Genomic DNA, 72,089 nt, shown 5'->3' with positions numbered 1-72,089 from the left:
CCCTCACTCGCAGATGACAAACTGAGGCTTTGTTTAGGAAAAGTGCAGTGTTACATTTCTGACCTCTCAGACCCCAAAACTCCAGGAATGGAGGGAAAAAAAAAAAAAAGTCCTCATTTTACCATTACTCCTTGTACATCCAAGCCAACATTCATTTAAAACATCCAAGCGCAACTATTTTAATATATTTTTCTCTCAGATTTCTACCAAGTCATCGAACCTCGCATCTACCCTTCTACCAGCAGCACAGCCAACCACCTCCACCTATTTACTATTCTCCTTTTTTTCTGTACATGAACTAAGTGTATGAAAAGAATTGTTGGACACCCAATAAATGCTGAGCAGTATGTAAGGAGCTGGGACTGTGAAGATAGAAATGTGATTACAGGTTGGGTTTCTCCACTAAGTGTAAACAAATGAAACATAGTTTGGCAGTTGTTCTGGTGCAGATGGGTGCTGGACACAATGGTGACCTTGATGAAGGATCATCTAAGTTTCTTCAAGATAGTTGGGAGAGGCTTCATGAGACAATAGTGATTGGAGAGACTCTTGAAGGACAGGCAATACTTCAGCAGGAGAAGAAGGGAGATGCAAAGTGTTTTGTGCAAATATGAGTCAAGTGAGAAATATCCTAGGAAGCCTGGGGCCCATGATGAATGAAGTAGATTGTGCCATGGCAAGTGGCTAGTCATAAGTTTGAACTGATGAGCAAGCAGGACCCAGAAAGCATTGTCTCCCAGTTTGGACCATCGCCAATAGGCACTGGAGAGAAATGGAAGGGATTTGAGCAGTGAAGTCATCCCCATAATCAGTCATACTTTAGGCAAATCTGTCTTGCAGGGGTGTAGAGGATATGCAGGGATATGGTCAGAGTAGGCCATATTGCTCCAAGGTAATACTTCAGATAAGAGAGATCAATGAGTAGGGATTGGAGAAAAGTAGATTTGAAAGATGTTGAGGTCTTGGAGATAATAGGACTTGGTGCCCACTAAATGTGAGGTGATAGTTCTGACTGTGACACACTGTATGACTGATAAATTTGAGATGGAAAACATCCCATTATTTCTCCTTCTCTTTGGTACTGCCTCATCTAGGAGAAGAGATTATGGGCAAAGGGACGGTTCTCCCCAGACAAAGGCACCACTCAGTAGAGGCTGAGCAGATGCTGGCCTTTCGTCTACACTGCCCCTCCCAATTTTACCCTAACCTGTATTGATCACCACCCACCTTAACTTTGGTCTTTGTTGCCCATGACATGCTAATTCCTTATTTCCAGTAGCTCTCATTTTCAGAGAATGCACGGGAGATGATGTGCTGGCTCCATCAATGAGCACCTCTGAAGCAGGCGGACTGGGTCTTTATTTCTTTACTGGCAGATGGCTTGACACGTGGTGGCCGGCACTCTTTGAATACCAGAGAAGGCCATAGCTGGCTTGAACACCAGACCAGGAGAAAAAGGCATGAGCAATGTATCACACTGGTGAGCTGGAGGAGGACCAGCACGGTTGGCCAGAGACGAGCTGGGGGTGGGGGGACATGTGCCATGTGGGCACTCACCGGCTGTGGAAATTGTGGATTGGGGGATGGACAATGAAAGAGTTACCTGAGCCATGCTCATGCTTCAACTAGACCAGTCTCTTCACAGTCTCCTCTCACATGCCCCCCTAGTGAGAGGAAATAATTGTACTGCCTGGGGAGGAAGAGAATGTAGGAACAAGTTGCGTCCTCATAGGCAGCAAAAATAGAAAGGATGCATTTGCGTACTAACACAATGTGACATTCATATCTTGCTTTATGAGGATACCGTAAGGGGTCTAGGCATACAATGTTTTTAGGCTTTTTTCAGACTCTTGTCTCCATCCATTTCTGGAAAATTCCTATCAAAGCATAGTAACCATGAAGGAGCCTGATCTGGAACAAGTAGGGCCCTTCAAATTCAGTAGACCAGTCTGATTACCCAGAGTCAAGGCAAATTAGAGTGTATGGGGCCGCTGTAGATCAAACTCTGTCATGACTTTAAGAAAACTGTCAAAGACACTGTTGCCAAGGTTATCTCTTGGCTGTGGTGTCCTCAAGCTCCATCAAGGAGTGACTTAACTCTGTGACTCCAGTTCCTGACTCAGTCCTTTGCTTTCTCTTGGACACTCCCTTGGATTTAGGACTGGGCATCATGTTCTTTACCCTGATGCCCCCGAGGTAGTGAGATGTGTTCACAGCATCCTGGAGTGTTGGGGCTAGAATTGACTTCATCATGATGTGGTTAAGAGCTTTAATTTATAGAGGAGGGATCTATAGCCCAGGGAAGTGTTGTGACTCATTCTATGAGCTAAGAATTATGCCCTGGCCAAGTAATGCTGCCATCAAAGACAGGAGGTCCAAACAGTCTAGAAAGTGTTTCTCAAAAAAAAAATAAATAAATAAAGAAGAAGAAGAAAAGAAAGTGATTCTCTATCTCTGTGTTGTGGCAAGAGACAGGGAGGGGATGCACCTGATAAATGTAAGTGCCCTAAGCCCTATACCAGTGTAGTCTATGGAATAATATACCCTGAAGCCTTTGCCAGGCACTCTCTAAAACTAATTCTCAGTGCTCTGAGTTCATGTTCACAAAACACTCTTTTCCAATAGATCCCAAGCTACCTTGAGATCAGAACAGAAATTCCTTGGAAGAAAATACATATACCCAGAGGTAGGTCTTCCATTATAACCTCGTATTTGTTGGCACATCAGACACTTGTCAGTTGGGTAAACATCACTTTCCCCAGGGTGAGATGACCCCTGTTTTCATCCTTCTGCAAGGGTGACCCCGTAGGCTCTGCCTGGAGGACCAACCATATCTTCTCACTCTGCTACTTCTTGACAATTAGCAGCAGGGACCTTCCTTCTCCTAGTGAAGTTTATGTGATTATGGTTAGTGCTGTCTCAAGTTTTCTGAAGTAGTGAGTAGGTATTTATCCCTCACGGACCCCAAATACAAAGGCTGATCATACACAAGGCACCCTATTGTTTATACAGTAGGTGATTCATCTTCAGGTGCCCCCCAATGCCCCATTCTGTGCCCTATCTTCCCCCAAGTGACATTCCCTTCACCTCTTCTTTCTGTGCTCAAGTTTCCATAACTTTTCTTAGTCTCCCTTCCCAAATAAAATTCCTCTCAGAAAGAATCTCCTGGAGTACACTTGGTTAGGGGGGCAATATCTGAGGATCTTACCTCTTCTCTCCATTCTCTCTGTCCCTGTCATTATTGAGACACACTCTTTCTCCTGCCCAGATAGTACAATAGCCCTACAGTGGGTGTCACTGCCTTCGCTGCTCTCTGATTCATTTCCACAAGGCTCTGGTCCTATCAGGACACTTCCACACCCAAAAGTATTCAGTGGCTCCCCACGGCACACAGAATAAAGTCCAGACTCCTTAATCATTGTTTGGAGCCTTGCATTACCTAGATCCAGTGATTTTCTTTTTCTAATCATACCTCTTCCTTCTCCCCTTCACTGGCCTTAACTTCTCAGCAGACCCTCATGGTTCTTCCCCTTCTTCCTCACATGTCCTTCATACTGTCTTCTTGCCATCACTCTGCCTGGAATCTTCTTTCCCTGAACCCCACCTCCATTTATCTAAATCTCATCCATCTGTATAGTCAGGATTGTTGTTAGGAAAAACAGAGACCAAAAATAACAGGTTTAAACAAAATCAGATTTTATTTCTCTTCCTTTGGAAGTTTAAAGACCCAGGCTCTTTCCTGTTCATTGCTCCATCATCCAAATGGTCTGAGGTAGAACCTAGAGTTCCTTCATCATATCCACATTGCATGAATCAGGGCGCAGAAGGGGCAAAGAAAAAGAGGGCAAAGGATGCACAGCACCTGTCTTTTAGGGATCATTCCTGGAAACTGCCATATAACAACAGTTCACTAACATTTCTTGAACTCAGTCACAAGGTCACATCTAGCTGCAGGGGCATTTGGGAAATGCCTTTTTTTTTTGTAAGTGACCAAATTCCCAATTAAAACTTGGGAGCTGTGTTATTGCGGAAGGTAAGGAGAACTTGGAGGACAGAGATCAATGTTAGTTATCCCATTGTTCAGGGCTACCTGTGTGCTACCCAACCTTTGCTCCTGCCCACACCTTCTCTGCAAGCCTTCTTTCCATTTCCTGAATGGCTAGAGTAGTTTATCTGATCCTCCCTCCTAGCACATGGCACTTCCTACCCTCTTATGGCCATTTACGTTTGTTTGTTTTGTTTTGTTTTGTTTTAATCCCCTGCTTGAACTTTGGTCACTCATTAAGCAGTATTCTGTGTGGAAATCATTTGAATTTCTCCTGTCCTCACTACCAATGGGCACAGATGGAGCAACATTTACCACAATAATCCACAGTTCCCTGGCTCTTGGCCAACCTCCTCATTCTGACCCACTGCCTATGAGCATTCTTAGTACATAGTTCCATTTTTACTTTCAGATCCTCCCTTCTCTTCTCTTGCACCGAGATATATGTCCACATGTTGTACTTGGGATGGATTTGAGTGACACCCACACAGAATCACCCTTTCCTTGCAATGATTGTTGCAACGATTAGAGTTTTATCATACCTGGCTCCTCATGCCTTAGGATGGGCACCCTCCCACGATACCCTCAGCCTCTTGTGAAACTACACTCACCAGAGTCCAGCCCATCCCTCTTTCATGGACACATCATCTGGATTCCATCTCAGGCTCATAAGCTATTACATAATCATAAGCTGTTACATAAATAATCACAGACTGTTACATAAACAATGCCCAAAGCCTCTAGCCTTTCTGTGCAAATGCATAGTATTATAAACATTGGATGAGTGGATGATTTTTGCCTCCAATTTGCCAACTCTCTGGATCATTTTCATCAGGCTCAAATGCAAATGTTTTTGAAATGTGAACAGATATCATAGATTCTCAATTAAATGTATGTCTGATGACCATGAAGGGGATCAATTATAGATAAATAGGAATCTTGTCACATGAAGTAAAGTGAGGGGTGCCAGTGATGTGCAGTCAGAGAGGTCTTTTCTGTCTTTAAACAAAAATGATAACCAGGGCGCCTGGGTGGCTCAGTGGTTGAGCATCTGCCTTTGGCTCAGGTCGTGATCCTAGGGTCCTGGGATCAAGTCTTACATTGCGCTTCTTGCAGGGAGCCTGTTTCTCCCTCTGCCTGTCTCTCTCTCTCTCTCTCTCTCTCTCATTCTCTCTCTCTTATAAATAAATAAAATCTTTTAAAAAATTAAAAATTTTAAAAAATTTTTAAATAAGATCAACTGATTCCTATCTGTGAGGTGCTCATGCTTACCTTACATGGGCTGTGGTGCTCAGAGTGATTTGGGCCCTGCAAGAAGGGTGGGAAAAGGAAAGTGGAGAAACCCTGGCCAGGAGGCTTCAGGAGTGATGATGAGTGGGCATGATTTCACTGCCTTCGGTGTCTATATGTGAACACATTCAGTGCCCTGTGGGAGGCCAAAGATTGATAATAGCTCAAGACCTCTCTTAAGAGAATATATTTTCTCTGTATAAAGTCAAGTTCATTTTTCTGGGTTGGATTCCTTCAAATGCATCACAGAACTGGGACTTTGTTCTCCTAAACCTAGTGTTCTTACCTGCCAAAATTGTTTGCATTTATGAGGAATGGCAGTGACCTAGAGAGCCAAAGGAGCAATTGCAGGAACAGATAGCATCTGCCTTGGCCAGAGGAAGAGTTTGTGCTTTGTTTCCCATCTCGATCCGCAGCCCCATCCTAGCCACACCCCTTCTTACCCCTTGATTATCACCAAAGGTTTTTTGCCGGGACTCCCTTTACCATCATTTCATGTTCTAGTTCACAACTCTTTCTTTCTGGATAGGAGCCCCCAGTTTGGCATCATCATGTGCCTCAGAGCTTGCTGCACCTCCTTTCTCAGTCCTGTCCACCCAGTACCAGTCCCTGTTGGCTCCGGCCAAGCCCATCTCCCTAACAACCGGTGCTTTCTGGCCTCTGTGCTTTGTCATGAGTCATCCCTCCCATCATAAAACTGCCTCCCTCCTCATCAATTCAGGGCCACCACCTCCCGCAGCACCCAGCTCTTTAGGAAGCGATCCAAAACAGCCATTTGAGTATTGGTTCACTGTGCCTGGCGTCCCCCCATCTAGAGACCTTCCAACTAACCATCTGCAGAGAAAAAAAAAATCTGATGTTTTATCAGTATATGGGTCAGGTCATTATCTGACTATGCAAAGCGAAGGCAGGAAGTTATGGGGGTAAGAAGGAGCCAATAGGGTGAACCTCACTTCTTCTTTGACAGCTTTTTGAAGGATACTCTCTCTGACTTCCACTTTTGGAGGAACAGGGAACTGCCATTTGTGAGCCTTTGGAGGGTTCTAGGGCATAAGTTGGGCTGCTTTGTTCATCTTTCCTGGCTCAGAGTTAGCAATGAGCTTCCCATACTGCTAAGTCAGCTCCTATTTGCCCATGTGTTATCTTCCAGCATGTGGCTGCAGCTGACTCCTTCCTCAATTTCTCTACCCTGATGGTCTTCTGCTTTTCTTTCCCACACCCTCTCCCATAATGCGGATGGAGCTTCATGAGCATGGATGCAAACTGCCTTCTGCAACCGGAAGTCCCGAATATTTATTTACCTTCTGGTGCTAAGTTCTTTCTGACTGAACGTCTCCCCAGCTACATTACAGACCTCTGATCACTGTAGTTGCCACTGTGGAATGTGCTTCTCTAGGCAGACACAGAAATGGTTTTTAACTGATGACCTGAGTAGCCTTTGTTGACTTCAGAGGGTGGAACTGGTTATGTGTGAGCTGTCCCTGTGCCCTGTGAATCACTGAGCTTCCTCTAACATCTTATTCTGGGTGGTCACACCAGCTGAAGCCCTGGGGAGGACACAGAGCTCCTTCATCATTTGCCAGTGGGCAAACTATGGGGTCGATTGATCTACATCCTCTGTCAGGTTATGGGTATCCCAAGGGGCCTGAAAGCCCCTGCTCAGAGACACACAGGAAGGTAATGAAGCAAATGTAGGCCTCAGTCTGCCTGTTCTCACTGCCCAGAGGGAAAACAGAATGTCCCAGGTTTACAGCAGACACACAAAAAAGAACCCCATGCCCCTGAGCGTACCTAGACTGATAACACTCCAGTATGGAAGCTATTTCTGATCAACAGAGGAGCTACCAAGCTCCACCTCTGTTCTGGGCTCCCTCCATCCCACACGCTCACATCCTGTGCAACAGTGTTCTAACCAACCAGGGCCCCCAGAGAAAGACAAGGAAGAGCCAAACCAGGTTGGCAGGTTATTTCTTCCTTTCTACCTATGTTGTTGGAGTTACTTATGTGGGTGGAGAATTCGGGCCTTAATTCAAAATAACCAGAACTGAACATTCTAACTTTCATAAGGTCCTCGAAGTTTGGACCTATTTAAGCAGGAAGAGGGTGACTGTGGTCTCACGTAGGAATGCACGACCTGTTTGCCCAGTTAATAAGTTATGTATTGAGTCCCTTCTCTGTGCAAACCCTGTGTTAGGCCCTGGAAGTACAAGGACAACAAGTACTGTCCTGAGGGAACCTAGAACCAGAGAAGAGGCAGTAGGCACGTGGGTGCCCAACTTCCTTGTGGTGAGTGTTACACCAGGGGTAGTAGAGAGCCACATGGGATCCCAGACTGGGGATCGAGGATCGTTTCCAAGAAAGATGGCATCTGAGGTGAGTGACGAGTTAGGTTCAGGGAGGCAAGAAAGCAGAAAGGGGTCGAGCTGGGCATGGAGCTCTCACTACGTTCCATGTGGCTGACAGCTAGAGGATTTGGGTAGAGGTCAGAGGGGCCTGGGACTTAACCCAAAGCATAACCAAGAGTCACCAAAAAGTTCCAAGCAGGGGAGTGAGTCACATTTTGATGTCTCTGATGGCTGAGGGCAAAACAAACTGGAGTGTGGGGTGGGGAGTCAGGGTCTACACTATGGCAAGAAGCCCAGAGCCCAGCAGGGTCTTGGCAAAAGGGTGGTGGCTTGTGCGTGGTAGTACAGAGGAGCGGGACTCCTGAGGTCCTCAGGAGATGGAATCACTGGAATTTGGAGATGGATTCACTCAGGGGGTGACGTTGTTGGAGGCGTCTGAGTGGTGGTCATGTTTCTGCTTTGAGCATCTTTGTACTGACATTTACCAAGACGGGGAAACCTGGGAGCAACTCAGCAGGATTGGCTGTACCTTTCTTACTTAAAAAAGCAACAGTAAGAGCAGAAGATGCCCCTTCCTGGAAATTCCATGCCATGAACTTGAGGAAGGGGCCAGGCATAGCCAATTGGCTGCCCAGTGCTTCACCTTAACCCTGTAATTGGACTTCATGGGCAACAAGGAACTAAGAAACCCCAGCTCCTCAGGCCAATGTCCATGGCATCCCAAAGCCAGCCCCAGCTAGACATGGTGACCTCAGCTGTCACTCTCAGGCCCCACAGACCTCACTCAATGCCCCCCAACTTGGGGCACCTGGGTGGCTCAGTGGTTGAGCATCTGCCTTCTGCTCGGGGCATGATCCCAGGGTCCTGGGATCAAATCCTGCATCGGGCTCCCTGCAGGGAGACTGTGCTTCTCCCTCTGCCTGTGTCTCTGTTTCTTTTCTTGTATCTCTCATGAATAAATAAATAAAATCTTAAAAAGAACAAGAAGAAGAAGAAGTCCTAATCCCCAGCACCTAAGAATGTGATTATATTTCGAGAGAAGGCTGTAAAAGGTAATTAAGTTAAATGAGATCCCTAGGGCAGACCTCAAGGATGGCTGGCATCCTTATAAGAAGAGGAGATTAGGACACACACACACACAGAAGGAAGACCCCAGGAGGACATGGAGGAAGACAGTCATCTACAAGCCAAGGAGAGAGGCCTCAGGAGAAACCAACCCTTACTGGGACATCCAGCCTCCAGAACTGAGAGACAATAAATTTCTGATTTCCAAGCCCCCGACTCTGGGGTACTTGGTACTTCTGAGCAAACCCCCAGAAGTGCTATCGTAGAGAGAAGCAAAGGTGCTACCAGATTGTAAGGGAGAGAGAGAAATCGATGCTGACAAGGAAAGAAGTCAGCAGAGGGTCATTAGTGTGGGTCCCAGGACGGAACTGGCTGGGTTCAGGCACCCCTGATGGGCCAGGCTCTCGGAGACAGTCCCCACCAGGTATGGTCACGGAGAGGATGAACTAAGATAGAGCAGGTCTGTAGAGTAAGCCCGGAGGAGAGGGTAGCTATTGCTGCATTAATTATTGTGGAGGAGTCCCTCGGCATGTAAGTGGAGAACACAAAGGTAGCGCGGGCCAGGGACAGGTGTCACCTGGGAGAGCCAGGGACAGCAGGGGAACGCAGGTGAGAGCAAGAGAATGCTGGAACTCACCCCTGGACTTTGCTCCCTGTGAGAGGGGAAAAAAAACTATTCAAGCTTCCAAAGGCAAGTCTCAAGCAGAGAAGGAAATGCTGACCGGCTGGTGGAAAAGAAATCTAAGGAGAGAAAGACAAAAACCCAAGTGGGCTTCTCTGTCGCAAAGGAGAGCCCAGTGAGTACCCGCGGCTCTTCTACTCCTTTGCCTTAAATATTTATTTCAATGTTTGCATGCATAAACAATGCAAAGAGCCCGGAGGCAGTCACTCCCTCCAGCTTTTAAAAGATTTCTGCAGAAGTGTTCCTGGAAGAGACAGTTAATGCCTTTGCTCCTTTGCCCTGAAATTGATTTCTGAGAAGCGGGGCCCTGCACCCTGGAGCTGGCTGCAAGTGGTGTTTCTTAGGCCCCTCTCACCTCCTGGGTGGGGATGTGATGAAACTCAGGGAGCTTAGGTTTCCAGACAGAGAGAGAGAGAGAGAGAGAGAGAATAGGTCTCTAGAGAATTTAGCCTGGTCAGAGGTTGGGGGGGGTGCCTGAATAAATAAACAGGTGCTCCCAGGACACCCCAGGGTCACCAATACTCTGCTGTTTAACCGTTTATCAAAACGATGGGAGCATGAGCCCTGTCTCTGCACGAATGGAGGCCGGCTGTGCTGACCATCACATCTGTGAGTTGGGTAGCAGAGAAGGCAGAAAGCTGTAGGTGGCTTGAATATTATTTAGTTCAATGCTCCCATTTTGCAGATGAAGCAACTGAGACCCAGAGAAGGGATGTGCTCCGTCGCCCAGCCCATCGGTGCTGGAAGGCGACACTGGAACTCAGACACCACGGCCCCTTGTCCAGCACCCACCAGAGACGTGCTGCCCCAACAGAAATATAACACAAGCCACGGATGCGGTTTCAGCCTTTTCACATTTAAAAAGTAAAGAGCTGTGCACACAGGTGGAATTAAGCCTCATAATATTTTATCCAGTGTGCGCAAAATGCACAGACTCCCTCTATACACACCTCTCGGCCCGCGATCTCGAAGCACGCTGCACGCGTCTGCTTGCATTTGGCAGGGATGAGGGCAGGGAGTGGGGGTCAGACTCTGAATAGCAGCCTTTCCAAGAAAAGCAATCAATGTGCAAGCCCACTAAGCCATACATTTTGCAGAAAGTCTGCACTTCTCTCGGGAGCATTAAGCATATAGAGAAACATCCCCATAATGAAAGTGTAGGCCGAGGTAGACATTGCCCCAGCCTACAACACAACAGAGGACTTTTTATCCAGCCCTCCATTGCCGGGGTGCTTTCAGCTGACAAAGGACTCCTGTGGGGTGCTGGCATCCCAGCTATCTCCTGAGGTGGCTGCAAGTGGGTGGCAGTGCCAACTCCTGGGAAGAATGCTGGAACAGAAGTGCCTGGAGAAAGAGAGGGACTGCCCCACACACTGGAGCCCATATCAGGTCAGCCCAAATGACTAATGTGGCTAATTCTCTAGCCCCTCGGGCACAGGGAACTCTACCAACTTCCAGACGTTCCAGAGTCCTATCTGGATCTGTAGCAAATGTCAGAGTTCCACTCGCTAACAAAAGTCTGGAATTCCATCTCAAGTCCTTTAAAAAGCTGCTGCCAACTGGCTTTGCCTGTACTTTGTCTAAAGGCGTCAATGTGCATCTCGGGGCCAAGTGCTTCTCTGCCCCTCTAGACGAGGTCTGAGGTTGAGGCCACTAAACAGGTGGACCAGCCAAGGCCCCCAATAAATAACAGATTCCCAAGGGAGCAAAACCCTAAGAGCAAGGCTGGTATACTCTCCACCACCAGCTGGCCCCATGCATGGCTTATGTGAACGCCGTCAAGGCAAATGCTTAGATCAGTGGAATCCACAAGCTCCTCGGACAACAGGTGGTCCTGTTGGAGAGTTTGCTTCTAGAGTTGCATTGCCCAATACACATTCATGGGTACCGAGCCCTTGAAAGGTAGCTGGTCCAAATTGGGATGCCCTCTAAGTGCAAAATACATACCAAATATCCAAGACTTCATATGAAGAATAAAGGATGCAAAATACCTCATCAAAAAGGTTCTATTGGGACAACCAGGTGGCTCAGTGGTTAAGCATCTTCTGCCTTCAGCTCAGGGTGTGATCTCAGGATCCTGGGATCAAGTCCCACATCGGGCTACCTGCATGGAGCCTGCTTCTCCCTCTGCCTGTGTCTCTGCCTCTCTCTCTCTGGGTCTCTCATGAATAAATAAATAAAATCTTTTTTTTAAATGTTTGTATTGATTTCATGTTGAAATTATTATGTTTTGCATATATTGGATTCGATGTGTGTTATTAAAATTAATTCCATGTGTTTTTTTTTTTATTTAAAATTACATGTGTGGCTCTCATTGTATTCTTATTGGACAGCAATGTTCCAGTGGAGGTATTTTATCTAAAAGGCCACTTCTTTGAGATTTAATTCCAGTGACACTGGATGGGATTTGACTAGCAGTGTGGGGATTGATGGCATAACCCTGGTGGCTGATGACCAGGACACGAGATGTGTGATGGCAGCGCTGGCTGAAAGTACTAGAACAGCCCGGGCCTCCGCCCGCATCCCGCCCTCCATTCATTACCCTGGAGGGCATGGCTGAGGCTTCAGGTGATGAATCATCACCTGGACTCAGGTGTCTGTGTTGGAAACCCACAGTAGGACATCTCCTGATGAAAGCCGAGTTACGTCATTGCTTCCCACCCTTTGGAAATGGAACATGAAATCTAGCGCCGAACACCGAGACTTTGTCTACGCAAGCCATCCTTGTAATGATGGAACTAATCCTATCTTGATTTTGGTGGAGGGTGGACAAACCTATGTGAGGATGGAAAGGGTTCTGTGGGTGAGTGGTGGTGAGGGTGGTACGACCGTGTGAATGTGCTTCTTGCCACTGAATTGTACACTTCAAAATGGAGAAGACGGTAAATTCAGTTATGTGTATTTTACCATAATTTTTTTTTTTTAAATCCGGGACTTTGACCTAAAAAGCAAGGATTTTCTTTCCCAATTTACCCTGTTCAAGAACCAAGGCCAAGGAGCCTTTTAGTAGGACCTGGAGTCCCAGCTTCTGGGTGATTGATCTGTAAGAGAAGCAGAAGAAGGGCATGTCCTGGCAAACCTGTTGGGGAAGGCATGGGCCGGCCTGGTGCCCAGGCCTCTCCTCAAACATGTCCCATCCCCAGATGGGTCTCTTATGCCACCCACAGGTGGACCTCGACCTATTACTACAGAGGTAGCCTTGATCAAAAAGGTTCATCAGTGTGGATGTCAGAGAGCCAAAACTCTTGGTGGAAGTATCAACACCTAGAGCTCCACGGGGCTGGGAAGTCAAGGACTATTTCTTTAGAGCAAATGGAATCTACTTTAACATGTGAAGTGGGATCAGCATTTGGGGAAGTACTTCTCAATATTATATCACTCAAGTTGCAAGGGTTTCGTTTCTGTTTTTGTTTGTATAAACTAAGGGCACTTGATTTCACACGCCACCCCAAAAGTATAGTTGAAATTCCTCATTCACAGGAAAGGTGTAAAAGAGCCCAAAGAGGGGCACCTGGGTGGCTGGGTCAGTTAAGACTCTGCCTTCCGCTCAGGTCATGATCCCAGGGTCCTGGAATGGAGCCCCACATCAGGGTCCCTGCTCAGTGGGGAGTCTGCTTCTCCTTCTCTCTCTGCTCATGCTCTCTCCCTCTCTCTCTCCCTCTCTCTCTCTCTCTCCTTTTCTCAAATAAATAAATAAATAAATAAAATCTTTAAAAAAAAAAAAAGAAGAAGAAGAAGGAGCCTACTGGTAGGGCAGAGCAGGGCAGGGGGTCTATCCCTACCTGAAATAGAAATAGGCCACCCAGAAGAGATGACCCCAGTATACCTCAGCTGAGTCACCCCAAGACACCAGTCAGCAGGGGAGGAGGGAGCTGCCAGGCTGGGAGTGTCTCTCTTATCCCATCACCAGAGAGCACAAGATAACAAGAGTCCAATTTGGGTAATGGGATCATTCCAAAAAAATAATTCTTTCTTTCCCCTTAAATTCACATTAGCTGGCCAGGAGTCCCTAAACTGCCCGGAATGTGTATTAAGAATGCCAGACATTTAGGCCATCAGTTTCAGCCACCAAGGCATGTATTTAGACCTGTATAGTACCACGTCCCCTCTGCTCTTGATCGCCAGCATGGCCATCACCCAGAACCTGCACTAGTCAGCAGCCTCAGTGGTTCTGCATCTGACCTGGAGAAAGAAAAACACATGGACATCTACAAGATTTTGCTCCATTTATGATGTCTCCTTGGCCACTGCTCCCTGAGCCAAGAGATCCCAACTGTTTATGAAAAACAGTATTGTATTCCCTCTTGGTCATCTAAGTCATGGGAAATTTTTGTGTGGTGATGCATAAATCCCAGAAAGTTTGGTTTAAAAAGTTCTCTAAAGTGTGGGTGGTTCCTCAAGTTTGTCCTGATTTACTGAATATCCCGCATCCATGAAACAGGCCTGAAGGCTTCACCCGAACATCCCCCAAGAGGCCCTGTGGATACATGGGTGCCCTCATTAGTGAGTTTGGGCAGCTGACTGTTGCATGGAGCACTTTCAAACTCACAGTCAAAGGGAGCCTACAAGCCCGTGTCAGCAGAGTTGCTGGAGAGTATTTTGTTTTGACTCAGTTAGGGATGACCCTCCCATGATCCAAACAAAGTCCCTCTAATAAAGTCATTGTAATAAGTCCCAAAATAAGTTAACTCTTCCCTTTGATCAATCTGTCTTTGAGGTTTTACTCAGTCCATCAACAATTATTTCACGGGTGCCTGTGTGTCAGAGCGTGACAAAGCCCCCAACTCTAGATCCTTCTCCCAACCATCCTCTCCTCATCATCCAGAAGATTGTCCCATGACCCTCCCACCATGACCAAGCAGCCACTGAAGAGCATGTGAATAAGTGCAAACAAGTATTGAGAGAGAAAGATGGAAGAGGTCTCAAAATGGTATGCATCAATGGCATTTTTATAAATATACAAACAGTATGTGTTTAGCCTCACTTTTGTAAATAAATATTTAGAGACGGATAAATAGGTAGATAGATGATAGATAGATAGATAGATAGATAGATGATTGATAGATAGATAGATAGATAGATAGATAGATAGATAGATAGATATTCATGTATAGATTTACCTCAAAGATACAGATGCAATGAAATGCCAGGACACCTGCACCCCGATGTTTCTAGCAGCAATGTCCACAATAGCCAAACTGTGGAAGGAGCCTCGGTGTCCATCGAAAGATGAATGGATAAAGATGTGGTCTATGTATACAATGGAATATTACTCAGCCATCAAAAATGACAAACACCCGCCATTTGCTTCGACGTGGATGGAACTGGAGGGTATTATGCTGAGTGAAATAAGTCAATCGGAGAAGGACAAACATTATATGGTCTCATTCATTTGGGGAATATAAATAATAGTGAGGGGGAATAGAGGGGAAGGGAGAAGAAATGGGTAGGAAATAGCAGAAAGGGAGACAGACATGGAAGACTCCTAACTCTGGGAAACGAACTAGGGTGGTAGAAGGGGAGAGGGGAGGGGGTGGGGGTGACTGGGTGGCGGGCACTGAGGGGGACACTTGACGGGATGAGCACTAGGTGTTATTCTGTATGTTGGCAAATTGAACACCAATAAAAAATAAATTTATTATTTAAAAAAAGATATTCATGTGTATATTTTAATACCACAAATCTGAAAGCATATATACGAAATTGGTCACTGCAATACCTGACAGCATTAACTTCCTTTTCTTCCAGCTTCCTTTCATGGTTTTTCTACAGTGAACATGTATTGCATGTGAAATAAAAAAATTCAAGTGGGTTTTATAGGAAACACTAGCTTGAAAGGAGATGGTAAGTGGATGTGATAGCCATTTAAAGAGGTTGGGGTGTGTGTGTGTGTAGTTCAGGGGAGTTTCAAGTTCTGGCTGAGATGGTGGGCATCTCTGCACAAATATTTTAGGCTTAGATAAAGAGAAAGATAAGTGTTGTATTTTTTCTATGTGGTGGGAATTAAAATTATGTATGTATATCTATACATTATATCATTATATTTAGTTATCAAGGTGCCTTGACAGCCATTAACATTGTCCATCTTTACCTATTACTGCACCAATTTTTTTTAAAGATTTTATTTATTTATTCATGAGAGACACAGAGAGACACAGAGACATAGGCAGAGGGATTAGTTGGCTCCATGCGGGGAACCCGATTCAGGACTCGATCCCGGGACCCCAGGATCACAACCTGAGCCAAAGGCAGATGCTCAACCACTGAGCCATCCAGGTGCCCCTACTGCACCAATCTTATCCCAGACACTGACTGGCCTAGACAATATGAACTCTATTACTGACACCAGACCCACTAATTAACATCAATTTAGGTGTGATATTTATATTTACCACATCAAGCTTCATTATTTCTTCTGTTCCCTGATCAGAATAGGATGAGCCTCAGATTCAAGACTGGTCTTAATTTGATGTGCTCCAAACAGTAGAACAAGCAATTTCTTATGAAGTCACTTCAGCGATCTATCATCAATACTTATAATAATAACACATAGTAAATGATATCCTTGCAATTAAATGGTATCTTTGCAACCTCCCTGGAAAGTGAGGAAGGAATCTTTCAGGCCCTGCCCTTGTTGTTCTGTTTGGGTTGAAGCCCAGAAGAGACCAGTACTAAGCTACAGGAAGTTGAATTGATCTACATAAGAAAGAGCACAAGGAGACCAATAGGGGGGAAAGGCACAGGATGAGGAAGGAAGTTGAAAGAGCTGGAAGAGGACAGGGAAGGGGAAGCAGAGAAGATCCAGAGCAGCTGGGAATCTTCTAGAAAAAAAAGTGGGAGGAGAGTAAAGGGGCTCAAGTAGCTGCTGCGGCCTTGGTGGGGACTCCGAGTGGGAGGAGAGAAAGGAGAAGACAAGTGTAGACAGCATGCATTATAAGAACCCCATGCAATGTGACACACATGTCGCTTCCACCCTACCCCACCCCCAAGAAAACCTTCCACAAAGAGTTGCACTACTCTTCAAAGTTTTTGTCTCTTTGGGGTGTATTAGTTTCAGAACAGGAATCATTCTCTTTTGCTGGACCAGGAAGGCAGGCAGCTGGGGAGGTAGTGGGAGGCCCCTGGGAAGGAAGGGGAGCAGTCAAACTCTGCCTTTGCTAAGTGGCGTGGGGCAGCCCCAGGGGCCAAGCCACCATGGTGCCACCAGCCCCGGCATGAGCCATGCCATCAACATTTCCGCGTGGCACGTGGAGGGCAACTGGAACCAAGTACCACAGCCTGAAGGGCTCCAGCAGCAGTTTTTCTGCCTCACTGTTTAAGAGGCTGGAGGTCCAGGATCAAGGTGTCATGAGGGTTGGTTCCTGCTGAGGGCCAGGGGCCTAGATCTGCTCCCAGGGCCCTCTCCTTGGCCCAGAGATGGCCCTGATCGCCTTCTCATGGCATTCTTCCTCAGTGGGTGTCTCTGGGTCCAAATTTCCTCCTTTTTATAAGGGCACCAGTCACACTGTAGTGACCTGACTTTAACTTGATTGCTCCTTTAGTGACCCTATTTCCAAATAGGGTCGCATTTGGAGGTCCCAGGGCTTAGGACTTGAACACATACACTTGGGGATGCTGGAGACACAGTTCAACCTGTAACACCCCTTGACAAACCCTCAACCCTTCCCTGCAGTCTCCACTTCAGAGATCACACGTAGGGGGCCCTCCGCTTTTCCTTCTCACGTGCTCACCCCCAAGTCCAGGCCTCCTTGTCCTCAGTGTCTTGTACAAATTCCTCCAAACTCCGACCTCACCCTTCCTCATTTGCAGTCAGGACACAGAGTTTTGTCAGATGCTTCCGTTTCTCAGGAAATTCTGTGGGGATTGAGAAGAGAGGAGGATCTCGCAGGTGGACTCAGAGCCGTTGAGTTGAAGCTTCTCTGTTTTTTGGTGCCCGTGGATTCCAGCTTTGTCCCATTCTCTGTTTGGATGGACAGATGGCTCCCTGCTCCTGCCCTGTCTGTTGTCCTGGGACAGACTCTGGCCTTGGCCTCATTCCTCAGGGGGTTCCTTGGGCCCTTGTGGGGATGGGTCTGCTCCTCACAGCCTGGCATCTCCATCTGAAATGCCAGGAAGGGGCTGCAAGAGGAGAGACTGGTGAGCAGAGGGCACATTCAGGCCAGGCAGAGACCCTTGGGTAAAGGCAGGAGTAGGGATGGACAATATGACAACACAAGGAAGGGCTTGCTGGTCACCCGGTATAGCAAAAGGTTTGCATTAAAACCCAACTTTCTGGCATGGAATCCCAGGGAGAGCACAGCTCACAAGAATAAGAAATTACATCTGAAAATGTCTTAAATAAATCGTGTCTTCGAGGATTCATAATCATGGGGCTTCTTAAAATAAGGGGTCTTCCTATGGAGCTCCCAGGGGTGCTAAGGCTTCAGGTACAGGCTTCTGTGGCCTTCTCCAGGCAAACAGGAGAGAGAGAGCCTGGACTTCAGAGCCCCTCGCTCACTGGGCCCCAGCCTCCTCCCTAGCTCCCAGCAGATTCCTCACCTTCCCCAGCCTGACACACCCGGCACCCCCATAGGATTTCATATGGAGAAAGGCCTCCATGATTTCCAAAAAGTAAATAAATATGTATTATGTGCAATAAAAATATATATTATATTTTATATATAATAAAGACATATCTATTAATCATTTAATGTTATTTTATCTATAATTATATATTATATTACATTTATGTAAAAAATACATATATATATGCACCAGTCAATTAGTTAATGAGTTCTCTGTGCATATAAAATCGTTCAATACATAAATATTCAGCTTAGCTGTGATTTCATCTCAGGATCGTATCTGCTTCGTGAAGTCTGCATGGATGCCTGTAATTCATTCATTCATTCCTAATGAGCTAGATCATCTTCAAAGCAATAGGGAGCAAACTCCCCTGAGAGGAGCACTGTCTCCAGGGAAGATGCCCCAACAGTCAAAAAACAAGAAATATTCAGAGGCAGACCAGCCTTTGCCTTGGATGTTCCTGGTGGGTCCTGTGTGCACCAAATCAGCATTTCAAAATCAAGGCCAGGAATCTGGCTGTCTCTGTGGGACTGATATCACCTTCTGGGAAAAGAGGGAAAAGAAGATCCAAGCTGGCAGGGCTGCTCATGTTCTGGGAAGCTGCAAGGTCCTGTTTCAAAGGCTCTGCTTCCCAAGGAAGCATGCCAAGTTGTAGGGGCCATTTTTCTGACCCCCGTCTGTCCTGGGCCCCAAGGTTCTTAACATCTGGGGACAGGGTCCTGTGAGCAGAGTGGCTGGAAGGAGAGTTATCAGGTCCTCGCCTGTGCTAGGGCCCTACTTTAATTCTGCTTCCCAACCTCTAGTGTAAGGAGCCTTCTGTATGGGGAGCACTGCGCTAAGTGCTGGGGGGGTCACAGGAGAGATAGGAACAATCCTTGCTCTTAGGGGGCTTCCAGTGTAGTTGGAGGGAGGGAGTTTTATGCACAGACGATCAAATGTCCAGTGGAAAGTGTTAGCCTTCCACCGAGGGGCACTACTCTAGCCCAAGGAGCACCAAGGTGAGGCAGGGCCAAGTCTGGAAGCCCCGGGAGGCTTTCTGGAGCAAGTTCGCGTGCATTCCAGTCCGGGACTTGCTTTATGGAGTCTTCGTCTATAAATACCTCTGGCCAACACAAACGCACTTCCACCAAAGGATAGAATTTCAGCATTAGAAGCAACCTTCATGTGCATTAACCCCAGCACTAGTCTAATGATAGAAATCCTTCTAGGATACATGCAGGGAATAGTGTTTTTTGGTTACTCTCAAGATGGGGTGCTCACTACCCTTTGGGAAGGGGTATGGACCTCTTGGGCACCCATGCAGAGGATCCAGTTTGCAGAGCCTGCTTCCAGGTTCAGGGAGTGTGAAGGCTGAGGAATGGTGCTCCTTGTGTGTCTGGATGGTTCAGCATGCCCACGGCCCCAAGCACTGGGATTCCAGGCTCTCGGGTTGCATCTCGGGTGTTGAAATGGAGCGGCCAGCTGCCAGTAGTCACTCTGAACACCCACAGTGACTCAGGGCATGGCATGTGCCATGCAGGGCAACCAGCACAGCCCTGCACGTGGTGCCCTCCACCATCTGCCCCCCTCCTCTGCTGTGGGGTCTTGGTGACCAGAGCTGTGACAGGGCCATGCCTGGTGGCTCCACTCAGCCTGCAGGTGCATGGTGCTATATGCAGACATGCTGTTCACCTTGCTTTGAAGAGTTCCAATCTCACATCATTTTATTTCTGCCGTGGCCCAGGGGTCCCCGGTCACTCTTCGAAGGACATTAAAGGTTCTAGTTCATGCGAGCAGAGGGGCTGGGTCTCTACTGAGCTTCTCCTGGTAAACTCGAATTATCCACATCACCAGCACCTTGAGTCAGCCTCTCTGCATTTTTCAGTGCCCTGCTCTCTCTCCTGACCCCTTCCTTTCTTGACATCTATGGCCCTGGCGAACATCACCATCATATCCCACTAGCCATTTCCTGCGGGGTTCCCTCTCTGCCATCCTGTCTCCCACCAAGCCCCCACCAGTGGAGAATTTTGTTCCATCCATCTCTGATAGCCTTTGAAGCACATAGTAGGTTTCCACATGTGTTTGCTGAATGAAGAAATGAGTGCAATTTGAACCCTGCCCACCCACCCCCAAAACTCCCAATTACCCCAGGGACAGGGAAATGACAACAAATCATTGCACTCAAGCAAGAGGAGTATTTGTAAGGAGTGGAGGCAACACAGAGTCCATGCCTATGAGTCCTCTGTAAACACTGGATTGCTTGATAAACAAGATGTGCACCCAATCCGTTTCTTCTTTCTCTTCTCGTTAGCCAAGACATCCAAACACGGAGTTGGCTGCCTGCTTTCTAACACACATCTTGGTTTTAGGCTTCAGTAAAGGAAATGTTATCCTGAAAATTGTGGCAATTGCATTTGTGCGGTGATGTATAATCTTCAGAGTATTCTAAGCAAAGCATTTGTGTGTGCCAGTGGTGGGCCAGATGGCTGCTAGAGCCTTTTCTAGATCACATCCCCTTGTTTTATGGAAAAGAACAGAGATTCCAAGTGACTGTCCTGAGTTCCTGCAGGGAGGTGCATGTGGGGGCTGGAGCTACAGGTTACCCCATGACCCTGCCCTAAACTGGCTCTGCCCAACTGCCTCTCCTTCTCCAGCCTCTTCAGGAAAGACCCCCTCTTTTCACAGCTCCTCTCAAATGATCTACCACTGGACAATATCTTTGCTTTCTGGGACTTATTCAGAAAAATGCTGTGAGACTCAACCTACCTGGTGATGACAAATCATCTGTGACTTTCCAACCTGTACCTGGAGGTTCCTGCAAACCATTTGCTCCTCATTATAGACCCCCTGTAAGGCTTTCTCCCACTCCCACAGTGAAAGCCCACAGAAGTGGAACTCTTCCCTTCTTGGATTGTCTATTGAAAATACATCCTCCATTTAAGAAATTAGGGAGGGCACCTTCTTTGTAGTGTATTGATTTTAGTAGGAACTGATGCTAAGATTATTTCTAGGCCCAGAGACATGTAATATTAGTGGTCATGGAGGTGAAGTGGGTTTTTTAATGAAAAAAAAAGGGGGGGGAAGCCCTGATTTATAGTGTTTGCTTATTCCTCTGGTGTGTATACTCCCCCTGTGGTCAATCGCAAGCTGCTAACATGTCATCTACATGGACCTGCAAAGAGACGGATGCAGTTGGCTCTTATCAGCCAGTGCAAGTGGCTGCTCCAGCCACCACATTTCCTGAGATTTTTTTCTATGGGCTAGGGCCTTTGCAAGCTCACTGAATCTTAGTCCCTCACTGTGATTTATCAATAGAAATTGGAGCAATAAAAATACCTTCCTGATAGGTTTTGTGAAGAGTGAATGAAGTAATACACACAAACTTGACTTAGAGCAGTCCCTGCACGTAGTAAGCACTCGATACATAAACACAACCATAATTACCATCATTACTACACACATGATCTCATTTAATCTTTTAAACAGCCACAGGAAGCAGATGTCCATTGGACAGCTGACAGAGGCCCTTACTTGGTGAGCACATGTGTAGGTAGAGCTAAGAATATTGGGTACTGACTTCTCTACTGGGGAAGTCATTGCCACACATTCATCTCTTGACACCAACACCTCAGTTTACCAGACCCCATGGATGGCTGTGATGGTTCATTTTTGGAGTCACTTTGACTAAGCTGGGGCACCTGGGTGGCTCAGTGGTTGAGCATCTGCCTTTGGCTCAGGGCATGATCTCAGGGTCCTGGGATCAGGCTCCCTGTGAGGAACCTGCTTCTCCCTCTCTCTGTGTCTCTGCCTCTCTCTGTGTGTCTCTCATGAATAAAGAAATTAAATCTATTTAAAAAAATTTTTTTTGACTAAGCTAAAGGATGCCCGGAGAGCTAGTAAAGTGTAATTTCTGAGCGTGACTCCAGAAGAGATTACCATTTGAATATGTAGACCGAGTGAATGCAGGTGGACCTCATCCAAGGCACTGAGAGCCTGAATGAAGAGAACAAAACAGTGAAGGAAGGGTGAATTGTCTCCCTCTGCTTGAGCTGGAACCCATTGGTGCCCTTGGTTCTCTGACTTTCAAACTCAGACCAGGACTTACACCATCGATCTCCCCAGGAGAAATAATCAGTGTTCTCTACAGAAGCAGAACCAGTAGGACATATAGAGAGATGTTGAAGAGGACATTTATTATAGGAATTGGCTCATGTGCTTATGGAGGCTGTGAGATCCTATCGTCTACCCTCTGTAAACTGAAAAATTAAGTATAGTTCAGCCTGAGTCCGAAGGCTCGAGAATGCAGAGACCCACTAGAGCCAACCAGATGGTCAACTGGAGCCCCAGGGCACATCAGCACCAGCACCCAGCAGGATGTCCCACAGGCCTGCTCATGTACAGGTGCATTGGCCCCTCTTGCCCTACCCCTGAGACACATCCAGCAAAACACTTGTCAGTTGAGCTTGACACTGAGCTGCCGGGGAGGGCTCTGAGGTTTCGCTGGGCCGAGGGCAGGTAACTTCCTTATCACCTGAGCAGTATTCACAGCCCAGTTCCTCCTCACCTGCCTTTGTCCATTTCACACACATCTCAGCGTGGTCTTTGAGAAAAGGGGAAAAGCGTGCCTGGCACTGAATGGTGTTCACTGTGCATGTAAATGAGGTGGGCTCATCTTGGCTTACAAGTGCCAAGCTCTGGGCACCTTTATTTCCTGCTCATGAGGCTTGGATGGTTCTGTGGCACTAGATGCTTAGAAGAGGGGAGCAGAAGGCAGCTGGCCCATGACTCGTGCATGCTCGGCCCAGGTCAGAGTCAGGCTGGGTAGGGGTGAGTCTGGGTATGTCTTGTGGCTGCTTCTTGGAGGAGCTGAGTTCTGTTCCCCAGGGTCCTCACACACTCTCCAAGAGGGTCTCTCATGAGGCTGCAGACAGCACCCTTGCCAAGCAGCCCAGGGCAGTGGCGCACAATGGAGGCCTGTTCCCGTGGAAGCCAGGAATATTCTATGAGAAAAAAGCAAGAGGAAAAAAATGTCTAAATATCTGTTTTTGCTTCCTACATCTCACCCACACAAAACATTAACTTCATACCAAGCTCCCACTGGATCGGTGTCCAGGGACTTCAGGCAGCCCTACAGCAGGTCAGGAAGGAACCAAGGAAAGCTAGCCATTTCTACACTAGCTCTGGCTGCATGTCAGCCCTCTAGCCTTAGCCCCATGCTTCATGCTTTCAGGGCTTTTTGTGGGCTGGTGTTTTGGTTTTTGTTGTTTTTTGGGGTTTTTTGGTTGGTTAGTTTTTGAGTTTTTTTAGTTTTTGATAGAATTATTTGCCACAGTTGTATTCCAAAGGTGCCAAGAGCGGGATTTTTTTTTTCTGATTTGCATTCTTCTCCTATTTTTGGTATTATGTATTTTTTAAGTGCAAAAGCCATTACCTTAACTGGCTACATGAATTGGTAAATTCATGTTTTGACCCTCCCTATCACACCTGCTAGAGATAACCTAAGCCACAGCACAGCTCCTACCGGTTTGGCTGCAGGCAGGGTTATGACCTTCAGGGTGGTGAAGGAATGCAGCTTTTATTGTATGATCACCTTGTTATGAAATAGAACCTTTAAGAAGGAAGGTGGGTGGGGCACCTGAGTGGCTCAGAGGTTAAGCATCTGCCTTTGGCTCAGGTCGTGATCCTAGGGTCCTGGGATCAAGTCCTGCATTGGGCTCCCTGTAGGGAGCCTGCTTCTCCCTCTGCCTGTGTCTCTGCCTCTCTCTGTGTCTCTCATGAGTAAATGAATAAAAAATCCTAAAAAAAAAAAAAATCTTGTCAGCTAACAAGGAGCTTACATTCCATGCACCATTCTGATCACCTAAGAGAAAAGAGGGCAATTTTACTACCTAAAAATCACTTGCCAAAGTCTCAGTGACAATCAGAAGAAAAAAAAAAAAATACAGAAAAACCCTCTGTGCTTAGTCTTATCAGAAGGTAAGAGAGATTTCAAAGCTGCATTAATGAAAACAATTTGATTCTGGCACATAAACAAGCAGACAGATCAATGAGCCAAAATGAAGAGTCCCAAAAGATACTGGAAAACAGAATAATTTAATGTGTAAAAAAGGGCAATCATTAAGGGATAATGGATTATTCTACAAATATTATTGGAAAAGCCGGCCAACCATTAAGGGAAGAATTAAACTGAATCTTCTTTATGTCCTTATACTAAATGCCCTCATATTTCGTGTTTAAAAAAGAGAAAAGTCATGAAAGTACCAGAAAAGAACATGAGATCATTTTTAATGAAATCTTGGAAGAGGAGAAAGTCTTCCTAATTAAGACAAAACTAAGAAGCCACAAATAAAAATACCGATGAGGTTGACTATATAAATATTTAACGTTTCGTCCATACCAAAAATGATGTCAGAATACAAATGAAAAGATGGGGAAAATATTTGGAATACAAGTTATGGATAAAGGACAAATATATAAAGGGCTTACCATGAAAACAGGACTCAGGAACCACAAGCCAAAGGCCAACAACTCAAGTTTTTTAATGAGCAAAACATATAAACAAGAAGTTGACACACACGAAAGGGAAGCTAAATGGCGAATAAACAAATGCAAAGAAAACAAAAAAAGCAAATTCAGATCTATAAAATTTGTTTAAAAAATTTGTGTTGTTACCAATTAGGTTGACAAAGATCAAAACTTTGATAATATGCAGTGTTGCAGAAGATGTGCAGAAGCCAACATTGGCCTCGGCTATGGAAAGAAGTGTAGACAGGTGTGACCTTTTCCAAATATCTGTCCAAGTAAGAATGCACAGACACGGCAGCTGCACTTCCAGGAACTCATCGTGCAGATGTCCTCACGCATGTGAGCAGAGACAGGGCATCTACAGCTTTGTCGGCCCTAGCTAGAACCTGGAGCCCCCCTACACACTCACCGAGAGGTTAAATTGGTTAAATGCTGCTTACATGCATTGTGAGCATTCACACAAAAGTATACTCAGCAGCTGGGTAAACAGATGCAGTGGTTATGTGTTCTAAGAGAAATAACCTCCAAGGTCGCTAACTGGAAAAAACAAGGAGCGGAACAACACGTATGCTGTATGACGTGTCCACGTGTGCATTTGGGTACACACTTGTTTGTTTGTTCAACAAAGCTTTACTGAGCAGCTGCCACATGTGAGCAGCTTTTCTTTTTTTTTTTTTTTAATTTTTTTTTTTTTTTTTTTTTTTTTTATGATAGTCACAGAGAGAGAGAGAGAGAGAGAGAGGGGCAGAGACACAGGCAGAGGGAGAAGCAGGCTCCATGCACCGGGAGCCCGACGTGGGACTCGATCCCGGGTCTCCAGGATCCGCCCTGGGCCAAAGGCAGGCGCCAAACCGCTGCGCCACCCAGGGATCCCCGTGAGCAGCTTTTCTAAGCAGTGAACAAAATAGACGAAATTTTCTCATATCAGCCTTTATGGAGCTCACATCCTTATTATATTCGATTTTAGTTTCTTATATCAATGGGGAGAAGAGTAATTGGAATAGGTCATTGGCCATAAGTCACATGTGGACAACAATGAAAAGATGAGGGGTACAGGGAGGGGTGCCCCTGTCAGTCAAGGTCTCTGAGAAAAGCCAAGGCTTGAGGAAGATGAGGGAGAGGGGCTTCACACCTGGATAGGGAAGAGCAGGCCTGCCAGGAGGAGCAGCAAGGGCAAAGGCCCCAGTGGCAGGATAGAGGAAGAGCCCAGGGCCAGAAAGGCTGAAGCAGTGGGTGCCAAGGAGAGCAGGGGAGAGGTGGTCCAGAGGAGAGAGGGCATCGATGAGCATCGGCTGTTTGAGGGACTCTGGCTTAACACCCAGAGATATGACATGATCTGACCCCAAGTTTTAAGAAAATAGAAAATTTCCAAACAGATGCACACCAAACCTAATGGTGGTCACTTCCAGGGAGGGAAAGAGTGGGAGGCCGGCAGGGAGGTGTGGGAGAGAATTACTTTACATCATATTCTGTGGCCTGTTTTCTTCGTTTTCCTGTGGAAAATGTTTTTTTCCATTAAGAGCCCTTTTGCCTTGTGTAGAACACAAAATGAAAGACCATCCCCCAAAAAGGGACCCCCCCCCCATTCCTGGATGGCTCAATAATCTCCAGGTTGCCTGGGTGACATGTCAGATTAGGTTCCCCTCCAGGGCATTGGGAGTAAGGTCCCAGGTAGAGAGGTGCAGGTGTCTGGGGTGGGACGCCATTGGCATGTACAGGAATTAGAGGGGATGTGAGCTGTCCTTCAATGCACTGCACACAAAGATGGTATAAGTAGAAGGGAACAGAGTGATGCTAAGAGATGAGTTCAGGAAGTTGCACAAAACCCAAGTCCTGCCTCTCCTAGAACCCACACAAAGCCAAGAACGCCCTGGAAGGAGGACATAGATGCAAACATCATCTGCGTAATGTGTGCTGGGCAGCAGGGTGTGGGGGGATGCGTTTTGAAAAAATTTTTAGGAAAACCTATGGTTCATGAATATTTTTAAGGAAAAGATTTATAGAGGGGCGCCTGGGTGGATCTGTTGGTTAAGCATCTGACTCTTGATTTCGGCTCAGGTCATGGTCACAGGGTTCTGAGGTGGAGCCCCATGTCAGCAGGGAGTCTCTTTGAGATTCTCTCTCTCCATCTCCCTCTGCCCCTCCCCCCACTTGCACATTCTCTCTCTCTAAAAATAAGTAAATAAATCTTAAAAAAAATAAAAGAATTGTAGATAGCAGTCCACTTTTGAATATACCCAGGATGCCCTACCCTGTCCTCCACACCCATTCATATCACTCTGTCTCTTCAAGCCTGGTTCTGAAACCCTCACCTCTTTCAGAAAATTCTCTCCAGGGAATTCCACCTACCTTCATCCGTCTACCAGGAGATGCTCAGCACTCAGGCCACCAGGCCCACTTCCCTGGTCTATGGCAGATGTCAGCAGTGGACCTGCAAGCCTTGGGTGTATTGAAATCAAATACTCGACCACATCACTGGGCCTCTCTGACCTTCTGTCTCCTCATCTTCAAAATGATTGCATGAGATTAAAGGATCTTCATAAAATGATCTCGAACAAATCTACTCACTCAATCACTCTGTAGTTCTAAAGCAACTGGTTGTGGGGATAGCCCATGACCCAACCCAGAAAATGAGTTACTGCAAATGGAGCCCAGAAGCTCTGAGCAGGCCCAACTTTGTTGTAATAAGAACACAACCTTTCACATTGATGACTTTGAAGGGAACAGCTCTCCCTTGTATGAAACTTCCTACAAACACTTTAAAAAATTGTTTGTGAGGTCCTCAAAGACAAGCCTTTCATCCTACTTTCCCTCATCTGCTCCATCTTTTAAGACTGAGCATTGAGTTATTGATAAGCCAAGTCAGTGAGAAAGGAAACCCAAACCAGTTTTTGCCTCTGCTTTTAGATTCAGCTGTTGCTCTGCCTCAAGCCCTGCCATGGCTGTCCGTTGTTCTTAGGAGAGAGGTTTGGTTTTGGTTTTGGTTTTTCGAGGTGACCCACCTTTACCCTCTACCTATCCACCCCCTAGCTTCAACTTGGATCATTCAGCCCATCAACCTTCCCAAAGTGAGCATCTCAAAGTGCTTTTCAGACCACCTGCATTGGAATTATCTAAAATTCTTGTTTAAAGTGCAGATCTCTGGGCCCCCATCAGACCTACTAAATCATGTTCTCTCAGTGTGGGCCCCAGGAATCTGCATTTTAGCACATGCATAAGGCAATTTGCAAGAACTCTGAGGTGTGAAAACCACTGCTTCTGCTCAGCCACTTCGACCTTCTTTTAATGTCTCAAGTGAACTAAACTTCTTCCCACTGAATTATCTAGTGGTCTGTAAAAAATTACTCCAAAATTTAACAGCTTGAAGCAATCAATGCTTATTACATCACTGTTTTTGTGGTGAAGAATTTAGGAAGCCAGACACTTCTGGCTTAAGGTCCCTCATGAGATCTCAGAGGTGTTGGCCAGGGCCACAATCCCTTGAGGGGGTTGGAGGATCTGCTTTCGAGCTCTCTCCATGGCTGTTGGCAGAAGGCTTCATGGACTTCTCCATAGGGCTGTTCACATGATGTGTGGCTCACACAGCAAGTGATCCGAGGCAGAGAGTGGGCACCCAAGACTAAAGTCACAGTCTTTTTATAACCTAACCTTACAGGGGACACACCACCACTTCTGCTGTGATGCCACTCATTAGAAGGGGGTCACTAAGTCCAGCCTCACACTCAAAAGGAAGAAAGCAAGCTCTGTGTCTTGAAGGAGGGAGTATCAAAGGATTTGTGGACATATATATTTTTTTAAGATTTGATCTATTTATTTGAGAGAGAGTGAGAGAGCAAGAGAGAGAGAGCAAGGTGAGGAACAAAGGGAGAAGCAGACTCCCCAGGTCCCAGGATCATGACCTGAGCCGAAAGCAGACACTTAACTGACTGAACCACCCAGGTGCCCTTGTGGGCATATTTTTTAAAATACTGCTCTATTTCCACATCTTAGCCAATGCAGTTTTTGGTAAGTGAAATGCCTCCCCATCCCCTACACACACACACACATACACACACACACACACCACACATGCACACTTGCCAGACTAAATCCTACTTGCCCTCAAAGGTCGAGTCAAGATCACTTCCTTTAGGAGCTACCCTATATGGTCACAGAGGGGTGGTACAATCGCACAGCTCCAGGTGGCACCATTCACCCGGTAGTCATTGTAGCCTTGTGTTTATTAAAACAATTTTTCAGCAGATTCCTGAAAATATAAGAGGCCTACATTCTTGGATATCTGTCACAATTTTCAGGGGAGTCTTTGTCTGGCTGTAGGCCAATGAAGAGCCATCTCAGGAATCCCACAACCCCATCTTGCATGGCACACTGTAAGGTCCCAGACTTACAGGAGGGCTCCTATCACATGCATGCCCTTTGGGGGACTACAGCCCAAACTCCACTTGCTGACTGAACTCCAGGCTGTGTAGTGTCTTTCAGGAAGTTGGCAGCACTGATGAGCGTGAGCTCTGGTTCTACAGGGCAGAGTTCCATGGTTATTTTCTGGGCACATGCATCCTCAGGTGGGTGGCTGCCCCATGCACTCACTGGAAGAGCTGTGAACTGCCAGCCCACAGATGATCTAGGGCAGGAACTGTGAATCAGGCTGGGCTGATAGATGCCTGTGTGGAGAGGCCATGCTGTCTGGTGAGGAAAACTGAGGTCTGGGAGTCAGATGCAATTTTTCTGCTTGTGTGACGCCACGACATCTCTTAACCTGGATCTTCCCCATCTCAGGGTAATTGAAGCATTAAGTAAAGTGCGTGATCACACTGAAAATTTAGATGCTTCATACAAACATAAGTCATTGTTACACCGAGCCAAATCTGAGGGCAGGTAGGGAAGAAAGGAAGTCTAGAGCTCCAATATTTTGTGGAAATCAAACAACCAAATCGAATCAGGAAGCACTGATTACCATGGAGTGTCACCCAGCTATTGAGAAGAGTGATTTAGATCTCTACCTGTTGACTTTAAGCACATCCATTATGATGTATTGTTAAGTGACAAAAACCAAGGAAATGTGCTACATGGCTGGCACAGTTGGTAGAGTGTGTGACTCTTGATCTCAGGGTTATAGGTTCAAGTCCCACATTGGGTGTACAGATTACTTAAAATCTTAAAAGAAAATGTATTTTATAAGGTCCTGTCTTTGTAAAAACAATCATCTTAATCATAGGAAACAAACTGAGGGTCACTAGAGGTGAGGAATGTGAGGCGATGGGGTAACTGAGTGATGGACATTAAGGAAGTCATGTGATGTAATGAGCACTGAGAATTAAATAAGGCTGATGAATCAGTGACCTCTACGTCTAAAACCAATAATACTTTATATGTTAATTAATTGAATTTAAATAAAAATGTTAAATAATAAATAAATAAATAAATAAATAAATAAATAAATAAATACATTAATATAGCCATTTCTACCTAACAGGCCAGGATTGTCATGTTATGCTACTCAAGGAGTTTCATTCACATTAGAGTCTATGTGAAACTGTGTCCCTCCCCCCATCATTGTGAAGTGGTGTAGTACTCAGCCTGTGCAACTGTACAAGGACCCCTGAATAAGATGCTGTGCAGGGCCTAGAGGCCATAAAAAGAAGAGTGAAGTAGTTACTACCCCTGTTTTGCTTCACAGTTATCCTGTTGTGAGATCACCTGAGTATCAGGATCTCTGATCATCCTGCTTGAGCATTTTAGAGGCCAGAACTCTCCCAATGACAGGCACATGGGTGTCTCAAGAGCTTATGGCAAAAGCAGCTCAAATATGGGGCTCCCCTACATGATAGCCCACTCACCTCAATTTCCTCAGGAACAGATCCTCAAAAGTGGCTGAGACACTCAAGGACATGGGCATGAGAAGGTGAGGAGAGAGGATCCCTCAGGGAAAGCATCCAGGTTCACTGCAGCAATAATCAGAATAGGAGGGAAATTGGAATCAACCTGCACATCCATCAGGAATGGGTAAAGGAACTCTGGCACCTCAAAGCGATCCAAAAGGATGGAGGCAATTTTGTACCTCAATGGGAAGAGCTGTCAAACGAAAAAGCAAGCTGCAGAATATGGATAGTGAGTGATTCCATTAAAAAAGGCCATATGTATTATGATACGTGTATATTATGTATATACATATACTAAATATATCTGTATCTGCTTTGAAAAAGAGTCTACAAGGTTATATGCCAACTGTAAACAATGATTACGTGCTGAGTAGACATCAAGAGGGAGAGACTTCCACTATTTACTCTAGATGCTCAATAAAAGAAGATCAAAAATGTATTGAAGTCACAAAAGCTGAATCTACGTCAGGGGTTCTTAACATCTTTTATATAAGATACATAGGACCAAAAAAGGAAACTAATTATTTTAAAATGAAATAATCAAAATATTGTTTAAAACAGATGTTTTTGTCCTATGGGTTTTATTCATGCATTACGTAACAAGATGTAGCAGCAAGCCTAATGCCTACCATCACTTCAAAAAAGTAATGAGCAATAAGCATGCACAATACTTCAAGATGTCCACAACCATCATGCGGTGTGAAAATGTCTGTAACTCCTACCAGTGACAAAGTTGTAGGTACTGTGAACACTTCACCCAAGTGCTAAAACTCACTGAGAGGTCGGTGGAAATAAAGATGTAATTTTTTTTGTCATCCAAGTTCATGAACTCCTGAATTCTATTCGTGGGACTCAAATGAAGAACTGTGATTGTTTCTGCCATCTAGAAGTTCAGCCCTTGTCTGGGGGTCAATTCCTCCTTTACTTCTGTGAGAGATCACTTTGGAGAATTTGTTGATTCTGTAGATGTAGGGGATATTGATGTAGGGTGTCCAGCGTCAGTGAAATTCAGATGTCTCTCATGGCCTTTTTTCCCAGCTTTCTTGAGATATAATTGATATATAACATTGTTTAAGTTTAAGGTATATAATGTGTTGATTTGATACATTTATGTATTGCAAAATGATTACTACCATAGCATTAGTTAACACCTCCATTCTGTCACCTAATTACTTATTATTTTAGCAAGAAAATTTTAAATCTTCTTAATAACTTTCAAGTATATAATACAGTATCATTAGTTATAATCACCAGGTTATACATTGATCCCTAGAACTTGTTAACCTTGTAACTGGAAATTTGTATCCTTTGACCAATATCTCCCCACTTCCCACTCCCAGGCCCCTGGAAACCACTCTACATCTGTTTCTCTGAGTTCAGCTTTTTTAGATTCCATGTATAAGTGATATCCTGCCCTATTTGTCTTTCTCTGTCGGATTTATAAAATAGATCTTTTATTGAGGCTGTGCCTTCCTTGGTTTAGATAAGAACTTCTGAATAAGTAAATAAGGGCTGCACTTCCACAAATGTGTTCAGTGGTGATTTGGTGGTGATGGTGGCAAAGATAGGGCTACAGATGAAGATGGTGGTGGTGGTGATGGTGGTGAAGCTGATGGTCATGGTGGTGGCATTAGTGGTGGTGGTGAAGGTGATGGCCATGGGAGTGGAGTTGCTGCTATTGTGTGTGTGTCCAAGAGCTACTCACTTTTGGTCATCAGAAGGTATAACTTCCTCACACTCTGGAAGCAGGACCATAAAGTGGGTGAAACAAAAGCCCTCTGTTCTGCTGAAGTGTTCTGAAGCCCCAAATGCACTATATTGTGATTGTTTTTTCCAGGCCAGGGAAACTAAACCATATCTTATGAATAAGGGGCAGTTGGCATTCCTGGTGGCAATTTTATTTGCAATAAAGAACAGAGGGAGGCTATTTGACAGGGCTATTGACAGGGCTATTGACAAGGAGGACGGAAGTGGCTTTTGGATCTCCAGGAGTAAGGTGCAATTAGGCCTGGATTGTGAGTTAATGAAGATGCACTGAGATCTGTGTTGGAAGTCGAGCTCTTCCTCACTAGGTAACAGAAATCAGATTAAGATTTGTAGGCCTCCCAGAGTAGATGCTTCTGGTATCAATTACTGTGCTTCTGTGATTCCGAGTCTTCAGAGTAGACTCATTGACTGTTACCATCTGGACAGAGCTGTGCTTCAGGAGGCTTCGTGGACACCCAAAGGCTAGGTTGGGAAGAAGCCAGACAGCACTGACCTAGGACCTAGAGGCAATGCTGTATGTAATACAGTATCATTAGTTATAATCACCAGGGTGATTATAGGTACAGACTGACCAGTGGCCACAACGAAGGTTTTCTGGAATATACAAGCATTCCTCAGAGCTACCCCCACAAGGTACCTGGGGACTTCCTGTTGTCTTTGGGTTAGAGGCTCAGACTCTTGGTATCTGAACATTAAGGGGACATGCATCTCCTAAAGTTTGTGAGTTCAAAGTCACCTTGATCACTTATATTTCAGGGAGGCCGAGTCACTTAAAACCAACATCATTTAACTTTGAAATGACAATAATTAATTAATTAATTAATTAAGATCGAATGGAAGGGAAGAGAGTGGAGGGAGGAAGCAGATGGTGCAAGGGCAATGTCAAGAAGGGGGAGCCATGAAACAGCGCACTGCTTTCTCCCTGGGTGGAAATGCACCCCTTGCCCCAAGTCAACAGAGGGGCCTACAGAAACCTGGAAAAGGTGGTAGGAAGCAGGGTTGTCTGTCGTAGAGAAGTGGAAAGGTAGAGCTGATGATCCTTTTGCTCTGGAGACTCGGGTAAGTCCCATTCAGGTCCAAAGGGCCAGGGGCCAGTGCTGGATGCCTGGGCCTGGCTCCTTGCCCAGGGTCCAGTAGGGACAGTAAGGAGCCCTGAGGTCTCCTTTGAACCTGCCCAGGACAGAAAGGCAAGCAAGGAGTGAGTGTCCTGGAACAAGCAGTGTGCAAATGTGAGCACTGTCTCTGTGTTGCTGCGAGGGGTTGAGAGGGAGAGCCCCAACCCCAAAGCATGCCCGAGCTGGATGATGACTCCATGGTGCAACAGAAACAAACATGAGAATTGGGGCCAAGCGTAAACTGGAGGCAGCTTTGCAGTTTGAGAAACTCACCAGGCCACTAAAAAAATTCAACGTGGCCAAAAAATTTGCCATGACCTCACTTTTTTTTTTTTTATGAGCAGCTGTCCTGATACTAATCTTGCCTCTTTCCGTAATCCCTTTTTCATGAGATTGGAGGGAATAGATCAGGAGCCTAAAGCAAATATGCTGTCACAGAACCCCGGGGCTTCTGTGTAACGTGCACCAAGATTGCGATTGTCCGCCGTCTCCACTCCCAGAGGTAAGCCTGAGCATGCCACCTTCACGGCTGGGGCCCCCAGCACAAGCGAGCACTCCGTTCCCATTGGCATGGCTGCAAATGTGGGAAGGGGGAGGAGGAATCAGGTCTGGGAAATTGCATCCCTTCTGACAAAGGTGAGAGAGAAAATAATGTCAATTTAGAACCATCATAGACACATGGGTTGGTCGTTAAACAGAGGAACCAGATGTTCAGTTTTCAGAGCCTGCTTCTTGGGCCCCCGAGATCCTACAAGGAAGGACATGTCAGGGGTACATGCTATATTTTTTTACCTGAATCGTTGTATCAGGTCTAAAAGGAACTTTATAGCAAAGCTGCCAACTCAATGCAAACTTTTCTGGTCAAGTGGTTTTTCCAGCTTCTGGACATTAGGAAAGAAACCATCTCTCCCCAGGGCATTTTGTTTGGGGTGTTAGGACTTGCCGTTGTAAAACTACTTCTGCTCAAGAAGTAGTTGAGCACCTACTATGTGCCAGGCTCTGGCAGCGTGGCAGTGGGACTGACCTTACCCAGATCCCATGGCACTCAGCCTCTCCACCCAAGCTCTGCTGGTCCAGCGGCACACAGAGGATGGGCTCGGAGTATGCATGCCTGGTAAGGAGGGGGCTCCAATAAAGCTGCTTCACAGAAGAGGGTGTCATAGCTGAACCTGCCGGTCAGAGTACACCATCAGGACTGCCTGCCTTGGTGAAACTCGGGTAGAGGAAACGATGTGGGAACAGGGGAGCAGCCTAGCTTGGGAATGAGAGCCCGGGTTCCCATCCCAAAGGAGTTCACTGACCCCAGTGTTAGCTAGCCAGCTAGGCCAGCAAGGATACAATCCTAAGGACAGTAAAATGCACAAGGACAATCTATAACACACAAAAGTGTGTGCAGAGGGCCTGGCACACTCAGGTGAGCTTCTTTCCAGCTATCTCTTTCTCTGGTACTAATTTCACTCTCCACAGGAGTCTTCCCGACTGGCAGGCACACAGAAATGATTGTAACGCGGCGGTTTGCCTGAAATGTGGTGTCTTTGCACATCTTTGTCTTGCACATTATTTATGGACCCCAAATAATGCAATGTTTTGGGGGCTGAGCAACTGAGTCTAGACAGGAAATGAGTTGATTCCATGAGACTTGCAAGGCCCCCAGCAAGATGTGCTTTCTAGAAGGGCATTGGGTGGGCTGGGGATTTTCATTTGCCCTGGAATATAAAGCGTGAGAGAAGAGATGGGGCTCTCGACACCAGGTCCAATATCTTTTTCATGACACTGTTTATTCTTCCCTGTACCGTATAGAAACCAGGTCGTGGTTGGGATCAAAGCACAGAATATGGGGGTGGGCAGCAGGTTCCACCTAAAATTGAGGTGTTTCTGTACTCTACTGGCCCTGACTGCACCCCACCCCCAAAGCCCCAGAGAAATCTCTCATGCTGTAGTGTAACCTCAGTAGCTGGCTGTAGCTCTGGGTCCCGCCCGGGTAAGAGCTTGGGATGGAGGAGGGGGTGGTGAGGAAGAGGGAGGAAGAGGAAGTATTTCCTGATTACTTGACAAACATAAACCCAGGCCTGAGCTTCAGTCCAGGCTCTGACGACAGGGGATCACCATCTCAGGTCCCTGTTTACTCCCTCCCCTCAACCCTCTCCACCCTCACTACTCTCTCATTCTGTCCTCTCTTATCTGGCACTGATAAAGTGCGGGCTCTGAAAATGTACGGTCACTCGAGAAGGGTGGGGATACCAAAAAGCTTCTAGGAATGAATGACTCAGCCCAGGCTGAAAAGAGCCACATTGTCTAGATGTGTCCATTTGCTCGCACACATCTCACAAAGAAAGCACTTTTATGATCTTTTTACCACCTCTGTTGACCCATGGAGCGAGGCTGCGGGCCTGGGATTCCTGCTGCTTCTGGTTTTCTGTCTCCACACACACATGGTTGGGATTCCTGAGCTGTATCCCTTGTTCTTTGGAACTTCTCAGCCTCCTCCGAGGACCCTTATCAAAGCCCGAGGGTCAAAATCCCTACCTTCGGGGACCTGTATTTTGTTCTCCCTGTCCTAACAAAAATGACTAAGGGGACCACAGCGACGCCTTCATGCCTCCTACATGAAGACCTTGGGTCAAGAAAAGGAAGAAGATTAGCTGCTCATGCTGTGCTGGTCACACATGATGTTTATTAAAGTCCACCACTCTTGAAGGCCCCTCTGTCTTGGTCCCACGAGGCCTCCCATGCCAGTCAGAGAACTCCCAGGCCACCCCCAACTATCTGGCTTGCACACACCTCAGGTTTGCAGTTACCTGCTGGAGGGCTTTCTGGCAGCATCTTATTGGTTTAGCAGCTTAATCTTCAAGACGTGGTCCTGGGCCACGGCTGAGACATCGCAGAATGCGGGACTATCTGATGTCTTTACAGACCCACCAGAGTGAAAATGACCAGCGGTCGAGGTCAAGCATTACTGTTTAAACACCAACGGTGGAATTTGCAAATGGGTAAATACCATATTGTGCGCAGGAGCCAAAGAATTTGTTCAAAAACAGCTACTCGGTATGTGTCGGAATGAGGCCTTGGTTACAGAGCAACGCAGAAGGGCCAGCAAAATACAGATTCTGGTGTTTCATAAACCTACTACAGCAGACAGACTAAGTGAAGCAACTCTCCTGCCAAACAGAAAATTCCAGATGCCAAGGAGAGAAATTAGAAGAGGCTGTGGAACATCAGAGAAAACTAGTCCCCTCTTAGAGATGGAAGTTCAACATGTTCAGAGGACCCGGGGATAGCCCAGACCGCTCCAGCTGGGACTGGCCAAGGATGAGGTTACATTAGGAAGAATCCCTATTCCATTCCATGCCCCTACCTGCTTGGGTCAGAGTTCAGCCCCCAGAAGGGCTATGTGCCTGTTCTGGGAGCCTCGGGGATCTCTCTCAGGTTCTTATGAACAAAGCTGGTGCCACCAAGCCTCCACTGGCCTCTGCCAGACCCAGGACAGTGAGTGGGACCCTGCATGCTGCTGTGTTGTGAAATCTAGAAGCTCTCCTCCCCCTTTCTGTACATACTCCAGGGCTTTCTAGGGTTTTAGGAAAAGAGCCTTTTAGGAGTTTGACTCACTGGTCCCCACCTCCATCGCGCTCAGGGAGGTCTGGAGCAGAAGATAAATGTAAGCACCATGGATTACTGAGGATCATCCTCCCTCCCCCAATGACTGAGGCTTCAATACTGGGTCCAGCTGGTCTTGTTCAACTGCTTTTTCCCTGCAGCCCCCTCGGTGCTCATGCAAAGGTTAGTCATGGCTGGCCAGATCCCCATAGTGGCTGGGCTGTGAACCCCAGCTTGGGCTCAAGCAGTGCCCCCTAATTCAAAAAAGAGTTAAACTTTTTCTTTCTTAAAACTATCTTAGGAGGCAGCATGTCTGGACTATAGTCCCAGATACAAGCAACCTTCATCACAACATAAGGTGTTAATAACGTCCTTCCACTCATGCTCGTGTTGTTATAATAGGCTGAGAATTAACTTAATCTAAACAATGTTACCTATAAAGCAATCACTTTAGAGAGTATACAGATTCTTTTGTAAAAACTATTAAACACCTAGAAAACTCAAAAAAAAAAAAAAAAAAAAAAAAAACCCGACCAGAACTACTCCACCCTCAGAAGGGTTGGAAGAAATAATCCCAAATCTCTATAAATTCTAACACGCAATGTTAGACATTTGGTGGGACTAGCTTTGTTCATGAGAACCTCAGAGACATCGCTGGTGCTCCCAGAATAGACAAATCCATTCCCAAATCTACTCCATGGCTATAAACTTCCATAAAAGGCTAGAAGAGATAAAAATTCTTGTTGGAGGAATTTCTCACCTGCCTCTGTGTCTATAAATGATCCACGGATGCAAAATGCAGTCACTCAGATTCACTGGAGGCCACCTATATTTTTGCAAGAATTCATTCTGGCCAAAAGCTGACAATCCAGGAATAGGTCCGGAGCTCCTAATTTATGTGGCTGGCCCAACACTACTCACAGCACCAAACGTGAGTGCCAAAGTTTCTGCAAGACTCCCATATGGTGACAATACACGTGGAGGGCAGATCTGACTTCTTCCAATGGCATCTATATCAACTTGCCCACCACATCCTCTACACCTCCATGAGGGGAAGCACAATGGCTCTTAACCGCTTCATGAATGGAAACACAGAAATTCAGGTGAGGTCAAAGAAAAGAAAAGCTGCCAACGAAGCCTTGCATTGCTCTCTAGATAAACCCCAATTGTGAGATCAGCTAGGTCTCCCTATCATAACCAGAATCCCTTTGCCTCTAAAGACAAAGTCTGTCCGCCCTGAGACTAAGTTTAACATCGCTTGCTTTGGGGCCAATTGGGAACTGCCCAGAGCACGACCAATGCTAAGTGTGGTCTGACAAATAACAGCTGGGGTCTAGCCAGCAACTTCTCCCCTGCCAACTCTACTCCACAAGGCAAGTCTTTAACTAGTACAGGGGAGAAAATCCTCTACTTCTCAGCCAGGGGACACTCACACCCTCACTGCTACTTTGTAAACCTACCAAGGAAAAAAACATCTCAATACCAAGCTCAGGTGCCAGGTGGAGCAAGGTGGAATCACCCAGCACACCACCATGCTAGAGTTCTGAAGCTGATGCTCTCTTGGCTTCAAGTGTATCCTTTTATCCTATGCTGAGATGCTGGGATTTGGGATTCCCCAAACCACATTCCTGCTTTCGTCTCTGATAGGCTCTGCCCGTCGTGGGTCCAGGGTGGGGGAACCTGTGAGACTGGAAGAGGAGGAAGGAATTCTCTCCTAGTTTGCTTCCTGTTTACCTCTGTGGGCTTCCTGTCCCTGTCTGTCTCCACTGGCAACGCTTCTTGTTCACTTGGGCAGTGTCAGTTTCTTCCAGAAGCATTGGAGTCCACTTTTTGGTTTTCTTAACAATCACAGAACCAACCTAAGCCAAACAGCTTCCCCTCCTCAGAGACTAAGGTACCAACCCCTCTGGAACTTTCTTCCAAGCTCAGCGACACCAGTACCAGTTGAGAAGCATCCCTGTCTCCTCCGCTTCAGAAATCTGAGATTCAGCCCACATGCCCCTTCTCCAAATGCCTAACTTTTCATGAGTTCAATATGTTCCCTTTGTTCCCCCAGCCTCAGGAAACCTGCCTCCTGCAGGTGGCTACTTCCACAAATACCCTTGTGTTCTCTTCCCGCCTTTTCCGTTACCTGGTTAGTAATTCTTTACATCAGATTATCTCTGGCATTATAACTGGTGTGATTTCTGTGCCCTGCCTGGACTGGGACTAATTCACCTTCAGGTTCCAGGCATCTATGGCAGGAAGTAGAGCGTGGGGCTTCCCAGCCCCATCTGACTGTGATGCTCGAGGGCACGTGCCCGCCCGCCCACCCACCCACGACCCACATTCAGATCTGGTTTATCTCAGCCAACTTGTGCACAAGCAGAGATAAGTTCACATTTAAAGGACATAGTGAAATTTGTGGCAAATGGAGCTTAATTGCTGTACAATCTTGGGGGGATGACAGCAGGGACTCCCTGCTAGATATTTGAATGTTTTTCCTTGCTGGCTAGAAGGGAGCTGTACGGAAGCATCCTCATCATAGGTTTTCGAGGGAAGATGATCTTGTTATAGTTTGCAGTGGGATTTTCTCTGGAATCCGTATGAAGGCACACTGGCTCCGGGATAACAGTAGGACCCACAGTCGGTACAGAGTACGAGCTCCACATCGATAACATGGCCTCTGACCTCGTGTCCTTCAACACCATATTTCCAGAGGACTTAGATGACTTTCTCCTTTTCAGGTGTGTGATGCTGGAAGGCTTGCTCTGCCGGGATGTCCGTTGGCTTTCCTCAAGTGCTTGCTTGCATTCCAGGTCTCTAGCTTTGCTTTTCTCAATGAGTCTTTTCACCATTGGAGACATATATGTGACATAGGCTGGCCAAGGGCTGTGTTTTTCAAGCATATTCAGGGGAAGCCCAATGTTTTCTGTGAGTTCTACCAGAAAATAGAAATATACATGATTTAGAGGCACTTGCATACAATCATTCAGTTCTTCAAAGAACCACATTTTGAATTTTCCCCCTCTCGCATAATTGGCCTTATACCCCGTGTTTTCAGTGGGGGAAAAATTGAATCCAAAGACGGGAGACAGGGACACCTGGGTGACTCAGTGGTTGAGCATCTGCCTTTGGCTCAGGACATGATCCTGGAGTCCCAGGATCGAATCCCACATCGGACTCCCTCTGCCTGTTTCTCTGCCTCTGAAACTGTGTGATTCTCATGAATAAATAAGTAAAATCTTAAAAAAAAAAAAAAAAGATGGAAGACAGAATGACATTTCATGGTATGCATCAATTAAAGAACAGCATGGCAGTAAAGGGTGGGGAACTTGGGAGTCCAGCAGGCTTGGCTTCAGATCTTTGTATAACATCAAATTATTTAGATTCTGAACTTCTTTTTTTTTTTCAGCAACAAAATGGTTACCATGAGGCAATGGTAAGGATTAAATAAAGCTTGGAGCAGTTCAGCTTAGGGCCTGAAAGCTTGGGCTTTGCAATTAGACTGGTTGAGTCCAAATTCTTTCTATATTTGCATAATAACTGTGAATCTGGAGAAGCCCCTTAGCCTTTCTAAACCTTAGTCGCCTTGTGTGTAAAATCATGGTGAGAATAAGATCAACTTCATAGAGCCTTTGTGGGGTAAAGGAAATAAGTTATGTGAAGCTGTTAGCACAGTACCTGGCATGTAATAGTCAGTAAATGGTAACTATGAACATTTTGGCCATGTCTCCTTGCCTGGATTGTTTCATTTAATCCCTGTTATACCTTTCAATGGGTGTTATCCTCCAGTTAGCCGAGGATGAGACCAAGGCTGACTAGCTTGCATAACTAGCAAACAGTGGATTTGAACTCAAATCTAACAGGCTCAGAAATCCTTAGCTTTTCACTATAGTGCTGGCCAGAAGTTTTTGGGTATTTGGGTTAAGGAGGCTTTACTAGAAAATTCTATTCATGAGTTTGCCAAGCAGCCTGTTCCTTTATAGATACCAAATCATGGGCAGGTCAGTCCCTCCCTCTTCCTTTTGCAACTTCACTCCATCAAGCAGAAATGCCTCATGATGTCTCTCCCACTGGTGCTACATTCCCTGTTTTCTCAAATGGTGCATACTTTGATCATTTTAATAGGGGGTTGAGAGACAAGAAAGTTAAAAGGTTGCTCTTGCCATCTCCAACCTAAATTCAGTGAAAAACACCATCACTTGGGATAATCAGAGAAAATGCAGATCATATAGTTATTCCCAGGCTGCCTCATTGACATTCAGGAGCTGAAACTCATCTAGGGACAGATCTGTCAGTAGAGAACGTGTTGTGAAGGGCTTCATCTCCCTGCAAGAGTTGTGTATCGTTCTGCCTGAGGAAGGCAAGATGTGTGACATCACCTCTCCCTAAAAAAAATGCATTAAAGCTTCCAAGTGCAGACCCAATGGTTCATTTTTGTCTCCTCAAAGTAAATGCAAAATGCAAAGATCTGGGGGCACTGGGCTGGCTTGGTCAGTAGAGCACACAACTACTGGTCTCAGGGTTGTGAGTTCGAGCCCCACGTTCGGTATAGAGATTACTTAAAGTCTTTTTTAAAAAAATGCAAAGATCTTGCAGGTTAAGGCATTTGCTTGTATAGGGCGAAACTATACTCAACTGGAGCAAAATAGGGGAGCAGCCCTCCTTCCTCTCCAGGGCATGCTACATACTCTACCTGTGTAACAAGAGTGGCCACCTCAAGCCCTACCTCTATGTCTTCCCACCCCAGATCTTTAGCTTTAGCTCTCAGCTAGCAGCAGGAGCTCCCACTGCTAAGGCCCCAATCCCTACCTTCCTCTGTCTTCATCTTTCTTGCATCAATCACCTCCATCACTAAAGAGTTCTTCATACCGAAGGTCCAAATACCTTGGGGAAAATACACTTGTTAGCCAGGGCTACCACAGAGTGACCTGAGAGAAGAGGATGCACCATCCATGGAACTGGGGAGATGCAAGGTGGGCTCAGCACAAGAGGTCACAGTAAATGTCATCTACTCTGCCAGGGTCCAACCATGGTCATGGACTGGGCCAAGTTTCTATATCCTGGCTACACTTCTCCACTGCCACTGGGGAGAGGAGGAGTGGCAGCAATGGGCAGCTGTCAAGAGTCAATGCACAGGCCCCAAGAACAGGATAAAATAGAAAACTCTCAGTGCTTTACATGGCCATGTGTGTAGACAGTTTAATGGGAACTGTGTTCCAATGGTTCTGAGACTGGCAGGTGCATCAGCCCAGAGGACTTGTTAAAACACAGAGTGCTGAGCCCTGCCTCTAGAGTTCCTGATTCAACAATCCATGTTCAATCAGAGGTGGGGAGGGAAATGCTGACAATGTGTAAGTTTTTATAATTAACTCCTACTGACAAGAAACAGGTCCTAGAGACCTCTGTAATTCCTTTCCAGTTCTAAGACTGGAAAATGCGCATCTGAGAGTTTTTAGCCAAGAACTCATCATTTTGTGTGTTCGGAACGGGCTATTTCTGTGGCCCTGGAACATTTGAAATGTCATGGAGCATTTCTACCACCCCCTGCCAATGTCCAGTGAAAAAAGTCTCAGATGGTTTTTAACAAGTTCCCAGGTGATGCTGGGGCTGAGTCAGGAGACCACACCATGAGAACCACCAGTCGCAAGCAGGGCTTCTCAAACTTGAGTGAACACTACCATTGCCTGGGGAGCTTGTAAAAGCACAGACACTCGGTGACCCACCCTCCTGCGATTCTGATTCAGTAGATCTGCTTTGGGGACCAAAGAATTTGCACTTTCAGGAAGCTCCCAGGAGAGGCTGCTGGTCTGGGGACCACACACTGAGTAGTGCTGGTTTAGACTGAATAATGACTCTACATGTTTCTTTCTGCTGCAACATCTGCAAGGGTTGACTTGTTCAGATGTGAAACACTCCCCTGAGATAAGCAAATTCCCAGGTTTTCCATCTCCTTTTTTACCTCCTAACCCAGGAACCATTGTGGTATGCAAATATGTTACTGACAAGGTCAACCTTAAATCCTACTATGTTTCTAAATTAAGTTATCACCAGTGTCAGCATTTTATTATAACACACCTAACAAAGGATAGCACCCTAGACATTTATTCATACTCTTTAAAAAAAAAATTCTACTTTTTGTCAAGCCTATTTAGATCCAGGCCTTATGGAGTCCCTACTGTTCCATCTGAGAGGTAAGCTTTCACAACACATTTTTAGGAGAATTCACAGTATCATTTTTCTGAAGTTAGAGAAGAAATGATGTTCACATAGACCTCTAACCTATAGCTTCAGGTAATAATAAACAACAAAAAAAGAAAGTTCCTTTTCTCCTTCTGAGACCCACCATAGATCTCAGAATTACAAGCCACCCATCCCAAGTCTCCAGTAATGTAGAGGATGTCATCCCATGCCGGTTCACCTCCAATGGAAGAGATTCTTGGCTTATCCCCCATATCTGTAGAACTGTTAAAAATGTGTTTGTACCTCTCTCCATATGTACAATAGGATTAATCCATTCATGCTGGATGATGGGATAATGTTTTGAATTCATGATATTTGGGTAATTTTGGATAATGCCATTCATTCTTGCTTCTAAGTTTCTAGTTAATAAAGCTTGAAGCCTCAAAGAGGCTCAGGTCTTAGCAAATTATTTGTTTCAGTGCCAGCGTGCATTTGTGTAGCCCAACATTTCCATATCTCACCATATCTCACTGGACCCCACAGCCTTCTATGGATGATCAACAATTCTATGGAATGGCAAGTTTTTGCCATACCTGCTGATGCAGGAACCAGGGAACTACAAACCCAAGGCAGGGAATGTTTGAGACCGCCTCAGAACTCATGGGGAGGACTTGTTTGTTTGAAAATAAAGGAGACAAATAGTTGACATTAAGTCTGAAGACAAGCTGTGGGCTTTTATAATTTCCTTCAACTCTGGCACAAAGGTTCCATTTTGTCTCCCTATAAATGAAATGCAGAGCAGCAGTCTACAGACAGAAACAGCATTGATGGGAGGGGCTGGAGGCATAAGATTGAAGTGGGTTTCTTGTTTCTCCTACAGGCACAAAGGCCTATGTTCAATACACTGGATTTTCAAGCCCAGCTCCTCCCACCAATCTCTTGTCCCACCATTTCCAGAATCTCATCTGATATGCTGGCCTTGGCCTAAATAAAATCAAAGGAATGACACGTACCTGGAATCTGACACAAATTTGTGACGTTGATCATGTTCCCTAACCTCTTAGGACCTCCATTATCTCACTTGGGAGATGAAGATGAATCTTTGCCCTGTTTCTCTCACAGAGGTATGGCCGTTAGAATAAACTGTCCAGAAATGAAAGTGCTTCTAAACTGGCAGTCCTCCAACTTTGCTGCACATTGGAATTACCAGGGATCTTTTAAAAATTCATATGCTGGCTCCACCTGCAGCACTGTGATTTACTTGGAATGGGATGGAATACAGCCATCAGAATCAAAAAGCTTGGTTCTAATGTGCAGCAAGTTTTGGGAACCACTGTTCTAGGAACCCAATCAAAAATCACGGAAGATTTACAGAGTGTTCACTACTTAGAAATAAGAAATAGGTTTGGGGGATCATTCAGGCCTTCTGCAGTTTCAAGACGTACTTTCATTGAAGGATTCTTGAATAGATATGTATAAATATATTCATAGTACTGAATGCCAGTGGCCTTTAAACATTTAAAAGGACTATAGTACATTTCCACTACCACCTGCCAAAATCAGAATTTACTTAGATCAAAGGACAGCCAGAGCCTTTAAACACTGAGCTAAGAAAACTGGCTCTGGATGGTGTTCTCATGCAAAGCTAATCTCACCCTCTGTAGCCACAAGCTGCATCCTTATCTCAGGAAACCATCTTGCAAAGGGATTTTGTGGATTCCAGGCAAAACTGATGGATGAGTGCATTGACACAAGTCAACCCCACTCAGACTTTTTAGCCCACTAACGCTGTGGAAGTAATGTCATTTGCACACTCATGATGGGCAAAACATTATCTTAATCCAGTGTTTCCTAAACCGTGTCCCAGAGAATACAAGAACCTCTCAAGATGTTAATTGGTATTACTTAAAGGGAGGAGGGGATAGTCCATGTCGAGGGTCACCCTGTAAGGTGTAAGAGTCACCCTTACACCCTATAAGGCCACATAGATTGTTAAATCCAGGGGGGCACCATTCACATAATCCATGTTGTTGAGCAATATAAATACAGCAGGCCTGCCCTTAGTCAGGGAAGTTTGAGAAATAGTCTGTTAAACAAATTCCTTTAGTGCAGCACTTCTCAGAGACTCTAATATGTTACCTTGCTCTGTAACCCTCCAAAGGGAGATTGCTATTCAGTATCCCCTCATCTCACTTGACCAGGGCATCATCCCTATGTCCATCCACTCATTCATTGGGTAGAGCAAGTCATGGACCCAGTAACCAGGAAAACATTTGTGTGGATTCTAAAGCAATGTCCTTCTGCAGCCTTGTTTTGGAACTCTGAGCAGCAGAGACAGTGATGACATAAGACGATGGAAGGATGAACTTGCTCAAGGTATAGCCGGATCTTCGATGACTCACTTCCTCTGAAATCAGCGTCAGAGGCTTGGTCCCAAGAAAGTGCCCATACCAAAAAGAATAAACCAACATAAGGGCCTTGTGCTCCACTTGGAAACTAGACCCATTTTCCTCTCTTCAGCCTCTTTCGTCTCTCCCCTGCTCCAATCTGCAGGCATCTTGTCTTGCTTGCATCTCATCTCCCACTCTTCTCCTTGAGCCATACCTAGGAGTATTGGCTGGCCCCAGAAGGAGAACAATTTCTCAAACAGGAAACTGATGCTGAGTTTTGTTTCACCCTCTGCCTGTTATCCCCCTCCTCCCCACAGCCTCGCATATCCTCCCCTGCCCTCTGTTTCCTTTTCTGCCCTCTGGCTACTCTTCATTTATTTTGGCTGGAGAGGAAGCTGCTACTTAGGCTATTAGCATCTTGGAAGGTTTATCTCTAAAATCAGCAGAAATGTTCCTGGGCATAAATCAACTTGGTGCAGTGTGTGGTTGATGTGCTGACGTCCATCCCAAGTGCCCTGCCTGGGAGACACATAGAGCCTCCTCCCTTACAGGCCAAATGCATGCTCTGACCCCCAGCATTCTAGGGAAATACAGCGCACATCCAACAGGCTTCCCATTAGCCCTCTCTCTTCATGACTCTTTCCACCTCTTTACCTTGCCCATCCTGGGAACCTATGGAAACTCTTATCATAGCCTCATCTCTACTTGTTGGGCTCTAGGGGGATACACACAAGATAATTGTTTGATGTGTCTTTAGAGACACTGATCCTGGGGAATGTGGGGAATCCTAGAACTGTTAAGACAGAGGAGAGTGAGTGGGGAGGAGCAAGTGATCTTCCTCTCTCCTTATGCAACAATGTGCTGGCCACCTTCCCAATCTCATCTCCCCAAACACATACACTCTACTCCAAGGAGAGGAGAAACAAGCCCATTATTGCTCTCTGTTAAGATGCACACGATGGGCAGCATAGTTGGTCATTGTCAGCATGTTCTAACACAGACAATCCCTCTCTCTAAGGGAAGCAACTATCTCTAACTTCATCTGGGGTGGGTAGGTGGGAGTCTAATCAGAATTGCCCATCTTTGGGGCACCCGGGTGGCTCAGTCAGTTAAGTGGTTGCCGTCAGCTCAGGTCACAATCTCAGGGTCCTGGGATCCTCCCTACTCAGTGGGAGCCTGCTTCTCCCTCTCCTCCTCATTCATGCTCTCTGTTGCCATCTCTGTCTTTCTATCAAATAAATAAATAAAATCTTAAGAAAAAAAGAAAAGAATTACCCATCTTCTAACACAGACCTGGCATTACTGATTCAGCATTTTTGGTGGTGGGAAGGGCATACATTGCTTCTTGAAAACATTTCTATACTCTACATACATTCACCTTGTGAATGCTCCACATTCACCTCTTGCTTTGGAGTCTCTATCCTCCTCAATGTCAAAGGCTCACAGGGTAGATTTGTTTTCTGTGCCAATAACAAATCAAAAAGAATAATCCATGTTATCTTCATTGTCAAGAGAAAAAAAGCAGAGAAGTCCCTGTGCATAGGCCAGAGCAAGTCCCAGCAGCCATCCTGCAGATGGTTACTGAGCATCTTCACGTACCAGGTATTGCAGTGGGTATGAAAGACACAAAGCAGAATGAGGCACAGCCTTGGTTCAAGGAACTCACAGCACCTTGAAGAAGACAGACCACAAGATTCCTAGCTCGGCCTGGGTGGCAAGGGATGTCAAGAAACATATTCAAGAAGAATTTGTGCTGAGTCTTGAAAGACAAGGGAAATGATGGACAAGCATGGTTTCAATGCTAGCCTCAGTGTTGCAGGGCTAATGGGAGTGACATGCTCAAGGCCCACATTCTTCTTCCAGTATGCAGATCATAGAGGCTGTTTCCAAATGGGATCCTTTCTGCATCTGAACTATAGCATTGAGTCTGCTAAATGAGCACTTTACAAATCCGCTATGGGAAGCAGCATTGGGCTTTGTATACCAATCAGCTAGAGCTACAGATCTGAATCTTATATTTACCCAAGGTCTATTCAGTCATAAATATTAAAATTTCCATTTTTAAGATGTAATATGCAGACCCATTAGACACAAAGCTCATACAGTCATATTATCTTTAGATCAAGTTCCAAATTTTAACATCAAATTTCTGGAACAAGCCAAACAGTCATAATCAAGAGGAAAGCTTTTCAACCTTTTCCTTTCAATGGACATTTTGGGGACACTTGTACATGGATAGGCTAGACAGTTTGGAAATATGTGGAAAAAACAAGCAGCAAGAAATAGTGTTATAATTTCAGATTCAGGAAATCAAAACTGAAAGGCTTTCAGGAATTTGTTGCTCCGAGACCCTCTCTGCCTGACAGCTGGCTCATGAGCAATGGGACTATGAAAATGTGTGGCCCCACAGTGTTTAATCAATCAGAAAAAGGAAGTCCTGCTTCACTGGAACAATGAGACATTGTAAACCTAGAGAACACATGGGGGAAACAGGCCGGCATTTCCCAGGACTGGCCTCAATCAATGGGCCAGACCACCCCCTTTTGAAATGTTCAGAGCACTACGAATCCAGGCAAGTGTTTGTTTGGAAGAAGGGGATTTGCATTTGCAACTTGGCCTAAAAGCAAAGCACCAAAGCAAATCTATAGGATTCAATTATTCCATCAGTCCCATTGACAGCAAGTCCTCAGTATCACACAGTTACCCCAGCCTATGCCAGAATGTGAGAAAATTCACACATCGCATGGTGCATCCAACTCTCGGGACCCAGAAAACTCCCAATTATGATTAAATCACAATTCTCAAATGTCTGGGATGAGTTTGTCCCCACCTGAACCGCAATCCAAACAAATCATCCTCCTGAAAACTAAGAGTTTGACAATACTTTGTCCTGGATCTCCTCGTTCATACTCAGCAACAACTTTAGTCCTACCTAAGACAACTTATGAAATGGAAATGAACAAAATAGAAGAAGTGACATCTAGGAAAGAGGAGAGGAAGGAAAGCTTTGAAGATGGATACTCAGCACTATTACAAATGGAAGGTGAGGTGAAGGAGGCTAATTTCAATGCTGTGCCAAGACAGCCCTATGTCATTAGCATAGTCCCATACTCCTTCCTGCATGTGGCCAGTCCCCTCGTGCACTAGCATACAGGGAGGAATCAAAACAAATCATCACCTTTCCTAGAAAAGCAATTCAAGGCATGTATCATGTCAATAATGGCCAGTTGCATTTTGCTGTATTCATTTGCATGTAGCCTCATAATAGAAATTCTACATCAGCATTATAGAAAGCTTGGAAAACATTGTTTTTTAATCTTAAAATCCCATAACCATCAAACAACATTTATTTGTGTGCTCTTGTTCTTTGTTTACATGGTTATGGCCAAAAACTGTACACATCCTTCTGAATCCATCATTTTTGCCCTGACATTAGATTGTATTTTCTCGTGTTCTTAGAGATTCCTGATGGTTATTTTAGAGGCTGCTTAGTAATCTATCAAGTGAATGAACTATTATGAATCATGCCTGCATTGGGGAATTTTAAAGTGTTCCAATTTTAGCCACTGTAAGTGATGGCAGTGTCTTTTAAAATGGAGAATTCATTGGTGCCCTTCTGTTGTTTATAAACCTGAATATAGCAAGGTGCTCAGGAAATGTCGGCTGCTGGTGTTTAGTCTCCCAAAGATCTCAGTACTGCCAAAGCCACTCCCCTCTCAACCCGGAGAGGTATTAGTCTCCTCCCTGCTCCCCTGTCTTCATGGACAAAGTGCAACTAGGATATTTGTGGCCATGGTCTCAAGGGGTCCTACCAAGGTCTATCATTCATTGGAGCAAAACCCATAGTGATAAGGTTGGAAACTAATACAAAATCTGTGAGCGATGGCTCCCAGTGCCAACATGAGGCAAACTGCAGGCAGGAGAACTGTAGCTAAAACCTCTCCCACTGCCACCCCAGTCTGAAGGGTCATGAGAGAAGTTTTAAAAGTATCAGCTCTCTGAGGACAAGACCAGCTATGCACAGGGATATTGCCCCCCAAAAACAGTCTGCTTGCTGCAATGCTTTAAGTGTGTGTTAGTGAGGAGGCAGCAATGAGATCGATGAAAGATACTCTAAATTTTCAAGATATGGTGCCTTGAGCTCAAGACATGGGAGCCATGTGAAAGCCACTCAACAACTATCTCCAAACAAGGAGGTAAAAAGCATTCCAGCCAATTGTCAAAGCACTGAGTGACTGCTGAGGGAACCAAAAAACCTCAAAAAGCAAACCAATTCCCCACAAAAATGCAATGAGCATGAGCCATTTAGTGAAGGAGCCATCAATTCCAATTCCCCACTCCACCCGCCTGCTGTAGTGAGACCACTCGAGCATTATTGCTCCCAAATGAAATCATATATGCTCTTGATAAGGTACCTGAGTCATCAAGAAATTGTCAAAATTGTGCATCATCCTTTCTAGTGAGAAAGCAAGGAAGTATGAAAAAGATCTTTCCAAAGTTTACAAGTTTCCTCCAGCAGTGCACCAAAGGAGGGTGCTGTGGACCTGGGAAGGCCCATATTTGTTCTCTGAGAAGTGACTGAATAGAAGAGGGGGGCCTCACTGGTTTTGGAGGTTGACAAAAGTGGTCCCTTTTGCTCTTGTTTACTCAGCAATCTTCTGAAAATTGACATATCAAATTACTCAGGTATATGTCCCATTATAAGTTATTATATTGTCATCCTGAATTATTAATCATTTTCCACTGAATGTGGTCAAAATCACTTCCCCAAAACTATATCACTCTACGTCTTCGGTATCACTAGGACCTTGATAGTTAACCTAAACATGTTCCTGGGACCTACCTGTCTTCTGAGAATAGGTTCTCATTTCCAGCAGCATATTAAACAAATTTCTCTAAGTGTTTTGACTTTTTATCAAATTTAAATCTATTTGAAACCCAAGTCAGTGTCTTTTCCTGACCCATACTTCCACAAACATCTCCTCCAGCTCCATGCCCTGCTTCTGTCAATCACATCACCATCCTTCCTGACACTCAAAGTAGAAACTCAACTCCTCCTTCCCTCTCACACCCCAAATTCAGGCTCTGTTCCTCAAATATGTCTTCCCACCTCTATTCTTTTTCCCTCTAGCTCATCCTCCATACGGCGGCCACAAGAATTATCATTTATAAATATATTTACTCATCCATTCAACAAATTTTTTTTTAATTTTTTATTATGCTGAGTGAAGTAAGTCAGTCGGAGAAGGACAAACATTATATGTTCTCATTCATTTGGGGAATATAAATAATAGTGAAAGGGAATATAAGGGAAGGGAGAAGAAATGTGTGGGAAATATCAGAAAGGGAGACAGAACGTAAAGACTGCTAACTCTGGGAAACGAACTAGGGGTGGTGGAAGGGGAGGAGGGTGGGGGGTGGGAGTGAATGGGTGACGGGCACTGGGGGTTATTCTGTATGTTAGTAAATTGAACATCCATTCAACAAATATTTATGGAATGCTCCTTCAAGCACCACGCCAAGCCTGACATTCTCACCAGAGAAAAACAACTGAGAAGGTTCTGATCATGTCATACCCCTGCTCAAAAATTATTTGTTACCAATTTCCAAAAATGAACCTTCCTTAAAATCTAGTCCCAGAAAAGCCTCCCGATCTGGGCTCCTACCAATATCACCTCCCAACCCCTGACACACACACACACACACACACACACACACACACACGTACACTCGATGCCCTTCTGTTCCCCACACTGGCCAAGCCCTGGGCATGTACCACATGCCTTTGTCCTGAGTCTTCTTCTCACTTCCCACTTCTAAGGGGCTGCATGTCCCCCAAAACCCAGAACATAACTTAACCATTGAGAAAAAGTTTTCCCAACCCTCCCAGGGTGAGAATCTGTCCTTCCCCTGTGCTCTTAGAGGAAGGCAAACATAACCCTATTATAAATAGCATTTACAACAATATGTGGAGAAAATTGTTAGGGATCAAAAGGTGTGGGGTTTATTCAGAGCCTTGAGTAAACTGATAAAATTGTGTTCAAAATCTGAAAAGCTGGCTCAGTCAGTTAGGTGACTGCCTTTGGCTCGGGTCATGATCCCAGGGTCCTGGGATTGAGCCCCGCCTCGGGCTCCCTGCTCAGCAGGGTGCCTGCTTCTCCATCTCCCTCTCCCTGCTACTCCCTTTGCTTGTGCGAGCTCTCTCTATCAAATAAATAAATAGCATCCTTTTTTTAAAAAAATCTGAAAAGCTGAGGATAAGAAACTGAAATTTGGAGACACCCCTGCCCTGGGACTTTGTGCCAAGAATGCTTTGTCAGATCATCACCAAAGGATGTACCCTCTCTCCTCTCGAGGGAGGGCTGTTTTTCCTCTCATGACCCAGAAATCCAGAAGTTTCTGGACCTAGAGGTGGGAATTCATCCTCCTTACTCCCCACTGCCATTCTCAAGCCAGTTTCTTCCCTTCTCCTTTGAAGCTCATGTTATCAGACTCTACCACCACTTCCCACCTGGTTGTTGCCAGCCTCTCTTCTCAGCCACTGACACCTCAGTTTCTGGCACACAGGCTTCTGTTGTACCATCATAACCCCATCATCAATATTTGGTTTCCTCATCATCTCACGAATGATGCATGTATGCTGCCTTCCCTCCCAATATGATGGATAAAGGGCCCATATTCTTGTCAAAAAACGCCCTTCCTCTGCACACCAGGCTTCTCCCCCTCTTATCTTCCAAAATGCAGTGGTCATGAGTAATAGTTGACCAGTTGACCACCATCATGTTCTTGAATCATCTTCCTACTTGGTTTCCACGATGCTACATGGACCCGTTTTCCTCCCATGTCACTTGTCAACCTCCTTTTCAGATTCCACTGATGGTTTCTGGGCTCCTTTCTCCATATGTCCCCAGGATGACATCAATGAGTTCTTTGGCCTCGAAGCTCATCTGTTTGCCAAATTTTAACACTAACCTGACTCCTTCCCCAAAGACCAAATGCATATTATCCAACTGTCATCTCTGCATCATTTGTATGTCTACATCAAATTTTTCATGGCTCAAACAGAACTCTCCACTTTACTCCCTAAAATGCTCCTCTCCTGTCTTTTCCATCTCAGAGGCACCATTGTTCACCAAATCACCCAATTTTAAAATCTCAAGACTATCTTCGATTCCTCCTGCTTCTTTACTTAATACATCCAGTTCATTATCTTCTCCCCACCCGCCACACTGCTATTATATAACTTCTCTTCATCTCCACCCTAGTCCAAGACATCAACATCGATTCACTGGACCCCTGGATACCTGCTCACTGGTCTCCCTGTCTTCACTCACATCCTTACTATTCCTTCTCCACAAAAGACCCAGAGTGGTCATTTTTAAATATAACTAAAATTAAATCATTCCACTTCCAGTACCCCCAATGCTCTGTGTTCTATTTGGGATACAATGCAAATTCCTTACCTTGGCCTACAAAGCTCTCCTTGATCTAGCCCCTGCCTACCCTTTTGGTCTCAGCCAGTGTCACCCTCCCACCACTCACTGCAGAGCCTCTCTGGTCTTCCTCATCTTCTCAAGCCCAACAAGTTGTTCCCATGTTAGCGTTCTACAGCCTCTCCCTCTGCCTGGGATGCACTTTTCCCTGATTTCCACTTGAGCTGTTCCTTCCTATGAATCAGGATCCATCCTAAATATGAATTCTTCAAGGAGACCTTCTATGACAACCTAGAGTAGCCTCCAATCACTACCACATCTCCCATTTCAATTCTATGCATGGCACCATCCCTGACTGATATATCCCATGATTTATTCATCTGTTTATTTTCTCCTAACCAATGAGAAGGTAGGTTCCATAAAAGCAGGGATCTCATTCATCACATTCTCTGTCCCCAGGCACTGGGATCAAAATCATTAGATAAATGAATGCTCCTGCAATTGCCACAGCAATTTCCCCTGGAATTTCTAAGAATTCTTGGGGAATTCTAAATGCCTATCCAGGGGGGCAATCACTTCTCCCCTGTCTCTCTCTCTCTCTGACTTAAGTTTTCCCCATCTATAATGTGGGAATGATACACCTCCCTTGTAGGATGCAAGCACATGGAGCCATGACCATCCAGGATACAGGCTTTATGAAGCAGCTAAGGTGAAACCTTATCTAATAGGGAAAGTCCACGGGGTCTAAACATACCAAATTCCAACTCAAGCCCTACTCTGCTTTCCCTCCTAACCTGCCTGTGCATCCCAATCTGGTCCAGCATGTGCCTGTCCCCTCCACTCCCACCAGACATGGCCAGGTCTCATCAGCACAGGATGCCACACCTGGGGTATCTTCCATCTGTAGATGCTGGATGAAATTGCCCTTTAACAGATATATTCTCTTCCCTCAGAATGATTATAAATTAGATCCATGCTCCCCACATCTCCAACCCCCCATCTCACTGGTCCCTTTATCTCTCTTACCAGGGCCATTCCAATGATATTTCCCTCGGGAGGCAGGCCAGACCCTGCAGGTGGGCTCACATGTGCACCCCCTTGTACCTCAAGGATCAGGGCCATTTATCCCACTACATGTTACTTATCCGGTATACCTCTGTCTCCCTTCCTGCATTGTGTTTCTTAAAGGTCAGAAGTAAGATCTTTAATTTCCAGTCAACTCCCGGCCCACATGTTGCCTACTTTGAAGACTGAATACCATCAAGACCTAAGGCCAGACTTGCTTACCTTGTTCTGATCTCTTCCTGTCCCCCCTTCTCCCATCTGGAAGCTCTTGCAAGTCTCTGGTGCAGTTCATTTAACTAGGTTTCTGGGGAAAATAGAACGAGAAAGGTAAACTTGTAAAACATAATATATTGTAACTGATATCATTAGTTTTGGGGGAAGTGGACAGTTGAATACATAGAAAACTGTTACCTACAGTTAACAGAGAAGGTAGTAATTGCCAGTAATCCCCCAGAGGTCAAGGTGGGGTGGGTCTCTTGAAATTGGGGAGAAATATTTATTTACTAATTTCAAATGAATCTTTCTAGGCACAAATATACACAAATACTATACAATGAAACATCACTGCTATCCACATTGAAAATATGTGTGGGTAACATGCCAGGAAATGTTGAGGTTCTGACAAAAGGAGTTTTTGTTGAGTCAGAAACCCAATTAAAAAACGAGGGCTGTAACGTGTCTCCTTGGCATGGTGGGGGAATGCATCAAATGCTTTTAAGATCTGGGGAACAGGCCCCTTATGAGTGTGTTGTGTGGACATCCTCTGCCCAGCGAAGGTCTGGCCTTTGAGGTCCACCTTCATGCAGCACCACAGGAATAACAGTTCTCCCCTTGCTGTTCTTGTTGTGTTTCTGTGATATCGTTGTGTATTTCAACATTTCAAGAGGGCAACTGATAAGGGAATTAGCCGAAGTTCTTAAAAAGGCAAAGCTGCATTGCTAAACAATTGTTTGCAGCAAAGTACGGCATAGTACAAAGAGCATGAGCTCAGGACAGTCCAGTTAGTTACTTCTTAGCTATGTGACCAGAAATAAGATACTTCATCTTCCTAATCTCTGTGTTCTCATCTATAAAATAGGGGCAATAACAGGAACTATCCTTGGATGGCCATGAGGATTTTTGTCATGAGATAATTCATATAAGGCATTGGGCACAGGGCCTCAGCACATGGGAAGAGCCCACTGGTTGGATTGTGGTCATCATCATGAATGCAGAACTTGATATCTTCCAAAATGCCAAAACAACATTATGTGGTCTAGTTGTCAGGCTGGAGAAATTAACCAAATGTGTTATCAAAAATGGACATTGAGTTGAAGATCAGGGAAGAGATTGGAGCAGTGAGAAGTCAGATGATGGGCTCAGGGAGTCTTCTAACACAAATGCTGCCATACTGTTGTCTCCACATCTCACCCATCCCACCCCACTTCTCAGGTCCCAACAGCCCTGCTTATACCACCTGCTCACCAAAATGACACCCTCTGGGGATCATCCCTGAGCCCAGGTAGGTCTGAGACATCTGTCTCCACCTGCAGACATGCGTGTGTTCAAATGCACATATACACACACAACCCTGAGTAGAACACTGGTATAGTCCTTGGGATGAGAAAGTCTATGAACTACACACACGCATGCACAAACATGTGCATGCACACACGCACATGTACACACATGCATACACAAATACCATATAACTCTAAAGTCACCAGCCATGTCTACCCTGAAAATTTCTGCTATGATATGCCCTGTCCCCGCTGGGTTCTACTTCTCTTCTCAGGTCACTGTAGTCCTGGTCTAGAATGACTTAATGAGCAAACTTGGCCAAGAAGTCTTGCCAGATTCCCAGTAGAAATAATCTGGAGACTCGGGGTATGCAAACAACTTTATTTATTTTTTAAAGATTTACTTATTTATTTATGATAGACATAGAGAGAGAGGCAGAGACACAGGAAGAGGGAGAGGAGCATGGAGCAGGCTCCATGCCGGGAGCCCAAAGTGGTACTCGATCCCGGGACTCCAGGATCATGCCCCGGGCCAAAGGCAGGTGCCAAACCGCTGAGCCACCCAGGGATCCCTGCAAACAACTTTAAAAGGGACCCAGGGTGGAGCACAGACTTGGAGTCAGGAGAACTGATTTTAAAATCCAGCTTCATTTCTTTATGTCCAATCTTGAGCAATTTATTTAATCTCTCTGAACCTCCATTTTCTCGCATCCTGTATGAGAAACATCCTGCCTCATGGAGGTTAGGAAGATCCAATTAATTCAGGCAAAAGTATTTCATGATCCAAAAAGATCTTTCTAACAATCTGCTTTTGTTTTGAAGACAATGAACCCTGAACTAATAGTGTAAATTCCTTTCTCTGGTTTATGACCAGTGCTCATTTTGGGAACAAGAATACCAAGTAACATTGGCACCCAAATTGATCATTAGATGAACTCTAGAGAAAGCAACTGTGTCCTAGAGCTTTATTCAGAAGTGACAAAGACCACAGTGAGAGACCTGTCTTGGGCTTGTCTGCTTTCCTTGGGGCGAAGGGGGGATGGGATGGGAGACTGGAGTTTAAGTTACCTAGCTTATTTGATTGATTGATTGATTGATTGATTGATTGATGAGAGACAGAGAGAGAGGCAGAGACACAGGCAGAGGGAGAAGCAGGGTCCCTGCAGGGAGCCCGATGCAGGACTCGATCCCAAGACCTTGGGATCACCACCTAAGCCAAAGGCTCTGTTCAACCACTGAGCCACCCAGGCATCCCAAGTGTTAGTTTAGAAGTTTAGAATCATTTGCACCTGAGGAGTCCTCAAAAGGCCATGCCTATGAAGGTATCCACCTTCCAGGAAGGCTAAGAGTGAACACAGAGCTGCTTCTCCTCTGCCTCTCACAGCCACTCACTCATCAGAAAGGCTAAAGTGGCAGATCTCATAGGCCAAACACTCAACAGTAACTCGGCCCAAAGGCCTATGGTAGGCAGCCTCCAAGATGGCCCCCAAAGATTCCCTCCTGGTATTCACATCCTCATGAAAAACCCTCCCCTTGAGTATGAGCTGCATCTAGTGACTCACTTCCAACAAACAGAATATGGTAAAATGGTGGAATGTCACCTCGGAGATTGGTTTACAAAAACTGGTTTCCATCTTGAGTGTGCTCTCTTTCTCTCTCCTGTTCATTCTTTTTTAAAAAAAAAGATTTTACTTATTTATTCATGAGAAACACAGAGAGATAGAGGCAGAGACATAGGCAGAGGGAGGCAAGCTCCATGTAGGGAGCCCAATGTGGGACTCGATCCCAGAACTCTGGGATCATGTCCTGGGCCAAAGGCAGGCGCTCAACTGCTGAGCCACTCCTGTTCATTCTGAGGGAAGCCTGCTGCCATATTATGGAGAAGCCTGGTGGCCAACAGCCAACAAGGAAGAGAGACCTTTAGTTCAACAGCCTGTGAGAAACTTAATCTGGCCAATAACTGTGTGAGTGAGATTGGAAGCAGATCCTCCCTAGTTAAGCCTTCAGATGGGACCACAGCCCAGCCACAGCCATGACTGCACCCTCGTGGAGAGACCTTGACACAGAGGCACAAAATTACATCACACCAGTCCATCTTGATGGACTGAAACTGCAAGATAACAGAGGTTTGTTTTAAGCAACTGAATCGAGGTAATTTGTTACACAGCAAGAGGTAACTGATACAAGGCCCTTCCCAGACACTCCAGGGAAATCACTGAGACCAAGATGGAATAGAGCTTCCTACCCTGCCAGCAGCAGGAGTGATTTCACTGCATCATCCCACTCCCATCCCTAGGGGACCGTGCAATTTCTACTAGAAGAAGGGAATATATCTAAGCAAAGAATTTATGGCTATAAGATGCCATAGAAATAAAGGCATCCTGCAAAAGCCAGTTTTGATGAGGCCATTTTGACACAGCAGAGGTAACAATGTGGCCAGAGGGTCAGGAATAGAGTGAGGGATGGAGCAAGGTGTGAAGATGGTGCTAGGGCACTTGCCTTACACAGTACTTGAGAGCTTTAGGAAGCTGAAATTATAGAGATTTCTTTTTAAGACCAGGTAAAAATGTCCTTGGCATCAGAATGGCTTTGTGAAAGCAGCCTGATCGAAATGTGAGGTTCTATCAGGGAACAATTTTATCCAACCCCACTATATAAATACTCTCTGGGCTTCACCTCAGTCCTGAAGACAGGAGGATTGCCACCAACCTTTCTTACCTGCCTATGCATGCACAAGCCTGCACGCACGCACGCACATGCACACACATATAAAAGGGATCCAGGAGAAGGTTTCCTGAGGCCAAAAGCACAGGGTCTGAAATGATGTGAGTTTCAAGGCCACCGGCTGCCTCGTGTCCTGCTTGGATTTAGGCTGTTCCAATTCCACAGGCGGAAAGGCACCTGCCCAGAGGCTGGCATTTGTCCAGAACTCTACAGAGAGCGTGTCCTAGCGGGGGTCCCACGAGAGCTCCCCTGTGGCCCATCAGCTCAGAACACAAGATGAAAACACGATTTATTGTTCCTGCTGGAAATGCAGAGCAACTTTGTCTTTGAATGGATCCCATTGGTTTACCGACGTTTTCTGTCTCTACAACCACTGATGCATCAAAACCGAATGAGGACCATCTCCCATGGCCCCATACGGTTGTGTGGTCATCCTCCCCAGCAACAAGTGGCTGGTTACAAGTTGCCAGGATTCCCAACCCCTGCAGTTCTGAGCGATCCATTCAGCTCTGTTGGGGACAGTTCCCACCAGTCCAACATTCTAGCCCTCGTGGCTCTAGGCCTCTCCAAGCCTCAGTTTCCCCTCCACGTAAAATTAAGGATTTGGGTCTCCAGTCTCTCCCATCCAGCTCTGTCCCCTTGTATATCTCTGGAACCGCCTGATACCCCATGCCCTAGGAACCAGAATGCACTCCGGTCTCCCAAAAGCCCACCAAATGAATTCCCTCTGAGCACAACTTCTGTGTTTGTACTAACCGAGAAAACACTGCAAGGCCTGACCTTCAAAACTCGGCTTGTTCTTTCTCGCTCCCTGCTGTGCATCGGAAAAAAAAGCAAAGCTAACTTTTGCCCTCTAGGGTGGGAAATGCGAAAGGCGCAAGCACAGAGCTCCGCAGTTGGGACCACAGCAAACCCCTCCAGGCACGGAGCCCAGGATGCTGGCTCTGACCCTCTTTCCATCCACCGCGTGGAAATTCGAGAAGCAGAAGGTGCCCAGACGGACTGTGCTTCTGCTCCCCCTGCCAACTGCCGTAAACCTGTTTCTGTCCCGTTGGAGTTGCACCACGGAGCCAGAAATCTGGAAGAATTTAACACCCAGTCGGTTCAGACAGGAAAACATTGTTCAAAGTAAACACTGGAATCCCTCCCTCATCATCCAGGAATGTAGAGCCAGCAGGGTTGAGATCAACGGCTTCTCAGAAAAGCCGTGGCTCTCGCTGCCCTGCTTGGGGCTGCGGCCCGAGCTCGGGGCCCTTTGCCGACCGCCAGGGGCAGGGCTGGGCGGCCAGCGCGGGCCTCGGGCCTCTCCCCTCCTGGGCGAAGGCGGCAGCGCGGGCCGCAGCCTCGATACAGACCTCGCCGCTTCCGGCCCGACCCAGCCGGCAACGACGGCCCTGTCCTGTCCCTGAACTTGGGAGAGGCTCGGGTGGCAAGTGCCCTTGGAAACTGAGAGGGGCTCGGGATGCTCCGGGATTTTCCATTTCCTCTGCCCGTGGCGCGCTGTGAAAGGGGCACTTTTCCTGGAGGAAGAAAGGAGGCTCTGTGCGCCCGGTGAGGGTGCAGCGTCTCTAACCAGAAGACGTGTGCGCTCTGTGGGCTGGGGCCACCAGCCTGCACCCCGCTTGGGCTGAGGCTCAACCAATTCCATCTCCCCAAAGCCCTGTGCCAGGTCCCCACCCCATCCCCTCTGGCCCTGGAGAACCCCCAGGAAGGACTGGCTTCAGCCAGGGGCTGCATAATAGATCCAAGAACGAGGTTACACATGAAATCACTTGTGTCACTGTGTCCCTCTCTCTCAAACTCTGTCTCCACTCCACCCATGGAGACGCAGGCTTGAACCAAGTTGTTTAAAATGTTCTGCCGATGTGTAGGATGAAACCTGCAAGTTAGGGACAGTGCTAGGAGAGCAACACAGAGAGTTCTAGATGGCGACTTTGCTACCGACGGCTCGCGAAGAGTTTAGGGGTCACAGCAGATCACGTGACAGCTTGTCTGTCCTTGACCCACTCCTCAGCTCCGAGGGACCCACAGAAGGGATTTTTAATCCCCCCACTTAATACTGATTGAGTCCCTCCTACTGAGCCAGGTGAACACCACCCCTGCTTTCAGGGATGCATATAATCCAGACCAGAGGTTGTGAAGGGTGGTCCTGGGACCACAGCACTGCCAGGGGTTGTGGCATCACCTAGGAGCTTGTCAGCAATGTGATTTCTCCAGTCCTACCCTGGTCAACTGCATCAAAAACTGTGGGGTGGCACCCAGCCACTTGTACCCTAATGAGCCCTCAGCCAAAGCTGAAGTGCAAGGAAGTGTGAGAATCCCCGATGTGATCTGTCGTCACCTTACTGGATAACAGGGAAAAGATCAATTTAAAAGGTTAATGGTCAGGACTCCTGGGTGGCTCGGTGGTTGAGCATCTGCCTTCGGCAGGTCATGATCCCAGGGTCCCAGGATCGAGTTCCACATGGGGCCCCCCAAAGGGAGCCTGCTTCTCCCTCTGCCTGTGTCTCTGCCTCTCTCTGTGTGTCTCTCAAGAATAAAGAAAGCCTTTAAAAAATAAATAAAAATAAAAAATAAAAGGTTAATGGTCTGCTTCAGCGAAAGTCTTAGAAATGGTGTGTTAGGGCAGCCTGGGTGGCTCAGCGGTTAGCACCGCCTTCAGCCCAGGGAGTGATCCTGGAGACCCGGGATCAAGTCCCACGTTGGGCTCCCTGCATGGAGCCTGCTTCTCCCTCTGCCTTCTCTCTCTGCCTCTCTCTCAATCTGTGTGTGTGTGTGTGTGTGTGTGTGTGTGTGTGTGTGTCTTCCATGAATAAATAAATAAAATCTTTAAAAAGAGAAAAGAAAGAAAAAGAAATGGTGTGTTAGTATGCTCCTAGATTCAAAACACCCATGCCAAACAAGTGGTGTCACTGGAAATTTTTTATTCCAGTTTCAGAAACACTGATTCCACATCAGTTTGGTCACTGGTGGGTCCCAAAACTTTATTTTGAAGGAGACAGCCATTTCTCCAGTCGTAAGCGATGAAGCTGGTGGGATCTATTACATGACAGCAACCACCCCGGCTCTGGAGAGGCTGTTTGCTCTGATGTCTTTGGGGCTCCCCCTCACCAGCTAATCCTCATTGCCCATCAAGGAGAGGATACAACCAGACTTTCCAATTGAGTTGATTTTTTAAATAAACTGACCAACTGATGAAGTTAAATTTTGTTCATCTGTTCAACAAATTTCTTCCAAGTTGCCAAAGTCAATTATCTACTTTGTATTAGTATCAAGCTTGTCTGACCTACTGGCAGCAATAGATCCCGCTGGCCACTCTCAAAACTTCCTCTTCTCTCTCCTGGTTTCACCCCCTCACTGCCCGCAGTTTCGGGCTCCTTGCCAGATCCTGCTCCTCTACTTTACTTTTAATGTGAGAAAGCCCAGTGCTCTATCCTGGGTGCCCTTCTCCTCCTCATCTGCACACCCTCCCGATCTAACACCATCATTGTGCCACGATTCCCTCATGTGTGTCTCCAGGCCCCCTTCCCTCAACTATAGGCTCATATATGGGACCCCCTGCCAGAAATCAATTCTCAGATGTTTAATGGGTGTCTCAGAACTACACTAAGGTTACACACACACACACACACACACCAGGACCCGCTCCTCCACTGATCTTCCCCATTTCATTAAACACCACCACAAACAGACCTTTTGCCAAAAAAACTAGGGAGTCTTTCTTCTCCTCCCCTGCATCCTTAAGATTCCATGTATCATCAAGTCAAGTCAACTCAGCTTGTAGAAATATCCGGAATCCATTGTTTTGTCCCCATGCTATCATGATGACAACTGCTATTACTAATAATAATAATAATAATTCATAGAGTTGTGCCCATGTTTTACATGTATTAACTCATTAAGCAGTCCCAACAAATCTATGAGTTAAGTGCTACTATTATGCCCTCTTACAGAGGGTAAAATGAAGGCCCAGAGAGGTTCAGTGACTTGCTTAAAGCCATACCTCATGTGGCGGACCCAGGATTTCAACGTGGGCACCAGGATCCATGTGATTAAATATTTGCAGTGCTACCTCCACACCCACCAGGATACTCACACAGCCTCCAAACTGGCTCCCTGCTTCTATTCCTGTCTCCATACAATTTATTTTATACACACAGCAGTCAGAGCAGTCTTTCTAAAATATGTACCAGTATTCACATCCCTCCTAGACCGTTTCCACATAGCCCTTGGGATGAAATCCAAACTCCTATGAAGTTTCCCTCTCTTTCTCCCTTCCTGCTTCAATCACATTGCCCTTCTCCCTGTCCTCAAACTCATCAAATTCCAGCTACTCCGTCTACTTGCAATGGTCTTCCCTGCACATTCTCCCATAGCTGACTTCTGATCATTTAGACCTTAGCTCAGCGACACCTTGCCAGAAAGGCTTTCCCTAGCTTTCAATCTGAATTAGCCCTTCAATCCAACTCCATCCTATTACCTTATTTCCATTAAAGCATTTATCACCATTTGAAATTATCTTAAATTTGTTTGTTTACAATTTATTTTCTGCCTGCCTTCTGAGAATTTCAGTTCCGTGGGACAAAGGAGCTTGTCTGTCTCTTCCCACATATATCCCAGGACCTGAAACTGTATAAACACTCACTGAAAAAGGTTAATATAGCAGATCTCTACTTTCTGGGTGTTACCATTGGCAGTCCCACTATAGTACAAGGGGGTTTATGACAAAGGGAGACACAAGGTATCATGAAAACATCAGAGGTGATTCACCCAGCCTACGAAGGTCAGGATGACATCTGGGGGAAGATCCAACTTCATTTCATTTCAACAAACAGTTGAAACAAACAGTTATTCTGGGGGCCAGACTTGCCCATTATAGAGATAGATGAGTGATCTACTTCCCTAGTGCCAGAATCACCTAGAGAGCCTGGTAAAATCCAGATTGTCAGGTGCCAGCCCCAGAGTTTCTGGTTCAATAGATCTGGGCTGGTGCCAGAATTCTCAAGTCTAACAAGTTTCCAGATGAAGCTGGTGTTGCCAACTGGGGGGAAAATTATGAGACACTGAGCCAAATTAATGAACATTGGGAACAGAACATGGCCACATTTAAGTATAGGGTTGAAGGAGTAAGAAGGGTCTAGAATGGTGCTCAGCTCTCTGAGTAGGGGGTAGACATTAGCAACAGAGAGAGAGAGAGAGAAGGCTTGGGTAGAGTCTGCTTTGTTTCATTCAGAGTATTATAGAAAAGCCAGGTAGTCAAGTCCAGTGAGCAACTGTCCATATGAACCTGGTATCCAAGATGTTCATGGTTATACAGATTTGGCAAAAGATGAGGCCAAAGATTAAATTGAGAACATGGATGAGAACTGAACCATGGGGAAAAAATCAACATATAAGGAATGGAGGCAAAGAAGACTGTGGTATATAAATATATATATTTTTAAATAGGTCTTGTCACCTATTCCTGGCACAAAGCTCCTGAAACCTTTGGAATTCACTGTCTCTTGTATGCTCATGAGATGGCTCATAGAGAAGCTCTAGATAGCTTTTTTTAAAGATTATTTATTTATTTATTTATTTATTTATATTTATTCATAGAGACACAGAGAGAGAGAGAGAAGAGGCAGAGACACAGTCAGAGGGAGAAGCAGGCTCCATGAAGGGAGCCCGACATGGGACTCGATCCCGGGACTCCAGGATCACACCCCGGCCTGCAGGCAGCACTAAACTGCTGTGCCACCAGGGCTGCCCTCTAGATAGCTTTAGGATGGCAGCTGGTGGGCAGAAAGACTAACTAAGTAATTAGAAGGTTGACACACTCAGCCCCATCCCAAACTCCATGAAAGGGAGAAGGGCTGGCCGTTGAGTTCAATCATTAGATGGTCATTGATCTAATCAATCATGGCTACAAAATGAAATCTCTATGAAAATCCCCAAGTGATGGGGTTCAGGGAACTTCTATGTTTGTTAATGCATCAACGTGCTGGAAAGGTGATATGCCTGGAAGAGACATGGAAGCTCTGTGCCACCCTCCTCCCTTCCATGTGGCTGTTCCTGACTGTATCCTATATAAACTGGGAAACATAAATAAAGCATTTTCTTGAGTTATATAAGTCATCCTTGCAAATTATCCAACCAGATGAAGGAGTTGTGGGAAATCTCACATTTATAGCCAGTTAGCCTGATGAACAGTTGGTCCCTGGGACTTAAAACTGGCATCTAAACTCGGGCAGTCCATTAAAGTTGATGTTAGGAACACACCTATGCGAACGATTCTATAAAATGACAGGGTAAAAGCCAGAATTTGGAGAGCTATGGAGTTAAATGGGAAAGAGGAAATTCAGGATAAGGAATGTAATGACAAATCACAAATGGAGGCCCGTGTGTGGCAGCACTGCCTCAGGATGACACATGCTTCATTCATGCTTCATCTCATTTATTCCCTACCATAAACCTATGAGAGTAAATCACCACTCTGGAAAGAGAGAAACAGCCTCAAAAAAATCAGGCGATTTTCTCAAAGTCCTACATTGAATAAATGATGAAGTTAGAAATCAAAACCAAGGGAGTGCCTGGTTGGCTTAGTCAGTAAAGCATGGGACTCTTGAACTCAGGGTCATGAGTTCAAGCCCCACATTGGGCATAGAGCCTCCTTTAAGTAAAGTAATTCATATTTTTAAGAAAAAAATTCCAAACCAAGTCAATCGGATTCCTAAAACTAGTGTTCTTAACTAATATGCCATGATTACATATGTAGAAAACCAAACTAAGCTACAAATAAACTATCAGCATTAGTGAGTTTAACAAGGCTATTGGATACAAAGACAGCATACCAAATCATTTGCATTTCTAAACATCAGCCACAAACATGCTATAAAATGTCTAAGAAGATACCATGTTTCAAAGATATCGAAGTTAGGAATAAATCTAACAAAAGATGCATAAGTCCTCTATGAAAAATTATACCTTATTGAAAAAACATGTTCAAACATCTATATAAATGAAAGGAGGTACTATGTTCATTGTAAAGAATGTCAATTCTCCTAAAATGGGCCATAGGTTTAATATAATCTCAAACAGAATATCAACAGGATTGTTTGTAGAAACAGGCTGATTTTAAAGTTTATTTCGATACAGAATGAGCGAAGGATAGAGAAGGTAATCTCAAAGATAAACAAACTTGAGGAATGTGTTACACTGAATTTCAAAACTGATAAAGCCAGAATAATTAAGACAATGTAGAACTGGTGCAAAAATGTATAAATAGACAATCGTATAGAATAGAAAGCTCAGAAAAGACCCACCTAATGGCTCTGCAGAGCAGTTTGTGAAGGATGGTATCTTCATTAAATGGCGCTAGATCACTTGATATCCATCTGGAAAAATAATTGCCTTCTCATAATACCCAAAACACAAGTCCCGGTGGGTCATACCTCTAACTATTAGAAGACAATAAAGCTTCTAGAAGATAATAGGAGAAAATATCTTATCCCATCAAGGTAGAAAAAGATTTCTTGAAGTTAAGAATTTCTGTTCACTGGAAGACACCATTAAGAGAATGAAAAACAAGCCTCTAAGAAGCTTGTGGTTCTCCATATAACCAAAAAGGGCTTGTATGTAGATTATATTTTTAAAAATTTTTAGAGGCACCTGGCCGGCTCAGTTGGTAGAACATGTGACTCTTGGTCTCGGGGTTGTGAGTTCAAGCCCCACCTTGGGTACAGAGAATACTTAAAAATAAAATCCTAAAACAAATTTTTTAAAAAGAATTAAAATTTAAAATAGTCAATAAGAAAAAGAAACAACAGAAAGTTAATTGAGAAACTTGAATAGTCTCATTACAAAAGACAGTATCCAAATGGCACAATAAACAAATGAGAAGGTACTCAACCCACAGGAAATGTGCATTAATACCACAATGAGATACCACTATACCTCTCTGAGAATGGCTACAATTTTTTAAACTGACAATACCAAGTGGAGGAAAGATGTAGAGCTTGCAACACCACCAGTGGGAATGTAAACTGAACACAATTTGACGTCATCTACTAAAGCAGACATACGGCCACTCTTCAACTTAGCAATTGCACACCCAGGTCCAGAAACGTGTAGCATGCAAATGTATAGTCAAGAGTTTCCAATTGTGATACTTATGATGGCCAAAAATTGAAAATAACCCAAAAACCCACCTAGAGTAAAACGGATAAATACACAATGGTGCATCCATCGAACGGAACGTTATGCAGCAACAGAAAGAAGGGATACCTGGGTGCAACCATATGAATGAATCTTACAAGCATAATAGTGAATGAAAGAAGTCCGGCAAAATACAGTGTTTAGGAATACACTTACTCTGTGAAAACGACGGGCATAATGACTTCAAAATCAGGATAATAGTTACTTCTGAGGATTAAAGAAGAGGTAAATAATGGGAGAGGATGGGTTGGGAGAGGCGATCAGGGGTCCTGGGGTGGCAGTGTCCCACCTCTTAACAAGGATGGCTGTTACCAGGTGTCCACTTGTAATAAGTCACAGAGATATAAGCTGTATGGCTTTGTGCACTTGACATATATTTCAAACTTTTTTAAATATTTAAGATACAAGGATGATAGGGGAGGGGTGGGCAGAAATGGAACAGTAGTTGTTCAAAAAAGGGGTGGGATGGGGGTGAGTGTAGGGGGCTGTGTGTGTGCACTTGTGAGATTCACTTTAGCATCAGTGAAGAGACTCATACAGAGGATGGGGGCACCAGAGGATACAGAAGATCGGATGTAGTGGGTAAACAAGGGGCCATGGGGTGATTCTTCGTGACTGTGAGTAAAATAATGGATCATGAGGCCAGAGAACACATTAGCAAAAGAACATGGGGTCTGGAAAAGGAGCGCAGGTGGCCTGCACCAATCAAAGAAGTCCTAGCCATCAGCCAGTGACTTTTAGACTAGAATTAACAAATTGCCCCTTGTCTCCCTAAGGCCAAAAGAAGACATCTAAAACTAGAACAAAATCATTCTTTCCCATGTTTCTAAAAACCTTAAAAATTATAAAGGTAAGGGGCACCTGGGTGGCTCAGTCCGTTAAGCATCTGCCTTCAGCTCAGGTCATCCTGGGATCAAGCCCTACATTGGGCTCCCTGTTTGGTGGAGAGTCTGCTTCTCCCTCTGACCCTCTTGCTTGTGCTCCCTCTCCCTCTAGCTCTCTGTCACAAATAAATAAATAAAACATTTTTTAAAAATTATAAAGGTAAAATAAACATTTATTTTGGAGATAAACAATGAAAATTGAAAATGAAAGTAGGCCAAGAATTTCTCAGACTGCAGTCCTGACCTGCTGCACATTCCTGTCATCTGGCTGCAACCAGGCACTCAATGCCACTTGGCAAAACTTTTCTATCTCGCTGATTTCCTGGCACATTCCACAAGCCCCAACGTCTGTGCAGCCGTGGGTTCTACTGCCCACCTTCTCTCTCTGTAGTGGGGTCCCCATCGTGCCATTTATTACAGGCCATGAACATGATGTTGGTCCATTCAACTTAAAATACCTCCTCCTAGACACCTTCCTCGGAGCCTGTCCTTCTACCTGCCTGTGTGTCCTGTCTTTAGATATATGGTGACCTGGGGGAAATTAAGACTGGGGAAGTCCCATGAGATCCTGGAGAAGAACCAGAGCTCTGGGCCAGCTAGGGGCCAGTAGCTGGGAGAGAAGTCTGAGCTGAGATGCACAGGCGGGCTGAAGTTTGAATAATAAAGGACCAATTCAGGAGCCAGTAAGTGACATTAAGAGGATCAGAGGTCATACAGGGGTCAGGCACCAGGGACCCAATGCCATGTAGTACGACATGGGAGTTCAGAGCTTGATCACTGGTGTCAGATGGTGTTAGGTTCAAGTCATGGACATGGCTAACCAGCAGTATAACTTTGGACTGCTTACTGACCTCTTTTGTCCTCATATTTCTCTGGGAAAGTGGGTACTGGAGAGACATAAGGATGGAGATGAGCATGGGGCTGGGGTTAGGGATAAGGATAGGCACAGAGTTGGAGATGGAGATCAGCATGGAGATGAGCATGGGGATGAGCATGAGGATAAGTATGGAAAGAGTGAAGGGATAGAGATGGATACAGAGCTGGCGATGGAGATGGGTATGAGCATGGAGATGAGCATGGGAATGAGCATGGGGATAGACATGGGGAGAGTGAAGGGATAGAGATGGGTACAGAGTTGGAGATGACATGGAGACAGAGATGAAAATGAGCCTAGGAAGGGGCTAAGACCCGTGAGTCAGGCAAGCCTTCAAGTGTGAGAAACTAATACATCTATGTTCTCAAAGATCTTGAGCCTGTCAAAGGCTGAGACCAGCTAGCCTAGGCTTGGTCCTGCCAGAAGTGAAACAAGGAAATGAACTTGGACATGTACATGAGCAATAACATCAAGCTCACTGAGTGTTTGAGCCTTTCCAAAACTTGCTTCTGTCCCTCCTTTGCAGGTGGGTAGATGCTGGGGGCATTTTCCATCTCAAAGCTTGATAAAAAGTTCTGGGAGGAGAGAAGTTGGTGCAGACATCCGCTTCCCTCCCACCTTTGGTTCCATCCTCCTCAGCCTCTCCCATCCAGCCTCACTCTCTGCCTCCCCCCAGCATTTTCCAAGTGTCCCTGTTCCCTGCCCCTCCTCTTCTGCGTTCAAACATCCCCATGTCTCCCCGCCTCTGAAAAATTCTTCCCTTGACCCCAAGCTTCCCTGACTTTTATTTTTCTCCTTTTCTCAGCCAAAATTCCCCAGGGAGTGGCCTGTACCAGCTGCTACTCTTTTCCTCACTCCCCGCAGCCCTGCAGCCTGACGTCCATCCTCACAGCTCCACAACAGCCACTGGGCAAGAAGGAACCCATGGGGTGACAAATAAGCAGAAGGCACAGCGATGGGGGCCTTCAGAATGTTGGGGCGGGCAGGCATCTACACACAGAGGCACACAGGCACACAGGCACACAGGCAGGCACACACATGCACACACACATGCACACAGACACACGCATACATACACATATGCACACATATGCACACACATATATAGAGATCCTCACAAGGACACCAATACACAACGCATGCATACACACATATAGAAAGACACACACAGAGACATTTGCAAAGACACACAGATGCACACAGACCCACACACAGACACAGACACAAACACATATACATACACACAGGGGCATGCACACACATAAACATGCATATACTCAGATGCTCAAACAAATACATATACACAGGGACACAGAAAAATACCTACGCCAACATAAAAACACGCAGAACTCACAAGTACACACAGAAACATTACAAACACATACATGCACATATACACACACAGGCACACAAACATACACACACATAGGTACATATACAAAAATACACAAACACATATATACACACAGGCATATACACACATAAGCCAACATACAGTCATACTCACAGGCACACAGAGACACATACACACATTGACAACTGATTCCAATATGGCCTCCAAGGGGCTCTTACTTTGACTAGAGGGAATGAGGAGGGAAGCCTGGGGCCATCCATTGCTCAGCCTGGTGAGTCCAGGCTCCTCATGGCGGTGGCAGCATTAGGGCAAAGCAAGGCTGCTGGAATTGCTACACCCCAGCAGACTTTGTGGGATCTAGAGAGGAAGCCACCAGCATGCCTTGCACAAGTCCCAGCCGCCAGCCCTTGGAAGACATCCCAGATAACATCTGCTAAAACAGAGGGAGGGAAGTGCTCCGAAGTCTGAATCTCAACCCAAGAACTCTGGCTTCCCTTGTACTTGCATCTCTGATTGACTCAATGTAGCTCAAGCAGGTGCAAAACCAGAGTGGCTTCTGGGGCTGTGACCACCACAAACACCACCATGAGGCTGGCTCCACCAGAGGCCCCTCTTTTACTCACTACCCCATCTATACCACAGTACCTGCATTAGATGCTCATACAGTTTACTGAGTGGTGTTTTTGTTTTTTTTTTAAGAGTTTACTTATTTATTTGAGAGAGTGAGAGAGAGAGAGAGCACATTGAGCAGGGGCAGAGGGAGAGGGAGAAGCAGAGTCCCCCACTGAGCAGGGAGCCAGACACAGGACTTGATCCCAGGACTCTGAGATCATGACCTGAGCTGAAGGCAGGGGCTTGACCAACTGAGCCACCCAGGCACCCACTGAGTGTTATTTTATTTAATGTCTTCTTTTATACTCTCTTATTTTTATGTTTTCTTCTTATTTTTAAATAAGCAACTTGAATATTCAGTTTTTAATCCATAATTCACATGGCTGTTGATCTTTTTACCTATAGGTTCTTAATAGTGAAGGCATTTACCAATCCTAGCTCAATATTCTCTTGACGCTGAGCTCTGCCCAGAAGCCGTGTGTCTCTGGGGAGACATGACACATGATCCCCTGCCCCCGCCTCCCAGAAAACATGATTATATTGTGTGAGTCTATTTTGTTTACCTATTTAAATAAAATTGTCACCCTGACAGCAAAGCAGAATCACCGGACTGGTTTGTTTCTGTTTTTGTTTTTTTAATGTACTCACACTCGAGCCCTCTGCAAACAAAGTTAATCAGAATCTGGGTGGTGGGGCTTGGATGTCCTCAGGAGGCGTGAGACCAGAATTGGGAGCCACTCGAGGAAAAGATGGCCTGACACCCTGGGATTCCTCAAACCAACAGAAGTCTCCCGTGAAGGACGTGCTCAGCTGGTACCTGTGTGTGTGTGCGCGTGCGTGCATGTGTGTGCGTGTGTGTGTGTGTGTGTGTGTTTTCACTTCCACCCTGGACTCTCCCCATCGGGGGCACCTACTGTTCCACCCAGACTCTTACCTGAGAGGTCTCCATGATTCCTCATGCTTCCTCCGGTATCTTGGTGGTTCTCCTGACCGGTGCTTATATTTTGTTGGCAAATGTCCCCCTAGTCCTCGATCCCACCTCCCGGTTGGTCTTCTCACTGCTGCCGGCCATCCTCTATCTTGGCCCCCTTCTGGCGGTCCAGGAGCCTGACGCAGGGTAAATGGGGGCATTGTGACATCAGCAGTCACCATGCCCACCACCCATGAATCTTCTGTCCATGTTCCCTTCCTCCTTGGGGAGCCAAGTAGGCCTCAAACCCTGGTGCTGGAATAACACTTCCTGCCCCTTTAGTGAATACCTACTATGTGCTGGGCCTTCAATCTGGGATCTCTGATGGCAGAGGAGCAAACAAGATGTTGATTTTATTCATGTTAACACACACTTGTTCTGTACTACACCTGGCCAGGTACAGAGATGGATGAGACCAGTGGTCAACTTCCTTAGTGCCAGGATCACCTAGAGAGCTTATTAAGGCACAGTTTATTGGTCCCAGGCTGGAGTTTCTGATTCAGTACCTGAAGGGTGGAGCCCAAGAATTCACCTTTCTGGCAAGCTCCTTACAGCATTCTTCTGAAACAAAATGCTCTTTGGATGAACAGGAGAGAGAATTGCTATCACCTAGAAGCTGTTTGGAATCAGCTGCTTCCCCCTCCACTCCAGTGACCTGTCCACGTTTGCAGTGGGGCATGTGTGCAGCTTCTAACCTCACCTGTGATCCCCAACTCAGAAAGATCCTCCAAGATTCAAGGAGGACAGGCACAGAGCCAGCTGGGAAACATGATGGTGTCAGTGCAGGTGTCAACTTGGGACAGCACCCTGAAGCCAGGCTGGATTTGTCTGTTACAGAGTCATCTGGCCCTACTGGTAATTGCTCTGAAGTGTCTTCTCCCTGCCTATGACATGAGCCCACCTTTCCTGACTGCCCACAGGCCAGAGCGCCACTCAGATCCTTGTCACCTTGTTCGTCCTCGCCATCCTCTCCAGACACCAGGTCTTTGCATCCATTCCCAGTCCATAACTCCCATGCCAGTGGGGTCATGGGTCCAGCCTCCTCAGTCATCATAGAGGATACTCTAAACAA

The 72,089-nt window shown here is 45.7% G+C and overlaps 1 protein-coding gene and 1 long non-coding RNA gene across 3 annotated transcripts; both read right to left on the bottom strand.

The window, feature by feature from the left end:
- Nucleotides 1-22,166: 22,166 nt before the first annotated feature.
- Nucleotides 22,167-33,319, bottom strand: LOC140624926 (uncharacterized). Its single transcript, XR_012024357.1, has 3 exons — nucleotides 31,151-33,319; nucleotides 30,334-30,568; nucleotides 22,167-22,971 (listed from the first exon to the last, which is right to left on the bottom strand). It is a non-coding gene; the product is annotated as an uncharacterized lncRNA (long non-coding RNA).
- Nucleotides 33,320-39,251: 5,932 nt separating this feature from the next.
- On the bottom strand, nucleotides 39,252-71,154 carry CDRT4 (CMT1A duplicated region transcript 4). Of its 2 annotated transcripts, XM_072821057.1 has the most exons (5): nucleotides 70,982-71,154; nucleotides 65,432-65,503; nucleotides 54,127-54,208; nucleotides 41,646-41,720; nucleotides 39,252-39,771 (listed from the first exon to the last, which is right to left on the bottom strand). In XM_072821057.1, exons 3-5 carry the CDS (start codon nucleotides 54,194-54,196, stop codon nucleotides 39,314-39,316), a joined length of 603 nt encoding a protein of 200 aa, XP_072677158.1. In that variant the 5' UTR covers nucleotides 54,197-54,208; nucleotides 65,432-65,503; nucleotides 70,982-71,154; the 3' UTR covers nucleotides 39,252-39,313. The 2 variants fall into 2 exon arrangements, with proteins under 2 accessions (XP_072677158.1, XP_072677157.1); XM_072821056.1 differs by lacking the exon at nucleotides 65,432-65,503.
- Between the last annotated feature and the right edge of the window lie 935 nt (nucleotides 71,155-72,089).

This window comes from Canis lupus, chromosome 3, assembly GCF_048164855.1.
Source record: "Canis lupus baileyi chromosome 3, mCanLup2.hap1, whole genome shotgun sequence".
NCBI lineage: Eukaryota > Metazoa > Chordata > Mammalia > Carnivora > Canidae > Canis > Canis lupus.
Note: the sequence above shows the minus strand (reverse complement) of the source record. Positions and strands in the feature narration are given on the sequence as shown.

Excerpts from the sequence above, each read along its gene's own strand:
- CDRT4 (XM_072821057.1), bottom strand. The coding sequence starts at position 54,196 with ATGAACTGCACCAGAGACTTGCAAGAGCTTCCAGATGGGAGAAGGGGG. Across the intron at positions 41,721-54,126 it reads CAGGAAGAGATCAGAACAAG|GTATTTGGACCTTCGGTATG; the intron begins GTAAGCAAGTCT and ends ATTTTCCCCAAG. Across the intron at positions 39,772-41,645 it reads AAAGATGAAGACAGAGGAAG|AACTCACAGAAAACATTGGG; the intron begins GTAGGGATTGGG and ends ATTTTCTGGTAG.